The 51,987-nt window shown below is 40.2% G+C and overlaps 3 protein-coding genes across 4 annotated transcripts; 2 read left to right on the top strand and 1 right to left on the bottom strand.

The window, feature by feature from the left end:
• Nucleotides 1-27,377: 27,377 nt before the first annotated feature.
• On the top strand, nt 27,378-31,385 carry LOC104450834 (ethylene-responsive transcription factor ABR1). The gene is made up of 2 exons (XM_010065537.3): nt 27,378-28,134; nt 30,346-31,385. The coding sequence occupies exons 1-2, from the start codon at nt 27,792-27,794 to the stop codon at nt 31,164-31,166; spliced, it is 1,164 nt and encodes a 387-aa protein (XP_010063839.2). The 5' UTR covers nt 27,378-27,791; the 3' UTR covers nt 31,167-31,385.
• A 5,478-nt stretch (nt 31,386-36,863) lies between these two features.
• Nucleotides 36,864-44,295, bottom strand: LOC104450833 (protein S-acyltransferase 8). The gene is made up of 5 exons (XM_010065536.3): nt 43,925-44,295; nt 39,719-39,904; nt 38,911-39,216; nt 38,547-38,780; nt 36,864-37,721 (listed from the first exon to the last, which is right to left on the bottom strand). Exons 1-5 carry the CDS (start codon nt 43,961-43,963, stop codon nt 37,215-37,217), a joined length of 1,272 nt encoding a protein of 423 aa, XP_010063838.1. The 5' UTR covers nt 43,964-44,295; the 3' UTR covers nt 36,864-37,214.
• Nucleotides 44,296-48,616: 4,321 nt separating this feature from the next.
• On the top strand, nt 48,617-51,614 carry LOC104450832 (phytosulfokine receptor 2). Of its 2 annotated transcripts, none has more exons than XM_039314796.1 (2): nt 48,617-50,073; nt 51,410-51,614. In XM_039314796.1, the coding sequence occupies exon 1, from the start codon at nt 48,916-48,918 to the stop codon at nt 50,050-50,052; it is 1,137 nt and encodes a 378-aa protein (XP_039170730.1). In that variant the 5' UTR covers nt 48,617-48,915; the 3' UTR covers nt 50,053-50,073; nt 51,410-51,614. The 2 variants fall into 2 exon arrangements, with proteins under 2 accessions (XP_039170730.1, XP_039170729.1); XM_039314795.1 differs by lacking the exon at nt 51,410-51,614 and adding an exon at nt 50,320-50,631.
• The last annotated feature ends 373 nt before the right edge of the window (nt 51,615-51,987 follow it).

Here is a 51,987-nt window from a genome sequence, read left to right as displayed (position 1 = left end):
TATCGCATTTCACTAAGTGAATGATATTAACAATTTGATAAAGAAGTCACGTAACATCATAGCTCATGTATAACATAATAGTGATATATATAAACTAAATTTGTGCTAAATAAGATAACTTTCTAAGAATTGAACTAAGATGCTCGCTAAGAACGAACAATGTAGAAATATGTTTTATGGCATGTCTATATTTGACAAGTAAATGATATCAGAGGATTAAAGAAAAGTACCCGTCATCCTAAAAGAAATTATAATACAAGATTTATAAATAGAGAATATATTAGAAGATAAAAAATATCTAATGGTAAGTCAATAGAGAAAGAGTTGTCTTTTATTACACGATTGTGCATATATGATAATCAAATATGACTACGAGCAAAATCATTGATGAATCTTATGAGTAAAACCCTACTTATGGTAGAATTTCAATTGCTCTATAGTTTTTTTTTTTTTTTTTTGATCCAGGAAGCGTTACACTGGCGGTGACGGTGTAAAGCGGGACGACCTGCTAGGACCCATCTCTTACAAGCCGCAGGTAAGTTGCACAAATGACAAGGTGGGGAGTTGAACTCTAGCCTTGCGGGTGGCCAGCATGCAACTCCACCATCTTTGCCACCAACGGGGTAGGTTCAATTGCTCTATAGTTGATGAGAACAAACTCCAAAATTTGGTTGTATCACTTTACAATCGATAAGAACAAAGTAATTTGAATAGGGTGTCAAAACACATATAACAAATTATTTTGTCCGATTTTTACAAATGGATTATATTAAATTATTGAGAAAAATTACATGATATGATAACCCTCATTTAACAAACAAATGATGTAAACCTGATCTAAATCAAACTATGGCACATATTTTATTTACAATTTAACACATCGACAAACTAGTAAATGAATTAGCCATGAGCATGAATATTTTATTAAAGGAAAAACTACTTAAAAAGACTCCATGGCATAATAATGCATATTCCATAAATATATGACGTCGGAGGATCATTAGAAAAAAGTCATATGACAAACAGGGTACCCTTGATCTAATAAATTAATGACATTAGAGGATCAGTAAAATAACTGATCACTAAAGGATTATGGCTAATCTTTTGCAGATAAATGACTATTACAAAGTCAACAGAACAACTATTTGATAAATAAATAAAAAAAGACCCCAATCATCAAAAAATTATAATACATTTCTAAAGGGTGATCCTATATGTCAAATTCAGAAAATAACGACTCAGATAACTACCTCTCACCGCCACCAGATTTGGGCGCCAAAACAAGAACGCTCTCCAGCTTTATAAACCTCTGTTTCTCTGTCTCTGTCTCTGTCTCTCTCTCCCTGCCTTCCCAAATCCATCTCCATACTCAAGAAATCATACACAGAGAAAGAGAGAGAGAGAGTGAGAGAAGCGCATCAGTCTCTGCGACTGTGAACGACCATTTTCAAGATTCGTCCCGCCGCGAGAAAAACAGAGCAGCCGAAAAACGCAGGATGAGCTTTCTCGCTCATCAGGACCACCCTCAGGAACCGCCGGAAGGAGAGCATGCCCCGGTTCAAGAACGATCCCAACAAGAAGGAGAAGAAGAAGAGCGCAACGGGGCGTGCCCTGAGTCCCTGTTGCCCCAACCCTGTGTCCTCTGCTGCGGCGGCGGCGGCGGCGGCGGCTCCAACCCCTCGAAGCGGAGGAGACTCCCCTTCTCTTCTCCTGCGCCGCTGGCCTCGAACCTCAAGAAGAGGCCCTGCTGCTCCCTGCTTGAGCGGGAGGATATTGACTACACGCTCCGCGGCTTTAGCAACATCAACCTCTCCTCCTCGCTTCCCTCCAGTCTCCGGCGCACCAGCTCCGATCCAGTCCCGCTCGGCGCTCACAAGAGCGCGAATGGGATTCTTGCAGCTCCAAACAGTGGGGATCGTGAAGGTGTGGGGATCGACAGCGCGATCCCTTTGTCGCCACAGAAGCTTGTGTTTGGAGTCAATCCGGCAATGGCGACGATCCCTTTGCCCGGGAGGGCAAGCTCGTCGCCGTCCTCCCTCCCCCCGAGGCCTCCGCTACAGAGGACGGTGTCAGACCCAACGCCACACCAATTCCCAGGGACGATCACCTCTTTTTCCAGTGGCTCGAGCTCAAGTGGCGGCCATGGCAGCGTGGAGGATAGTCCTGATTCCAGGGTCGGTCTTTTCCAATCCTCTTGATGTTCTTTTTGGTGAAAAAAATCCTTAAAGTCGTTCTGTTATGATCATCTGAATGTCACAATTGTTGGCGACTCTGATCCATTATTTTCTGTTTCTGGAATGCCCACTCTGACCATTAAAATACATTTTTATTTATTTATTTATTGATATCTGTTGTAGGCATGTTGATTGTGAATCTCGCCTTTTTTTTTTTTTTTATCTTTTAAACAATCTCAAGTTACTGTCGTGGAGATTTGTTTTTTTAGTCTTCTGATGAATGATAGTTATTTTCTTCCCTCTCTTCTTTGTCAAATTTGGAACTTTTCTTGTGTTGTGCAACAGTAGGAACAGAGAGCATATTGTCCCAGTTTTGCTTTCCCGGGCCTTGACTCTTTAGGGAAACAGAATGAAATAAAGATCAAGCGAAAGAGCTATTGAAATTCGTTTGTTATCTCGCATGTTCTGATTTGTTGATTCGGAACTCGTCTTTCTTTAATGTGGGTTTCCTTTTTAAAATCAATGCAGAGACTGAAGAGGATGAAGCGTTGCCTGAATGAGATGGGCAAGTGGTGGAATCACGTGATGTGCGAAGCCGAAGAGGATGACCGGCCAGACGAACGAGACAACACCCGGAGCCTAGAGGTATGATATGATGTGCATAGAATTTACATTTGTACTGATGATCATGTAATGTCATGGAATTTGGAGAAAGATTTGTTACTCTGATGTTTTCATTGTTTCAACTTGCAGATTGCGCAGCAGGTTGAGCACAAAGGCGTGCAGGAGAATCAGGAAACTGTGAGTGTGGAGGTCATCGGTGATTGCTTGGGCATCAATCTCGCTTGCACCTGTGGAAAGGGCTTCCAGATTCTGCTCTCTGGAAACAAGTGCTACTACAAGCTTGTGTGAGACCCCAATTTTATTGGACTGGTCCCAAAAAAAGAAGGCTTTCTTCACCGAGTCCATGGATGCACATCTTACCTCAGAAGTAAAGTTCTTGTTCTCTGTTTTCTTCTTTTTTCTTCACTCAGTCTTGGTGTTCTTTGATCGCTCTGTCACTGTCAAGGATCAGAAACTGCAGTCCTTTGTCACTTCTGCACTCCTAGATGGGGATTGTCTTCCTCTGTTGCTGGTTTGAAAGTGAAACACAGACACTATTTGCATTCTTTAATGGTTTCCTGATGCGTACCTATTCGTTTGCCGCAATACCATCATCTAGTTTAACTTTATCGGCATTCGATTTTGGGGGGGTCGCCTTCAAAAAAACCTATGTCACCTTGATTTCCTTTTAAGATAAGAAATTACACTCTCTTCTGTTTTAAAGCTTTACAAGTTGCGGTCATATATTTTGATGTGAATACACGCTCATTTATAGTTTAGTCCCAGGAGTGTTCAGAGAGGCAGACGGCACTCACCAATTTTGTGCGCTGTATCTCAAATAATTAGACTAGAACTCGTGTATCTTTAAATGATTCTTTAGCATATTGAAGAGCAACAAAACAAGCCTCAAACATGCAAAATTTTATAAGGATTTACAAGAGAAGTAACGATAATTAAGAAAACCAAACACTGAAAAACCATGGAAAGTCTCTGTTAGTTCTTACAGGTTCAGCCCCATCCATCATATTTGAAATCAGCCTACTAATCATCCAAGATCAGCTTTTGACCGATTGAAGCACTGATTGTCGAGCCTAAATCATCAGATGAGTTATCAATGCACACACATTCGATTCACTTCATGGTCTTCTTATTTGGGCATGGGCTTTGGAAGTTACAACTCATGATTCCTCGTGATTCATGCGTAATGTAATTCTACAGATAGATCATGACCTGAAGTCAGACCAGTTCGCAGGCCAATTGTCAGAGTATGATTGAATCTGATAATCTATCAAAGTACACCTGCATCGGGATATTTTGGGCTGGAATTATGAATATGTTCTAAGGTTTCAAAGCCTTAAAGAATAGTGAAGGAAATGTGCAGGAATGAAATTCAATTCGAGGCATAGTATGCTTGGCGCTCAGTTTAGATTGGATCTGTCCAATCTTCAATCCTGTCACTTCAATCACCCGCATTTCTTTCTACATCCGATCTTTGATTACATTCATTCTTTGGCATCTCTAATCTTCTCCGTTCACCCCCTGTTACATTTTCCTACCTTTGTTTCCTCACCTTTACATTTCCCTTTCAGTGGATCTACCTCATTTGCGACATTTGATCTATAATTGGCATTTCCCCGTTTTCTCTTTTGCTCTCTTACTCTGTTCATCATCCTCACTTTGTTTCCCATCTTGATTTGCAGGGGTTTCGTCCCTACATCTAAGTCTTTCCAAGTAGAAGAGGTAGATGAGTCAGTTTTAAAGCATGAGAGGGTGAATCCGACGATCCCCGTTGGTTAGATGTTGAAGAGATAGTAGATCGTGTCTACTGGATAAAACAGCAGTGCACAATAGCATCATGAAGACTTGGCTTGGGCCGATATGGGTAATTTCTCCATTGCCAACGTTGGAGATGACGGATTCCTGCTTATTTTTGTGTCTCGTGAAGGTATGCAGACAAATTTTCTAACGTTAGTTCATGGTCTGTTATGGAATACTGCCTTGTGCTGAAGGTTTGGGATGAGAAGAGAAGATTGGAGGATCTATGTTTTAATTGAGTTGCATTCCGTATACAAATATATGGTTTAGCTCCAAATCATATGAAGTCAGGAAATGCTAGAAGAAATGGTTTTTTTGGTGAGAATTGCGGATGTTGATTTATGTGGAGGACTTGGGGATAGGAAGAGGTTTTTTGCGAATTAAGGTGGAGATTGGTGTTTGTTTTCCTCCGAACCTGGCTTGAGGATCATGTCTACTTGAAGGTGTTTAATATCGGATCAATTTAAATAGGAACTGAGTATCTGACTTTTGTTAGAAGTGTGGAACATTGGGGCATGCTTAGATTGCTAGTCAGCTGCTTGATGTCGGACAGCACCGCAGTCCTGGTTTGCGAGCTAATAGAGTTGGCAGATTGATAGCTAATTCCAAAAGGCGAAAGGAGATTCTAGGAACGGGAGGGGAAGATGCCAGTATTGCTGGAAGAGATGGAAGAAACACAGAGAGTCCTTCATACCCTAAGTCCAACCTGACTCACCCTCCAATCTTACAGTCCAGTATCCAAAAACGGTCCTTTTGCATGATACTTTCGACACATATCAGCCTGATACCAACCCTTCTCATCCTTCCATCTTACAAACCCCAAACAGCCCTGGATACAATAGACCACACACATCAATGCCCTGTTCAAACTCAGTTTAGGTCGTGCACATTTTAACGAAACCCATGCCAAAAATGCGGTCCCTGAACATTCAGTACACACAAAGCCTTACAACCAACCATACAATGCATTTCTTTACACATATTCCCAGTTCCTCTTTCTTTTCACGCACATTCTCACCCGACCCCAATGCCAGTGGTTCTTTCACTGAATCTCATGTTACTAATCACTTTGCCAATGACCCTTCATCTGACGTTTTCAAATCCATTCCATCCATTTGTGCCGATCCTAGTAAACCTGGGAGTCATAAGGAGGAGGAGGTCAGAGGAACTGGTATTAAATTGAGTTTCCTGGAGAGGAGGACCAGCTGGATGGAAAAAAAAAAGGGAGAGTGCCACTGTTTCTTTCCAAATTGAAGTGGCTTTGGAGAACGGGGAAGGGAGGTTAGAGGATCCCGGATCTATGGCAGCCCTGATTTCCATGAGAAGCAAAAGAAGAGGAGAGGCGATATGAAATCCGCCAGATGCATTGGCTGTTTTAATGCTTGGTTTTCGACACACTGCTGCTCAAGGCGGACCTGGTCGATAAGGGTTATAGATTCACCTGGTGTAACGATAGGGAGGATGGGATCATAAAGAAAAGGTTGGATAGAGAGGCCTAGCTAATATTTGCATGGAGAAATCTGTTTCCAAGAACTTGCAGGATGGTGACGCTCCAGAGGCTGACGTGCAGGAGGTTTATTTCCAAAGCTAAGATGAGTCGTGGTCACAAGAAGAGATGTACCAGCATCAACGAACTCGTGTCGATTAGATTAGCTATGGAGACCAAAACACCGTTTTCTTTCATTAAATTATTTCAAATGATAGTGTGATTATTTTTCTTCAAACCACTCATTTTATACAAAACAGACGGAGTCAAAAAAAATGTAATAGTTGCCATCTATTATGAAAAAAAATGGCGAGAATTGCAAGCTTTGCTTCAAATTTGAGGCAGGAGTCGTGCCCTCACCACGAAGCCCAGTGAGGGTTGCAACCCTCACTAGCATTCATAAGAACCGTGACCCTTGTCAATCTCCATTGAAAGGCAACAACCCTACCAAATCTCTCTCTATTCTTTAATTTCAACTTGGCTTAGTTCATCAAGCCAACCAGATCATGGGGACAGCCTTACCTATACTTCAAAGAAACGTATTAGCATAGATAACATAGGAACTAGATCTCTTTAACCCAAAAAAGTGTTCACGAAATCATCAAAATACATTCTCATTATTGTTTTACATGCTTTTTTTTTGGCCAGATTCCGACACGTGGTACGAGGATATCCTGCTGGCCATAGTATATTCTCCTTAGAGATGAGAATTGGAATTGGTCAGGCGAATTCGGCAACATAAAACTGGAGACCATGTGGAATCTTAGACCGAGACAAACGTCGCCGATCTGACCAAATCAACATCGTTTACGATCTTCATCGGAGTCTTGTGAGAATCAGAGACGCTTGATATGAACACGAAACGAGAAGCGGACTGATGGCGATCGCGGCCGCAATGGGACTTTTCGGAAATGATGACGACGTGTGCCAGGTCGTCGTTATCGTCTCCACAGAAGAAGGGACTGTAGCTGGAGAGATTGTTGACCCTGCGAATCTCACTGCACTGATGGCGATCGCAGCCGCAACTTACGTACTTCCGTTCTTTTTGGCGACTCCCTGAAAAAGTGGTCGTGACCGCCGTCATCTGAACAAGGAATCGTCAACCAAAAAGAGGAAGAACAATGATTGGTCTCAATGGCCTGATCTCCTCCTTAGGGTGCGTTTGGAAACTGCTTTGGAAAAGGCTTTGAGGGCTAAAGATCTTTAGACCAAAATAGGGGTGATTGGGAACTACTTTCGAAGGGGCTTATGGAGGAAGCTAGCATTTGCAAGGCTGAAAGCCCAAGGCAGGTCCTAGGCTGCCTTGGGCTTTAAGCATTCTTGGAATGCCCAAGGTACTGTTCATCGTCTTCCTTCTCCAACCACGCCGCTGATCAGAGACAAGCTCGAGAAGCCGGCGAGGTCACGGCTGAGGTCGGCGAGGTCGTGGCGACCATCACTAGCGAGTCGCGGCGACCGCCTGTGAGTCCCGGCGACAGCACGCAAATCGCGTCGCCGCGACCAGCTGCAGTTCGCTCTCTAGGTCGCGCGATCTCGAGGCACGACCCGGATCTAGGTCGCGCCGGTCGCCCGACCTCCGGCGGACCCAAATCGGGTCGGGCCACCGGGGGTCGCCTAGGGTCAGGCGACCCTCGCTGGAGGTCGCCCGACCCTGGGCGACCCTCATCGGTCCTCTTCGGGGGCTGCCTGAGGCCGCTAGCGGCCACCTTCCTCGCCGGCGACCACCTGCCTTACCGGTCAAATTTTTTTATTTTTCTTTTGATAATTTTTTTTTTATCACGAAGCCCTTTGCAAATATTAATTCCCCAAACACCATTTTGCTCAAAGATACTTCAAATGGGCTTTCAAAGTACAATTTACCAAACACACTTTGTATTTTGAAAAATATCTTTAACTCAAGAGTCTTTGCATTTTTCTAAAAACTTTCTCCAAAAGCCTTCCCAAACGCATCAGATAGAAAAACGCACCCTTCTCAACTTGCCAACTCTCTTCTCAAATTGTGCGCCATTGATATTTCAAGAACACAATAATTATTAGTTAATCAGTATGCTTACAAGCATTGGATCATATTCGTAAATGAGACCCTTATTTCTATGTTAGAGCTGGCTCTCGGTATTCAGTTTTGAGCTTCTCCCCCATTGCACTGCGGGAAGTTTCATTTGGGATCTCCTCCACAGTATTTACTAAATGCTAATGACACTTCAATGCAGGAAATGAAACTCTAGTTGCTACATTGCAATCTGTTCAGCTTTATATTTACTTGAAATTGATGCTACACTCGCTCTTTTGCAGTCAATTTTCCACTAGAAATCTAACGCGGACATTTGATGATCACATGGGGCGGAGCTTACGGTCACTAATTTGCATCATGCTGATCATGTAATGGGGAAAATGATCGAATCAGCAAAGATTTGAAGTAGATAAAAAGAAAGCAGCATGACCCAATACTTTCTTTAGTAGAGGGCGTGTTGCCTTCCACTTCTCACCTGGGAGGATTCCGTGTCAGAAGTAATCGTTGGATGGGCTCAAGGACGGATCCCACTCTAGATTCTACTTGTTGCCCAACCCACCTATCGATGGGTAATTCTTCAGGCCGATTGGGCTTTGAATTTGGGCGAATTGAGTTGGGCTGGGCTAGGCTTAAAGAACTTAAACAAGCCTACCCTCATGAATGAAAAAATATTTATTTTTTATAAATGTTTCGGTAAGGCTTAACGAGCCACAAGTCCGGTTCCAAAGAGGGAATTGATTTATTTTTGCCAAATTGTAAAAAATTAAATCGGCCGGGCCTAGCTCGGAGAGCTTGAACCTAATGTCCAAGTTCACCCATTTGACGAATGGCTATATTTGATTCATTCACTCACCGAGCTAATGATTAGATCTAAATCTAAAAATGGAGCCATTGGGTGATATAAATGTGTACTCACCATATATTTTTGCTCAAGTATAGCTAGAGTTGGACATTTCTCTATAATTGAAACTATGTTCAGTAGTGCCCTAGTAGTTGCATCATGAAATGAAAAAAAAAAAAAAAAAACCACTTTTCCAATCTAGATTCTTTGTATTTGGCATTGGCTTGACAAGTCAGATTCAAAAGAGACAAAGAGATAAGGAGAAATGTTGAGAAATAGTATAAAATTCGAATTAGAAAACTAGAGAAGGTAAGTCCAAATTTTGACCCAATGCTTGGAGTTCAACTTCTTATTCATATGTTACTCTTTTTTCCCTTGACTGGAAATAGATTGGATGAGAAACAAAAGAAGTCAATCCGATTAGAGGCACGCTCCCTTTTGGTCCCAAATTGCTTGTGAAGAGGAAGAAAGAATCTTCAAGACAATCTAAACTTCCTTTCGTTAAATCTTCTACCTGCTCCTCGTGATTATCCTAGGCTTTGATTTTTCAATATTTAATGGTCAATCAATCTAATCTCCAGAGGCCTTTGGTGTTGGCAAAAGGCCTCGTTCAGGCGAGGTTGGCCTTTGTTAGAGGCTAGTGAGGGCTTCCCGATGCTCACCGACGCTTGCCAAATTTGGCAAGGGGCAACCTTACCCAACCATCAACCCGGTCTTACCTGTTGTTGGTGAGGGCATCCTGACCCTTGCCCTCGCTGACAGCTAGCGAGAGGAAAATAGAAAAAAAAAATGAAAAGAAAGAAAATGAAAAATTAATAAAAAACTTTAAAAAATAATTAAATATTATATAAAATGCCAACATCAATGCTGGTTATGTTACATAAGATGATTGGTGTCTATTCAGTAATTTCCGACATAAATTAGCTAAATGGACTTAATTGGTACCAATGTAATTAAATTTATGACCAATACAATATGTTTAGAACTTTTTTGGTACTTTTCCTAAGTCGGTAAATAATTGCTTCTAGTGACCACAATTTACTACAATTCACTTATCACAACTCATATTTAGATACACGGAGACTATGAAATATTAATAAAGTAAAAGTCTCGGACTAGTGGTTTCCTATTATATACTCATCATTGAATGTCATGAAAAAACACGACGACTTATTTTAGGTTTCAAGTTTCAAGTTCTCGGTTCCACCTGGAATCTAGAACTTATCTGTCAGAATAATTTTTCCAGTTTTTAGAATTTGCCTAAAATTGGATCAAGACCAATTTCCATTGGTCCAATTTTCAAGTTCTTGATTCTATTATAAAATCATGCTCACCACTAATTTAAGCATGTCTATTTCGCTTAGTCTCATCTTGCCAAATCAAATTCCCACTAAATTCCAAATACCAACTTCCACCCCTCTCTTAGAAAATCCAACCTAAAAATTTAAATTAATAGATGAAAAGAGACCGCATGTATAAAAAATGTTAAAAAACCACACGGTAAGTGATATGAGATTATTTAATATTCTCTTTCGCATGTAAATCGGATTAGAAATGATACATGAAATTTGAGAAATAGGGTGGACGCTAGGGGTGAGCAACGGTTTAGGGTTGACCTGGACCGACTGGACCAACCCAACCTGCCGGTCTGGTCCGGTTCCCAAGGGGACCGGGTGGTCCTTGGTGCGAAATTCGGAACCAACCTTTGTGCGGGTTGGTCCTCGGTCACGAGTTTTGGGTCGGTCCAACTCTGGACCAACCCTATATATTATATTATATTATTTATAATTCTTTTATATATTCAAACCTAAGTAAAATTTATGTTATATTATATTTATATAATTCTTTTATATATTCAAACCTAAGTAAAATGATGTTAAAGTTGTTGACTCCTCATGCTCATGAGTCATGGACGAGACGGCATCCAATCCCAAAAGGCGTGAAGTTTACGCCGTAAAGGTCTTCACGGCCTCCTCCTCCTCGGTCTAGACTCCAGTACATTCTTCACCGTGAGGACCAAGGACTCCTCATAGTCATGGACTCGCGACGTCCAAATGGCGCGAAGTTTATGCCGTAAATCTCCTCACGGCTTTCTTCCCTAAAGTACGTTCTCTTCCATTTTGTCTTCTTTGTTCTTCAATTTGCCAAAATCAAAAGTAGCAACATCCCGCTCACCTCTAGTTGCCCGCACTGCTCACCTTTGACCGTGCGCGCTGCTCGCCACTCACCACTCGCCCTTTGCTGTCGTCGCTGGCCTCGCTAAATGCTCGCCACTCACCACTCGCCGCTAGTCTCGCTCAACGCTCGTCGCTTGCTGCTAGCCTCACTAAACGCTTGCCGCTTGCCAGTTGACGCTCACCTCACTCGACACTTGACGCTTGCGCTCGCCACTCGCGCCGGTCGCCTCACTTATCGCTGAGTAAATCAAAAGGAAAAAAGAAGAAGCGCTAATTAGAAACCCTAATGCTCAGCTTGCCCTTGCTTTCCAAACACAACTTGACTAGTGATATCTACTTTGTGCTTCATTTGAGATCTTGTATTGGTATTTATAGTTTAGTTGCACAATGCCGCATTGTCGATAGATGTGTAATTTGAATTTGTAGGTTTACTTTTTTTAGGGAGTATAAAAAACAAGACGAAATAAATTATCGATCGGTCCCGGGTTGACCCTGGAACCGAACCAAACCCATTGGGTCGGTCCGATCCTTGGTCCCAGACTCAGTAGGGTCGGTCCTCGGTCCTAAAAATTGAGGACCGACTACGGGTTGGTCCTAGGGTTAGGGGGAGGCCCGGACCAACCCGGACCATGCTCACCCCTAGTGGACGCACACAAGAAATAAATTAGTAAACACCGTGACTCTAATACCAGTGCAAACTCGATTTAGCCCGTGCTGGTGATAGTATATACTCCTTAGAAATGAGAATAGAAATTGGTCAGGTGAATTCGGCAGACATAAAACTAAAGACCATGTGAGAACTGGATCCGAGACAAACGTCGCCGATCTGACCAAATCAAAATCATTTCCAATCTTCGCTGGAGTCCTCCGACGACTAGAGATGCGCCGCTATGAACACGAGATGAAGCCGACGCGCGAATTCCACCTCGCCGTCCTGGAGATGGATCCATCAGAAAGTCTAAGATGGCTTCATCAGTTCAGACCTCCCCAGCCGACGCCATCTCAGTCCCGTTGACACGACACGATATGGGTTTTGCAATGGGACTTTCGACTTTCGAGAATGATAATCGCATGTCCCAGGCCGCCGCCGTCGTCTCCACAGAGGGGACTGTAGCTGGAGAGATTGTTGAGCCTGCGACTCTTTCTGATGGCGATGGCAGCCGCAATTTGCATGCTTTGGTTCTTTTTGGCGAGTCCGTGAAAGAGTGGCCTTGCCCGCCGTCATCTGAAAACAAAATCATCTCCCAAAAAGAGCAAGGCCAATGATTGGCGCCCTATTTCCTTATAAAGTAAGGTTAAAATAACTATTAAAAAAGAATGTACCCTTCTTGATGTGCCTACACCCTTCTCGAATCATGCACGATTGGTGTTTGGAGAATACAATAATCATAAGTTGATCAGTATGTGTACAAGCGCTTTAACAAAGCCCTTATTTCTATTTTAGAGACGATTTTCGGTTCTTAATTTCGAGTTTCTCCCCATTCCACTGTGGAGAGTTTTATTTACGATCTCCTTTATAGTATTACTGATTGCTAATGACACTTTAATGTAGGAAACGGAACTGCAGTTGCAACCTTGCAATCTATTCAACTTTATATCTACTTGGAATTGATGCTACACCCTCTCTTTTGTGGTCAATTTTCCACTAGAAATCTACCGTGGACACTTGATGATCACATGGCGTGGAGCTTACGGTCACTAATTTGCATCATGCTAGTCATGTTATAGGAAAAATGATCGAATCAGCAAGGATTTGAAGTATATAAAAAGAGAACAGCATGATCCTCTACTTTCTTCAGTAGAGGGCATGCTGCCTTTCACTTCTCACCTGAGAGTATTCGACTGTGAGTTAGAAATGATCATTGGGTGGGCTCAGGGATGGATCCCACTCTACATTCGAGTCTACTTGTTGCCTGAGCCCACCTATCAATTTGCAATTCTTCAAGCCAATCGGGCTTAACTTGGGGCCAACCAGGCTGGGCTAGGTTTAAAACACTTAAACAAGGTTACTCATGAATGAAAAATCATTTATTTCCTATAAACATTTTCATAGGTTTTTATGAGCCAAGAGTCTGGTTTCAAAGAGGGTGTTGATTTACAGTCGCGCAATTGAAAAAGATTAAATCGGTTGGGCCTCACTTGGAGGGCCTAAACTTATTGTCCAAGTTCACCCATTTGATGAATGGCCATGTCTAATTCATTTATTTATCGAGCTGATGATTGGATCTAAATCTAATTATGGAGTCATTGGACAATATAAATGTTTACTCATCATATATTTCTGCTTGAATATAGTTAGCGTTGGAAATTTCCCGGTAGAAACTATGTTCGGTAGTGCCCTCCTAGTTGTTTCATGAAAAAAAAAAAAAAAAAAAAAGAGAGTGAAAAAAAGACACTTCGCCAGTCAGATTCTTTGTATCTGGCATAGGTTGGCCAGTCATATTCAAAAGAGACAAAGAGATGAGAAGGAATATCAAGAAATATAAAATTCCAAGTGGAGAACTAGAGAAGGCAATTCCAAATTCTGACCCAATGCTTGGAGTTCAACTTCTTTTTCATATCCTACTTTTTTTCCCTTGACCGAAAATAGATTTGATGAGAAACAAAAGAAGCCAATCTGATCAGAAACACGCTCCCTTTTTGTCCCAAATTACTTGTGAAGAGGAAGATAGAATCTTCACGACAGAAAGTCAAAAAATAAGAAAAGAGAGAAATTACAACAAATTCCACATTGTGGAAAACGAGTCTCTACCTTTTCTTTTCTTTTCTATGTTTTTTTTTTAAATTTCCTTTTGTTAAATCTTCTATATGTTCCTCGTGATTATCCTAAGCTTCGATTTTCCAATATTTAATGGTCTATCAATCTAATCTAACGTGCATCTGGCATTGCTTTCGAGAATTATAGGTAAAGAATGACAGTTATGCTACGAATGGTCATTGTTTATGCTAATTCAAACGCTTAAGAGATCAAACCGACGTCTTTCCTTCCTTTTGCCCGCGGACTTTACTTGACCTACCCTTTGTTTGTCGTGGTGAAGTCATCATCACATCATTGTAATCCAAATTCTTCTTACTTCACATGGGTAGGTCACCGTCATTGAATATTACGGTTCTCTAAACGTGTCATCAACACTTTTGATTTGGCTTTCAATGGATCACATCAATAGAACATGCCACCATATTCACGTCCCAATCAACAGTGTCATGTAGTCTTGTTGATAAGCTTTATTTTCGATTTATTCAAATGATTTAAAGATCATCCTGTGAGGATAATTGTCTAAACAGTCGATTTTGCTAATTTAATCTTAAACATTTTTTTATGGCGGCCAATTTAGTCCTAAATCTTTTGACGATCTTCCAATGTAGGATTTCCCTTAAATTTTGATCGAATACTACTAACATGATGGTCTAATCAACATCGGCCAATTTTTTAAATTTTCTTTTTTTTTCCTTTTTTTTTTTCCTCTTGGCCTGTGGTCAATAACAATGGCTAATGACTAGCCACAAGCTAGGTGGGTGAGGGCTGTGATACCTAGCTAGCCATCGCTTGTGGCTAGCAAGGCCTCACCGGGCTTGTTTGTGGAAAATGAAAAGGGATGAAAAAATAAATTGAAAAAAAGTAAAAATTTAGAAAAATTATAAAAATTATCTACGTCAGTGCTGATCATGCCATGTAAGATAACCGGCGGCCATATCAATGATTTTTTGCCTAAACTAGCTGGAATGACTAAATTAGCCTTGGTAGAAAGGGTTTTGAATTAAATTGGCAATGTTAAAAGATTTAATATTAAATTGGTCATCATATAATAGATGTAGATTTTTTGGATAATTTTCTTCATAGGATTCTTTTCGGTTATACATGTCATTTATCAAAATATAAAGGGTGTGAACTTATTCAAGGTGAGGTTAATAGTCCTTACTTCAGCTCGAAAGCAAAAAGCTAGAACGTGCACATGGCATTGATGGAAAATTCAAATGACTGCAGAGATGACCTTATCCAGAAAATTTCAGACAAAGTGGGCCAAACCATGAATATCCATATCTTTCTGCATCACGTTTTCGACTTTTATATTTCCAATAATCAAACCCGAAGACCAGGTCGAATCTGCATCACGTCAACCGATGTGCTCCGCATGGTGCAAAAATGATGAGATGAGAACTTGAAGATGAGAAGGTCCAAGACTCCGAGCAGAAAATCGTCTAACCAAGCAGAGTCTAATTGTGTAGGATAATCCAAGGAATTAATCAACGTATAATACGAATGTTAGACCATAAAGATGTCGTTTTCGGATCTAGTGAATCGTACGATCGTTGAACGGAATCGTGGCACTTACGTGATTAACGGTCAAATTTCATCAAACCATAGTAGACTGGATTTAGGCAAGATATTGCCTCGAATAAGAGAACTCATGCTCTAAATTATTCCCTAGATTTTCTACTCGTGTGCTAGCTCGTGATTTGTATTTTTTGTACACGAATGATTTGGAGGGTCAAGCTATGGATGAGGATGTGTACTGTCATGCTCTATCTCATGTCCCATTCATTAGATTATAATTAGGGGTGAATAGTTCCAGATTTTATTTAGATTCCACCTAAACCTTGGAATCTACCCATTAGAACAATTTCTTTAATTTTTGGAATCTAGAACCACCATATATATTCGGGAACTTGAAACCTATTATGTTGCAAATTTCAGGGTCGGTTTAAGGGTTTATTCAGGTTCAATCTATACTCTTATGACCCCAATTTGCCACAATCCAGTTGTTACAACTCATATTTGGATACACAAAAATTATAAAATATTAACAAAGTTAAAGTCTCAATCATGAATATTGCCGGAAATGAATATGCAAACTAGTGGTTAAAGATTATACACTTGTCATTGAATGCCATAAAATATTGCTGGATCACATAAAGATATAAAACAAGAAAAATACGAAAACTTATTCTAGGTTCCAAGTTTTAGATTCTCAATTCCATTTGGAATCTAAAACCCATCTATTGAAACATGTTTCCCAATTTTTAGAACTTGAAATCTATCTTGTATATTCTAAAATTTGGACTAGAGCAATTTCCATTGGTCTAGTTCTTAGGTTCCCAATTCTATCCTGGAACTATGCCCATTATGCCCATCCCTAATTTATACATGTCTATTTCACTTAGTCTCAACTAGCCAAATCAAATTCCCACTAAATTCTAAATAACAACTTCCACCCCCCTCCCCTGGGTCTCTCTCTCACTTAGAAAATCCAACCTAAAAATTAAAATTGAAAGGTGAAGAAAGATCTCATATATATATATAAATCACACAAGTAAGTGATATGAGAATATTTAACATTCCTTTTCATGTGTAAACTGAATTAAGAATGATACGTGAAATGTGAGGAACAGAGTAGACGCACATGCACACGCGAAATAAATTAGTGAAGAACCTCATTCTAATACCCGTGCAAACTCGGTTCAGCCCGGGCACATTCTAACGAAACCTATGCCAAAAACGGGGTCCCTACACAATAGAATGCACAGAAAGCCGTAAAACTGACCATACAGCGCATTTCTTTGCACATATTCCGAGTTCCTCTTTCTTTTCACGCGCATTCTCTCTTGATCCCAATGCTAGTGGTTCTTTCACTGAATCTCATGTTACTGATCACTGTGCTGATGACCCTTCACCGGATGTGTTTGAATCCATTCCATCCATTCGTACCGATCCTGGTAAACATGGGAGTCGTAAGGAGGAGGAGGGCAGAGGAACTGGCATTTAATTGAGTTTCCTGGAGAGGAGGACCAGCTGGATGAAAGAAAAAGAAGAGTGCCATTGTTTCTTTTCAAATTGATATGGCTTCAGAGAATGGGGAAGGGATTAAGAGTATCCTGGATCCATGGCAACCCTGATTTCCAAGAGAACCAAAAGAATTGGCAAGCTTTAAAGGAAATAGCAGCTTCCATCATTTGTCCTTGGCTCTGTGTGGGAGATTTTAATGAAATAAAGTAGCACCATAGAGAAGAGGAGAGGCGATATGAAATCGGCCAGATGCATCGACAGTCTTAATGCTGTGATTTTGGACACACTGCTAAGGACGGACCTGGTCGATAAGGGTAAAAGATTTACCTGGTGTAACGATAGGGAGGATGGGATCTTAAAGGAAAGGTTGGATAGAGAGGCCTAGCTAATGTTTGCATGGAGAAGTCTTTAATCAACAACTTGCAGGATGGTGATGCTCCAGAGGCTGATCTGCAGGAGGTTATTTCCAAAGTTAGACGAGTCCTTGTTACAACAAGAGATGTACTGGCATCAACGAGCTCATGTCAATAGGGTTGACCATGGAGATAAAAACATTGCTTTCTTCCGTCGAGTAATTATTTCAAACAATATAAGTGATTATTTTTTTTCCAAACCACTCATTTTGTACGAAACAAATAAAATCCAAGAGAGAAATAAGAGTTCCCACCTTTCATGGAAAAAGAAGGCAGAGAATTGCAAGCCTCGTGTAAAATTTGAGGCAGGGGTCATGCCCTCACCATGAAGCCCAAGCGATGGTTGCAAACCTCAATGGCATTAGTAAGGGTCACAACCCTTGTTGATCTCCTTTGAGGGGCGACAACCCTCCCCAAATGTATCTCTCTCTTCAATTCTTTAATTTCAATTTAGGCCAGTTTGTCAAGCCAAACCGATCATGTCGGTAGTCTTATCTATACTTTGAAGAAAAAGATGAGCATAAATAACATAGGAACTAAATCTCTTTTAACCCAACAAGTGTTCACAAATGACATCGAAGTACATTCTCTTTATTCATTTTACATGTGTTTTCTTCGCCCACATTCCATGTATGACTCACGTTGCGAGCATATGGTATCAAGCATATGGTGCTGGTGATAGTGTATACTCCTTAGAGATGAGAATGGGAATTTGTTACGTGAATTCGGCAACATAAAACTGAAGGCCATATGAGAACAGGATCCGAGACAAACGTCGCCAATCTGACCAAATCAACATCGTTTCCAATCTTCATTGGAGTGCTCCGACCACTAGAGACGCACCACTATGAACACGAGGTGAAGCCGACGCACGAATCCCACCTCGCCGGCCCGGAGATTGATCTATCAGAAAGTCTAAGATGGCTTCATCAGTTCAGACCTCACCAGCCCACGCCATCTCAGTCCCGTTGACATGACACGATCTGGGTTCTTCAACGGGAATTTTCGAGAATGATAATCGCAAGTCCCAGGCGGCCGCCGTTGTCTCCACAGAGGGGACTGTAGCTGGAGGGATTGTTGAGCCTGCGAATCTTCCTGATGGCGATGGCAGCCGCAATCTGCATGCTTTGGTTCTTTCTGGCGGGAACGTGAAAAAGTGGTCCCGCGCGCCGTCATCCGAAACGAAATCATCTTCCAAAAAAAGAGCAAGGCTAATGATTGGTCATAATCGCCTGATCTTCTTCTAACGTAAGGTTCAAATAACTATTCAAGAACAATGGACCCTTCCCGATGTGCCTACTGCCTACTCTCTTCTCGTATTATGCACAATTGATGTTTCGAGAATATGATAATTATAAATTGATCAGTATGCGTGCAAGTGCTTGGACTATATTTGTAAACAAGAATCTTATTTCTATTTTAGAGCCAGTTTTCGATACTCAGTTTCGTGCACGTGCTTGACTCGGGGCCAATCGGGCTGCGCTAGGCTTTAAAAGACTTAAACAAGCCCACGCTCATGAATGAAATATAATTTTATTTCTATAAACATTTTCATAGGGCTTAATGAGCCACACTTCCGGGTTCAAAGAGGGAATTGATCTACGTTTGCCTAATTGAAAAGGATTAAATCCATTGGGCCCTGCTTGGAGGGCCTAAATTTATTGTCTAAGTTCATCCATTTGATGAACCGCCATGTTTGAGCTGATAGTCATATCTAACTCTAATTATGAAGTCATTGAGCAATATAAATGTATACTCACCATATATTTCTGCTTGAATATAGCTAGCGTTGGAAATTGCCCTGTAATTGAAACTATGTTCAGTAGTGCCCTCCTAGTTATTTTATGAAAAAAAAAAAAAAAGTTACTTTGCGCCCCTAGATTCCTTTTTATCTGGCATTAGCTTGACCAGTCAAATTCCAATTAGAAAACTAGAGAAGGTAATTTCAAATTCTGACCCAATGCTTGGAGTTCAACTTCTTTTTCATATATTACTCTTTTTTCCCTTGACCGAAAATAGATTGGATGAGAAACAAAAGAAGCCAATCCGATAAGAAGCACGCTCCCTTTTAATCCGAAATTACTTGTGAAGAGGAAGATAGAATCTCCACGACAGAAAGTCAAAACATAAGAAAAATAAATAAATAAAAATAAATTCCACATTGTTGAAAACGTGTCTCTACCTTTTCTTTTCTTTTCTATGTTTTTTAAATTTCCTTTTGTTAAATCTTCTACCTGTTCCTCGCGATTATCCTAAGCTTTGATTTTCCAATATTCAATGTCCAATCAATCTAATCTTCTGTGCATCCAGCATTGCTGTCGAGAATTATAACTAAAGAATGAAACTTATGCTAAGAATGGTCATTCTTTATGCTAATTTAAATGCTTAAGAGATCAAACCTAGTTCTTTCCTTCTTTTCGCCAGCCACCTTTACTTGACCTATCATGCCCTTTGTCCCTCGTGGTGAAGTCACATGTATTATAATCCAAATTTTCCTTACTCACATGGGTAGGTCATCGCCCTTTAATTATTAGGATTCTCTAAACGTGTCACCAACACTTTTGACTTTACTATGGGTCACATCACCAGGGCACGCCACCATATTCACATTCCAACGAACCTAGTCATATAGTCATGTCAATAAGCTCTATTTTCAATTTATTCGTATGTTTTAGAGATAATCCAATGGAGATAAATACCCAAAAAATCCTCAAACGATGGCTAATTCAGTTTTAAACCTTTTTTACAACGGTCAACTTAGTCCTATTTTTTTTTTTTTTTTTTGCAATGGCAAACATCTGTGACTAGCAAGGCCTTGCTCGCCCTTACCCGTCAAAAAAGACAAAAGAAGAACAAAATGAAATTTTTTTTTTTTATAAAATGTAAATATTGCTCACATTTGTATTGACTATGACGGCCGTGCCATGTATGATGGTCGGCGGCTGCATTGACGATTTCAGACTTAAATTGGCCAAAGGGCTAAATTAGCCGTCTAGAAAATGTTTCGAATTAAATTTATAAAATTAAAATATTTAAAATTGAATTTGCTACTATGGACAAATAATCTTCCTTCCTCATATGGTTTTTCGGTTTTCCGTGTTGTTTATGGAAGTATGAAGAGCGTGTTGTTTATGGTGAGGTCAAAAGTCATTACTCCAACTTGAAAAGAAAAAGCTGGAACATGCACCTGGCATTGATTAAATATTCAAATGACTACAGAGATGACCTCATCCAAAAAAATTCAGATAAAGCGAGCCAAACCCTGAATATCAATTACTTTCTGCGTCCCGTTCTCGACTTTTATTTTTCCAATAATCAAACCCGAAGACCGAGTCGAATCTCTTTAGGGGGGAGAATCAAGTCAATCAATGTGTTCCGCATGATGCAAAAATGATGAGATGAGAACTTGAAGGGGAGAAGGTCCAAGTCTCCGAGCAGAAAATTGTCTAGCCAAGCAGAATTTAATTTCGTATAACGTTGATAATCCAAGGAATTAATCAATGTATAATACGCATGTTAGACCATAAAGATGGCGGTTTAGGATCTAGGGAATCATACGATCATTGAATGGAGTTGTGGCACTTGCATGATCAACGGTCAAACCATAGTAGTCTGGAATTAGGCAAGAAATTGCCTCGAATAAGAGAACTTGTGTTCTAAGTTATTCGCTAGATTTTCTACTTGTATGTTAGGTCGCGATTTGTATTTTTTGTACACGAATGATTTGAAGGGTAAACTATGGATGAGGATGTCTACTACCATGCTCCATCTCATGTCCCATTCGCTAGATTTAAACATGTCCATTTCGCTTGGTCTCAATTTGCAAAATCAAATTCCTACAAATTCGAAATAGCAACTTCTATCCCCCTCTCTTGCTCTCTCTCTTAGAAAATTCAGCCTAAAAATTTAAACTGATAGATGGAGAGAGATTACATAAATATAAAAATCATAAAAACGCCAAGGTTAATACGAGAGTTTAACATGTCCTCTTACGTGTAACCTGGATGAGGAATGATGCGTGAATTTGAGGAATGGAGTGGATGCACACACGAAATAAACTGAGGAAGAATATGACTTTAATACCATGTTAACATATTTAATCTAAATGAAAAATTACAAAAAAAGTCATAAATTCATTTTTGTCCAAAACTTTTTTTTTTTTTTTGTCAATTGAGTTATAAACCTTTTCTAATTGTGTTAGTTTGGTCCATTCGACCAAAATTGGCCAGTCGGTGCTAGCGACAATTTTTTAATAATACTTTATTTTTTTGAATTATTTTATCTTTTTTCCCTCTCTCCCTCTCCCTCTCTTTTTGTCAATTGAGTCATAAACATTTTCTAATTGTGTTAGTTTAGTCCATTCGACCAAAATTGGCCAGTCGGTGCCAACGACAATTTTTTAATAATACTTTATTTTTTGAATTATTCTCTCTCTCTCTATCTCTCTATCTCTCTCTCTCTCTCTCTCTCTCTCTCTCTCTCTCTCTCTCTCTCTCTCTCTCTCTCTCTCTCTCTCTCTCTCTCTCTCTCTCTCTCTAGTTGGTCGCTGAATTATTGTCGATGTTGGCCGATGGTCACATTAGCACTGCCTTGCCAATTTTAATTGGATGGATTGAACTAACACAATTGTAAAATGTTTAAAATTTAATTGGCCAAAAAGATAAATTTATGACTAAATTGACAAATTCCAGTAAGTTTATAAATTTTTGGGTAATTTTTTTTGGGGGAGGGGTTTAGGGTAGGGATGGTGTGGGTTGATTACACTAGTTTGGAGCAACGAAGCTTGGGACAATGGTGATAGAGACGATGTTGAGACTCTCTCTCATAGGTTGAGCTTTCACAATGAATTATGTTCATTTGTTCTTTTTTTTTGTCAAAGAGCACGTTCTGTTTCTAATCACATTTTAATTTAATTCATTTGTTCTTCTCTTTTTTTTTGTCAAAGAGCACGTTCTGTTTCTACTCACATATTAATTTGCATCATTAATTAGTTAAATTTATAGTTAGAATCTCACACTCACAACCGGGCCTCTCATATTTGCATACTTAATGAAATAGTCATATTTCTGACCCAAAAAAAAAAAAAAAAAGGCACCAAAATAATTTAGTTTGAATTGTGCACCAAATCATGAACTTCATATGCAATCAATCGTCGCAGCCCATAACTGCTGTCGCTATTGATGCACGACCTCAATCTTGCCTCTCCCCACCCCGACTTTTCAAAACCATCCACCGGTCTGCCACCGCATTTACCTCAAGCCACCGTCCACATCGCTATCCACCTTGTGACACGTGCTCACACCACACTGATGTCATAAAACAACTTCTAATCGCCATGGGCTTGTTTATGCGGAGCCCAAAGAGCTCTGTGGCGAAGCTTACTGTGGCCATGGTTCTAGATTGGCTCGTCTGGCCTCGATTTGGACCACATTCGAGGTGGAGAGTGGCGGACCCCTAATATGAAGTCGGTGACCATTGCCATGGCAAATTGGCTTTGCACCGGTAACTGGCGAGTAGGAGAGAGGAGGCCAAGTAAAGGATGGTTCAAAACCATCCACCGGTAAAATTGGCTTTGTACTTTCGGGCCAAGGATAATTTGGGTAGAAAAATAGCAAGTTGGAAGACAAGTGAGCATCGAGCAGAGCATGATGCTACTTCAAATAAAGCAACGAAACTCAAGGTGTAAATTGCAGAATTTTAAAACGTGTAGGGTTATTTGATATGACGGCAAAACACAAGATGCTCTGCAATTTCCCTTATCTTCCTGATATGATATGGCCACGCAAGCTGAAGAAGGGAATAATAAAATAAAGGAAAAGAACCAGAAAAAGGGAGTAGGTAGACGTGCGCGTGTGTCGTCGTCAACCTAGATCTTGCGAGAAAAAGGATGAGCTTTTTTCTAGAAGATGTAGCTAGAAGGGCCCCCTTCAAAAGCAAAAGACGCAAGATAGAGAATACCTCCTCCCCAAGCAATCTCGTGTAGGGTAGACATGACTCGACGTGGAGTCCTAGCCTTCGTAGGTCGTGCCCTAATAATATTAATATCAACATCTAACCCCCACCCCCCCCACCTTAATATAAAGATACCCAAATCTCCACGTGTGGTTCTCAGATTTTCGTTGACCAACTTGGCCCACAGACTCCTCCTCATCTAAATCTCTCGTACGACACCATCTTACGTTTTAATAGGACACGAGTACACCCACCTTGATAACTACTAGGTTGCATGGAACAGGGTAAGTTTGGCCAGTTCCGGTCCATTTCACGCTTGTCTGATTAGTGTTATGATGCATCTGTTTTACAAAAAAAAAAAAAAAAATTAAAAAATATATATATATTTTTTTATAAAATAATCACTTGAATCACTCATAAATAAAGTCCAAACTGATACATTGATAACAAATCTAACTTTTGTTAGTTTTCGTTAAACTTTACCATTGAATTGTTGAATTTGATGACATTGGATAATTAATGAATATACCAATTTGAAGTTAGTTTGCAATTATTGTGGCATAAATTTGATTTGACGGAATTTAATTGAGAGTAAATTTGTCACAATTTTATCAATCTGAGGTTTTTATAATAAAAAATTAATTTGAGATAAATTTGTCATTGATATTCCAGTTTTAGATTTTTAGTAATAAAAAAATTAGTTTGTGATAAATTTGTCATACATGAAACCGATTTAGGATTTTTCGTGGTATTAATCATAAAATAAATGAATGAAAAATTATTTTTTCATTTACGAAAACATATTATCAATATGAAAATATTTATTATCGACTAATTATTTTAAGAGATATAAAGAATAGTTTCTAGGAAAATGTTGTACAAAAAATTAATCTTTCGAAAAATAAATGAAGCCTTGGGGCGTTCTTTCTTCTTTCGTCTTCACGGATTTCACATGGAGGCATATAACTTCCGAAAATCCTAAAATTACAAGAACATCTTGATCTCAATGTCAACAATCTTATCTTTGATGGTGCTTGAAACATGGGATTGACGAGGTGAGCGGCATTTAGGTGCAACGGAGAAGAGATAGAGGACTAGAGCATGTGATCGATCAATCGATCGAACAGCGCCTGTTAATCTTGGATTTAAGATATGTTCGAGATTAGATTCACGGCACAATTGGGGGAGAACGTTTAAATGAGATGCATGTGGATCCGATGACTTTAGACCCGAAATAAACGAGCGGATACGATCTCGTCAATTACCATGATTAATCTTCGAAATAGACAAGCCCTGACATGACACGCCGGCTAAGAATTTCATTCGTTTTGGAGGAGATAATGACGGGCGTCGCGACTTGCGATTTAAAGCTGCTCGAATTTTCCAAGGAGGAAAGATGCTCGCACTGAAACACATTCATTTGTCCTATTCGTGCGTTTACTAATATCTGCAAATCCATGCCAATCAGAGAGCGATTGCAGTGACTTTTATTTATACGTATTTGAAAATGTGTATGCTTGTCGAACTTGGGATTTTGACTTGGGGTCAATATGGAAAAATTTCGATTCTTCGAAACGTTGCAAAGGATATCAAAGGCATCCAAAGTTTTCCTTATAATTTTCGGAAAACTTCAAATACGTAATATTCCGTATGGGCAGAAAAAAGGTAACCGTCGAGGAAAAGAAAATGATATATTGAGTTGAATTGTATGAATTTTCACTGCAATCTATGGCTATTATTCGTTTTCCTAGCAGATCGATGATAAAGTCTATTGATAAGACCTCAACTAAATTTTCCCCAAATAGAGTATTTTTCTACAATGTACGCATTCCTCCATGATATGTACATGCCATATTGGCCAAATCTGTCAAAATGAGTTATAGACCTATTTTTTACTCATATTTGATGGACAGAGTTATTATATGAGTTAGTTATATTTAATAAATAGATATGAGCATTGTATGAATGTTAAATGGATCATAAATTAGTTTACAACTTAATTATACCAAAATCATCTTTATCACTCTCTCTTTGCTTTCTTTTGTCCTCGCTTGATTTTGTAGTTACTCATTTCGAATTCTCACCTTAGTTTGAGTATAAATTTTCCTAGATTAGGTTAAATATGGAAGTGTTTTAGTAATATGAGACGAGTTAATTTATGGCTCACTAAATCTACATTATATGAAAATAAGTGAAGACAAGTTAAATGGGTCTATTTGGATCAAATTATTTTCCATCCGACCCTACCCATCCAATTGACGGTTTTACCACATCAAATAAGGCTACGTTTAGTCATCCAGATTTCTAATTGGGATAGAATTATATAAGATAGGATATGAAATCTAGGGATTTTTTATATCCCGTTCATTGTTTGGTGAATCGCAGTATTAAAGTCAGATATATTCACATCATATCATGTACATTTTTTTTTTATATAAACGGCATATCATTATAAATGAACCTAAATGTTCATAAATGAAGATGGTGAAAATATCTCATAAAATTATTCCTTAATTTTTTTTATTTTTTTTTTTTTATATTATTTTCATTATTATTTCTTTTTTCCTCTTTCATCATTCTTTAATAAATTTTTATCAAATAGTAAAATGTACTAATATACCTAAAATACAAAAGTACTTGAAATATATAACAAATATAAATATTTAATTTATAGATTGAATGTTTATGATAAGATAGAATTAAAATTGAATATATAATTAAATAAGATTAATTAAAAATAAATTTTTAATTTCTTAAATTATATTTCAAATATTATTATATTGAAATATAATTTCAACTTTTTAATTTAATAATTTTTTATTTAAGAAAAATAACTTTCCTATTATGGATTTAGAAATCATATCCACATTTATCCCACCTCCCCATGGAATAATTTTATCATGTTTATATCCTCCTTATATCCGACTTTATCTTGTTTTGAACGAGCACCAAACGTAGAATATGATAAATCATATCATATCCCAAATTTTATCCCGACTACCAAACACAGCCTAAGTACTTGGAGGAGTCCGTATTCAAGCACGTGATGAGGCTACACTTCTTTGATTTACTTATAATGTATTTAATTCTTCTATTTTGGGTTGACTAGCGCGCTTACAACATTCAATTTGTTCAGACAGAAAATTCTGCCCCAAAAAGAGAAAAACAAAAGAAATATATATCAAAACATTCTGATGTTGCCTCAGATTAGGAAGATCAAATTATTCTTGTGCACAAAAGGGATTGGATTCAACTAACTCAAAAGTGGTCTTTATCAAGTAGCATTGCTTAGGTAAGTCGACAAACGTCAACTTAAGAAAACAAAGAATAGGGAGACAATGGAATATGATAAACTATGGTCAAACATACAATCCATTCAGTCTCATTCTATAACCACCATTATTTTTTCTTTTTCATTTTACCGGATCAAAACCCAATAATGTACTTAGCTCCAATGTGAAATGCAAATAAAAGTATACCCTAACTTTTTTTTTTACGTAACCTTTTCGAATTTGGTAAAAAATATATAATTTAAACAGAGCCCAAGTCGTACTTTAACTTTCTTCGCAGGCCCATTTTTCCAATCGGGTGGACTCCTCCCCAATCATATTCACACCCGCAAGCACCGACGGTGAGCCACGTGTGCATCCGTCCAACTCATTCCCATACGTTAAAGAAAAAGAGGTCAATTTGAACACAAATTCCTCCATTGCTAACCATTACACAAGGATTCCTAGTGTCATTAATTTAATATAGATGTAATTAAATATGACTGTCTAATCAAATAGATAACTTTTTAAAAGACTCTAGTCATTTCAAAAAATAAGTAAGAATTCAAGTCGATCACCTTTTAAAGGGTCTCGTTATTTCAAAAGAAAAATAAGAAAATTCATAACACACGGACATGTCCTAAATGATGTGTATTGGACCGAGCAGCAAATCACTTAAAAAGGAGAGAGAAAAATTCAACCGCAAGCAAGTTCCCTTCCCTCGATTAGCCCTGGCGACTACTCGGTCAAACCGGTGTGAACACGCATAAGGCGGCATCTTCTTATTCTGATCTTTTCCACTTTTGTCCTGCTCCCCTTTGCACAGAGAAAGAGAGAGAGAAAGGGGCACGCATGCATGAATCTTTATAAATTCAATTGAAAGGGAGGAGCCTCTCGACTAATCCTGTAGCAATGGCGGCTGAATGAAGCCGACAACAGTCCCCTTCATATAAAGAAAAATACATTCGCCGGAAACCCAAGAAGGAAAGGGGGTCTTCTCTCTTCGCTCTGTAGCGACAAAGAGGAGTATCTCTGTAAATCAAGCAAGCCCTCTCTTTTTCCTCTTCATAATTGAATCCTTTTTGGCGGAAAGCGTCGCATGTTCATGCGCGCTCATTATAAAAGTGGCGCACCGTCGGAGCAGAGGCGAGTACGTGGCCCATCCGCCCGCCGCAGAGGCCGCGGGTGATGAGGAGGAGGAGGAGGAGGAGACGCAACCACCGCCGGTGCAGCACCGACTTCTGAACCAGCAGCAAACGCAGCTGATGGAAGAGGCGGTCATGCCGATGTACTCGCCATACTGTCCCCCCGGAGAGACGTCGGCGATAGTGTCGGCTCTAACGCACGTTGTCACGGGGACCAGAGGCGGTCAGCATGGAGGAACTTACCAATCGACATTGGCTCCTTCATTGGCTTACGATTCGGCGTCGGCCGGCAGCTCATCACAGCTTCCATGGACTTATATTGGGCAAAAGAGAGAGCGTGACGAAGCAGGGAGTTCATCACAATTTTTGGCCGAGCCTCCTTTAAGTCAGAGGGATTACTATGGGATCTATGGTGGCAGTGTTACATTAAGAGAAACCTCTGCTATTTCCGCTTCCTTACCTGGTTCGTCCCTCATTCTATCTTTCCTCCTCCTCCATCTAATCCTCTATTTTCTTAATAATTACTAAAGAAATGATTAGCATCAAGCGTTTCAACAGAGAGAAAAGACAGAGACGAAAGTCATTATTTATATACCCACCGTTAATGGAGAAAGCTATTTGCCCATGCAGTTTTAAGATTTAGATCTTGATAACATGAGTAAAATCTCATTTATACATATACGTAGGCAATGATTTCTCCACTGACTATTTCATAAATAGAACAAATAATTTCTTTTTTTCTATCTGTTAAATACTCTATTATTATCCACAAACAAAAAAACTTCTTATTTTGATTCTCAGAGTAGTGGAATGGCTAAAGGTTTACCCCTAAAATCCAAGGGACTTATCATTAGATCTTTGTATAATACTTCCTTGGATGGATCTAGCGATCCTGTTCACTAATTATTCTTCTTTTCTTTTTCTTTCTTTTTTTTTTCTTTTTTTTTTTGTGTTCATCTTTCATCTTTGAGCGTTAGGGTTTGCTTGGATCTCAAGATTTACCCTAAAAGCTAAGCAACTTATCATAAGATCAATGATGTTCGTGTAAATTTTTCCTTAGATGGATCTAGCAATCTTCATCGCTAATTCTTATTTTTTCTTTCTTTCATTCCATTTGTGTTCATCTTTCATCTTTCATCTTTGAGAGCTAGGGTTTGCTTGGATCTCAGAGGTTTACCCCTAAAATCTAAGCAACTTATCATAAGATCAATGATGTTCGTATAAATACTTCCTTAGATGGATCTAGCAATCCTCATCACTAATTCTTTTCTTTCCATTGCTTTTGTTTTTAAGAACTAGGGTTTGTTTTCTTGAGGTTTCCATTGCAAGATTTTGTGTTCATCTTTCATCATCTCTCATCGCTTTTGTGTTCAGTCTTTGCTAGGGTTTGTTTGGATCTTGAGGTTTACCCCTAAAATCTAAGCAACTTATCATAAGATCAACGATGTTCGTATAGATACTTCCTTAGATGGATCTAGCAATCCTCATCACTAATTCTTCTTCTTTTTTCTTTATTTCTTTCCATTGCTTTTGTGTTCATCTTTCGTCTTTGAGAACTAGGGTTTGCTTGGATTTTGAGGTTTACCCTAAAATCTAAGCAACTTATCATAAGATCAATGATGCTTGTATAGATACTTCTTAGATGGATCTAGCAGTTCTCATCACTAATTCTTCTTCTTCTTTTTTCTTTCTTTCCTTTGTTTTTGTGTTCATCCTTCATCTTTGAGGGCTAGGGTTTGCTTGGACCTGGGTTTTCGCCATTTTCTAAACCCTAAACGCTAAGTTTCAGTATATGCTACAGGGCTCATTTACTTCCCCTGCTTTCATATCATACTTATATGAACCTATATATTGTATTTAGTATGGCATGAAGCGATTACTTTGTTTTATCCAACCACTTTTCTAGCGATGAGCTAAGAAGGCCATCTCTAGGTTTTCTAACTTTGCATGCGTTGGCTAGTCATGATCATCTTCTTTTGTAGCCATTCTTTTATTTCGATGGAAGAAAATAAAAGATTTAGACATGACATCTATACAACGGTATTAAATTATATTCCCTATCGATTAATGAGATGATACACCGATCTTAAAATTGAAACACTATAATATCTTCAAGGGTGCAATACATTTGAAGACTTCTAGGTAGGATAATGCTATCACGATGTAATTAGATAGCTTTTTTTTATCTTTATTCATTTATAGATTCTAACGGAACATTGGTGCATTTCAAGAACTGGTCTTTTTCAGGATGATAAACAAGAATTAAATTGAGCCGAGTGCTCATCTTTGCTTTGAAAGTGGAATTGAGTTATGGGATAATTAATATTGTGATTAACAAAAATGTCAATATGCCATAATTAGAGGTGTCATCTACTTGATTCGGTTTGATTTTTCAAGAAATATAAACCATTAAGGTGTGTATATGATAAGATAACAAAATAGTTGTAGTTCATTATACTAAATACGACGATACTAACCATTATTCCGACATAGATGATATTAAAAATAATGTAATGACGAGTGTATATCTTTATTATTTTAATTTTTTTTTAACTATTAGATTAATATTCCCACGTTTCTTTTTTAAAATTAAAAAAGTGCCTCTGCCTCACGTAGAACGTGAGCTTCCGAGAATTGCCGGTGACGAAAACGCGTATGTCCTTTCTCTATACAGGACTCCAGGCAAGGACTGTCGCCGCCACCTCCAACGTCCCGCCGCCACCTTCTGGAGCGGGCCCGCCGCCCTATGAGGGCGGAGAGAGGAGGAGGAGATACAGGGGAGTGAGGCAGAGGCCGTGGGGGAAATGGGCGGCGGAGATCCGCGACCCCCAAAAAGCCGCAAGGGTCTGGCTAGGAACCTTCGACACGGCGGAGGCCGCCGCCCGGGCGTACGACGAGGCCGCCCTCCGGTTCCGTGGCAACCGTGCCAAGCTCAACTTCCCTGAAAACGTCAGAGTCATCCCGCCCAACGTCCCGACTTACGGTTCCCCTGCCGCCGCCGCCGCGACCCTCGCCGCCGGCTCCGCTCCTCCGGCGATAGCGGCGGGTCAGCTAGCTCCTCCGTATGCGGGGGCGGTCCCGCTATATCCTAGAGGATCTGAAGGCTTCAATTTGGGGGACTACTGGGAGTACTCTCAGCTTCTTCAAGGGCATAATCATCATCAACCGGCGAGCTTGATGGAGCAAATGATGTATTCTTCGCAGATGGCTTCTTCACACTCGTCGTTATCATTGCCTTCTTCATCTCCGCCGCAGCCGCCGCCGCCGCCTCCTTCTTTTCCTTCATCAGATTTATACGGGTCTTCGTCATCATCTGGTTTTGGCGGCGCTTCTTCGTTTTCTTCTTCAGTTCCTCTGTTTTTCCCTCAGCAGCCCCCGTTAGGATACTTCCGGCCTCCGCCGCCGCGGCCCCCGCACGACCAGGGAAGCGGCGGGGAAGACTCTGAGCCGCCGCCGTCATCGGATTCAAGTCATTACCATTCATCAACCAGTTGAAATTCGGGTTTTTTATTTTTAATTTCTATTTAGAATCATTCTTTTGGAGGGGGGCTGACGGTTTTCAGAGCATTGTTTAGTACTCTTTCGGGATGAGGATGATGTTTTTTTCCCGTGGACACTACTTTTACACGCAAAGACTTTTTTTAGTCATCGGGATTTGTTTCAGCTAGTGTCCTATTTTCTTATTCTTTATAATATATTGCACTTTTTAGGTCTTGCTCAACCTAATTATATGGATAACAACACAAATGATCCCAGAATTATAACCAAAGATCCAATCGAAACCCTGAATTCTTAATTCATTCAATGTGATCTTTAAATTTTTGGTATACATTCAATGTAGTCCATGAAATTTATGAAAATATTCAATGTTATTTTCATTAATTTAAGATTATGGATAACATTGAACATTTTAGAGATTAAATAAAACATATACTAAAAGTCTAATAATTATATTGTACATTAAATTGAAATTAAGAGATTATGTTGAATAAATTAAAAGTTGAGAAATTATATTGTACATTGAATCAAAATTGAAGAATCATTTATGTTAATTTCCCGTCTAAATGATTTTAGTGTACTTTGTCTGTGACTGTGCACATAAATTTAACCATTTGCTCTTCTTTCCACTCGATAAGTCGTGCTCGCGCAGCACATAAATTTAACCATTTGCTCTTCTTTCCGCTCGACAAGAGCTCCTTAGAATCAGAATGAGGCACATACAATGGATAGCTTGACCCACAAGAGCCGCTAGATTTGACGGGTCCCATGATTCGCTTTTTCGACGGCGACCCGTTCGTCGGTGTGTACCCAGCACATTAAAAGGGCCTTCGTAGGTCCAAAGTAGTGGACGAGGAGAATGAGATACGTGCTGACGAAATGGACTCAACGATGTAACGTGTGGGTCCATCTTAGACAAAAATCACGAGTCGAATTCTCTCCCTTGGGAAGATGGGAACTTTTGGACCACAACCGATTTTTTAGAATTGAACATCGCCCTTTTAACGATCATGTCGGTCTTAAAGTATTTAAAAAAGAAAAAGGGAAAAAAGAGGGGGATCGAGTGCCTTGGCAAATTAGCAAAATGGGAAACGTGTGGCGACATGCTAGCTTTTTTAAAGGAGAAGCTTTGGTCAGCAACTCACACGATGCATGTCCTGTTCACACCACGAGTCTCCAGTTGAAGACGCCCCTTTAATAAGATACAAGCTCCTTTTGGGGGGGTCATTGCTCAAGTGAAGAACGCACTCGTCCACCTCAATCGACACGTAAATTCGAATCGCACCAACCTCAGCGCAATTTCTTGGGGCCACTTTCAAGAACATGGATCATATGCCTCCAGTAATTCTCCAATTTGCGTGAGATGAGCAAGACTACCAAATTTAAATGGAGATTGGTCGGATACCAACACGTGCCTATTAAAAGAAGATTACTTTTGTTGGAATATTTGAATATTAAATCATCATGTAATCCAATAGTTTAAGTTTTGAAACGGTTGACAGTGATTTATAAATTTTTACACCTTTATGTTAACGATCAACCAACTGATTAATGGCTTTGAAAGATTTTTTGACTGTGCCCAAATTAGAAAAAGAAAAAAACTTAAAAATTTGTAGTGATGATTATATTTTAATCTATATAATGAGGTATGTGTAAGGAAGTGGAGAAGTCGGAGGCATTCATGGCTGTTGGTTTGGCAATTCGAGTCGTGTCATGTTAATGGTACTGTCAAAAGAAGGGCATATTAGGTTAGCTAATTCGAACACAACAATGTTAAATTAAAGTGTCGATCTCCCTCACATAAATATGACGCATCTAATTAAGCATTTCACATGAGATGATATGAATAGTACCATTATGGAATGCATCACGGAGACGAACACCACATGATACACACATTTAACAATTATGTCCACACAACACATTGACCCGCATTCGCGTGCTTCACAATAGAATGAAGACATAAGATCACTTCCACATCAAAACTTAAAACAAAAGTTCAAAGCTTTCTTGATTATGATGTTCTAAACGTTTGCATCCTCAAATATGTTTCAATTTTCTCTTATTTTCTTAGTATGTGTGCTATTTTATATAATTCTTTTGGGTAAAAAAGTCATATGATGCCAATATTAAGGATGTTAAAACATGTTTAATAGCACAGTACTTAAAAATGACATGCTAACAACTTAATCAAAGTCAATTTGTATCTCAACAAGATCAAGCGAGTCAATCTGCATAAGACCAATCCTTGTCGTGTGATAAACGAGTCAGCCCCCTTTCACGAAAATAACCCTTTAACTATGCCAGATTGGCATTTTGTTTAAGTAAGTGAATTCCCGAAATGCTAATACTAATCTCATGAAACAACCCTATTCTCATGCATTTTGCATGTCAAAATGCTTCCTATACTGACTATCGATATCCCCCACGAGTGCCACCACACACCTTTTTTTCCGGATTGATTAAACTAATGATGCTATTTATCCCAACTGTAGATGAATAACGTGTCTCCATTCAATTTTTTTATTATCTCTAAACTCGAAACGATTTGGAGTGTGAATAGATAGGTAAGCACAGCTACCCCAATTTTTCTTGTCCACTTCCTGTCCCGAAATGCACGGCCATTCTGTCGCCGAAATCATGATGCCACACGGCTGCTGAAGTAAAGCTTACGTTAGCCTTGGGGACCAGGTCAGATGCCCGAGGTCGATCCAAACCGACCCATATCACCACGTGTTGTGCTAATAATAATCCTCAGATGGACGACAGACGACATTGCTAATGGACTCGTCAGAATCTAGGGGTCGGGCCGAGAAACATCTAAGAAAGTTAGGCAAACTCCCATGGGATCGCGCCAAAAAAAGGCATCGACGTGTCGAGTCGTCGTTGGCCAAGAGCCATCGGAACACGTGCTTAAAACTGTGCGCCTTGCGACTTCGAAAGGGTGGAATTTCGAATTTGCCGGTGAGGCTCGATGGAGGGTCGTGGTGGGTCAATTGGTGGTTTACCTACCTTTTCTGCTAAGGTGGATCCTCCTTGTCTTTGGACGTGGTCTTTGCTCAGTGGTGTGCGCGGGAATCGATGACGGAGTTCGTGTTCAGATAGCATGCTCGTAGTTTCGAATTTTCAGGAGTACTTTGATTATGCTGTAGACATGGATGATGCGGCTCAAGTTTTGGAATGGATATATGTTGGGCGGAGGAAACGCGTTATGATGATGATGACGCCTAGGTGGATGCAAAGTGCCTCATTCGCTTAGAGGGTTGTCATTAAAATATGAAAAAGGGTGCACGCTAACAGATAAATAATTGACTTATTTGTAATGATTCTCTATATATGGACAGATAAAAAGGATGTGCTTAGTGCTAGTTCACAGTCGTATGAAAAGAATTTACCCTTTGAGAAGTCTAAAACGGGACGAACAACGAAAGATGCTCTACAGATTAAATCTTGAATAAACAATTGGCATAACTCAAAGCTGTTGCTTCACCGACAAGGAAGTGAGTTAGTTCATACTGTCGGAAAGCCCGGAAAGCCCACGTTCCCATGGTTACTTGATTGACGTGATCAAATGGTATCTTTATGTTTTTTTTAATCTATGGAATTTGTCTCTCATGATCTTGTTCGTCATTGAAGGCTGCATCTGACATTTGGACGATGAATTATTTCACCAAGGGGAGTCTCTAATCGTGGCCTAGGAAAGCGCCAAATGATGTCTAGTGGTTAGGAGTTAGGTCAAGGATAGAGGTTTGGTCAGGTCGCGGGATGCTACGTTTCGGGAAACCAAAGATGACAGGTTCCAAGATTTGAGAAAAAGTAGGCAGAATCTGAGGAGGGCCTTTGCCTCGGTTAGATGATTGAGAAATGACCACGACCTAACTCCAGCACAGAAAGATTGTTACTTTATGGATTAATATTGGGTCTTCAGCTTCTAGCACTAGGTGTTCAATAATGTTTAATTGTCCCTATTTTAACTCAGCTTAAGTGGAAGGCAAAGAAGGCCTCCTTCTAGGGGGGCCCGAGCCATCAATGAGATACCAGTCTAGAAGAGTTAGAATTCTAACCTTGTGTCAGGACTTACGGGCCAAGGGACAGTTGGGTAGACAATTTCTATGGGGCATAGGCCTCCCAAAAGGTAACGGAGGCATGCAAAGGTTTCCTCGGGCCGGATATGCATAATGATACCATCAGCGCTTTAGGGCGACCCTAAGATATGTTTTCTGATACCGCTATACAATTACAATCCGCCTTTGCTCAATGGATACAAAACACCCATGCTTTGGCGCCTGCTGCAACAGCCCCTGGTGCAACAGCAAGCAAATCTGTTACCATTATAACAAGCCAGTCATGTTTTAGTGTTTGGCACTTAAGTTGAACTTGGTAGCCAAAACAAAACCGAATACTAGATTGGGTAACAAGTTTTTCAAATTATTCATATCCTCTCGAAGATACTGGATAACTATATGACCACAACCTAACAACAGCAAAGAAAGATTTGTCTATTTGTGGATGATAATTGGGTCTTAAGCATCTAGAACTAGGTGTTAAATTATGTTTGATGGTACCTATTTTAACTTAAACTGTGACCAATACAACAAGCCTGTCATGTTTCAGCATCCGGCACTCCCGTTGGACTCGGTAGCTAAAACAAAGCTGAACACGATAAGATTGGATTGGTTAAGAAATTCCTCAGATTATTCACATCCGTTCAAAGATACCAGATACAAGGGTGATGTTTCATTTCCGTGTATCCTTTTAGAGAGGTGCAAGGTACCTGAAAACCGAGAATGAGATCCAAGAAAGCTCACACTTTTTCCATTTTTAGGCTAAATTAATGCACAAACTAGGCCCAAACCGAACGAGCCAGAGTCTTCATCATCTCTAGTTACAGACTGTCTTTTCCGCTCAATCAAAGGTGTAATATCAACGCATCCTGTTGATCCATCTTTGAGTTGATTCATTGAAAAAGCGACAGCCGATCGATATTACGCATGCCATGAATCAGATTTCAGATGTACTTTAAAGATAGCGCCTCTACATTTTCCTGGGTTAGTGTATAGGAGAAACAATTTCATTATAACACTTGCGTATGTAACTTCATTAATGTACGATATGTGAAGGAGCGAAAATCTTCAATGGTGTAGTACCAAATCCTCAAATCTATAAGCTTGTATAGCTCCAACGTTAATGGGAAGGGAGCAAATGATCAAGGGATGAACCCGAAGCTATGAACCGCTTATACACTAAAGAAACATATAAAATCTGTAAGCCTCATGGAACGAATAAGCTTTCTCGGAATTGCCCCAACAATTCCAGGTTTTTGCTATAACGCCTGGCCACGTTCAACATGTTATCGCACTATTGCCGAATATCAAAGCAAGACCTAAAAGTGAACATGGTGATACCAATTCTTCGAGGAATTCCAACCAAAGCTGCAATCACCGACTAAAGAGATCAAGAAGCAACATTCAGTGTATGAAGCGATTTGCTTCTGCAACCTTTCCATCATATGATCGCGAGTGTGGATCGGGAAAATACTCATTTGAGGTCGTGCAAAGACAAATTTGAACATTCCAAAGTTGATCCCTGCTAATAAGCAATGCAAGTCAAAAGATGGCCTTTGAGTTCTAACATTTACCAAAACCATTGCCCAGCTTTTTATCTTCAACCAAGAGCGAGAGAGTGCAAGTCTAGTTTGGCATCGGACAAAAATGGAGAATGCAACTGAGCAGTCTGGACAGATAGAAAGCACAGATTTCAAGTGCCTAGAACACTGGTTATATACAGAAGCAATATAGCCAGCAATACAAATTTAATCTGCGGGGGCAGACAAATGTGCCAGGAGAAAGCAACAAATCGAGAAGACACTATTCAAACATTCCTATTGAACTGCTCAGAGGAAGATATATAGCACACAAAAAGAACTGAAACAAAAGGGAGCTAAATATCAGAATTCAGACCTGAAATGACTGCTCCAGAAAGATGCCAAATTTCAACTTGAGGTCAGAGTTTCATTTTGGTTTCAATCCAATCCTAGACACCCAATTACAAGCGTGTTTCGCTTGAGGGAGTGTAGCTTCTCTCCGCGAATGTGGAATTCACAAGGACATCAGGTGCAATTTCCCAACTCCCACTTCTCACATAACTTGAGTGCCGATTTTCAGATTTAATGGTTGGAGCTCGATGACCTGAAGCCATAGGGGAGTCCACCATCATACTATTTTCTGGAGTTCCATTGCTTCCTCTACTTTGAACATCTTGATCGAGTTCGATATTGCGACGCTGGGAGATTTTGAGAAGATCTTCACCAATGTCCAAATCATCATCCTCCACCTTTGGGCGTGGATTTGCGCCTAAATCTTCCATCTCTGATTCTGCTCCTCGTTCACTGGGTAAAACAGGTCTGTGCACCTCTTCTTGGACAAAAGCTCGGAAATTGTTCCTTGACGGCTTTACCTCCGTGCAGAAGACTTCAAGAAAATTACTGACGCACCCTCGATCATAGGCATTTAACCTGTTTTCTGATCTGTACCGGAAATTCTCATATGTTGTCTGGAAAATCAAGTGTTTTTTGATTAATCAGAAGAAAGCACTATTTAGAAGCTGAAATCATGTTCGCACGGGTATGAAGTTAGACATCTTAATTTACAAGCAAATGGCCAATAAATCCTTTTCAGAAACAGAGAAAGGCAGCCTTAAAGAGTTGCAACGAAAGATCAAAGGATGCATGGAAGTGCTCGTAAGAAAAGATTTGTCAGGGCCTTAATCGCAATGGAAAATATGCACCAAAGTCTCGTTCAGGCTAAAGATATTTAATACATCACATCAGCAAAAATATCGAATCCTTCCTAATATCGCGAATGATGGACTGCAGAAAACTTAGTTTTCTACACAGAAATTCACCATAAAACAAATCATAAAGGACACCCTAATTCTTCATTGAACCTTCAGACTTTCAAATTCCATAGCAGATAAACTATCCAATACTTCAAAAAGGAATGACTACTCAGCCCCTCTATGATTAAAAAATATGACAATACTAGAAGTTCTTTTCACGCTTCACTGATTTGCTAGTCTATTATAGTCACATTCAAACAAAAGACATTACTTCAGGGTATTTTTTGGTATAACAAAACCAAGAAAGTATACTATCCCAGCTATAGTGCTGGAAACCGAACAGCTTGTAACCAGAAATAAGACATAAGATGAGAGCAAACATAAGGAATAATGGTGAATGAAGAAATATTTAAAGAAAAATTTAACAGCACCAATTCAATCCAAGAGATGGAACTAAAGGAGCTAAGAAATAATGTGCAGAGAGAGCCAATTAAATGACATGATCCCTCTCAGATTGTATAAAAGGTGCATGGGACTTACTTGATTTGTCCCTATAAGATACAAATGGAAGCCCGTGAGTCCACCGACAAACCATAGAGAAATAAAACAGTAAGCCATAAGTATGACAGAGGCAGGTGACTCCTTCATTGCCTTCCAAACTGTACCGTGATGTTTATCCATCAGAACCTTAATGTAGAAAGCCGACATCGCAAAAACATAGATACACAGAAGAGTTGCTGAAGATACAAACATGAAGAAGAAACGGTAGTTGCGCTGCAGCAGTAAAAAGGCAACAATCAGTTAGGCAAGCATAATTTTAAAAAGTGTGACTGATTATCAGCATTAACCACAACCAAGAGGCATATGAAGAACATACAAAAGCCCCAAGTTCACAATAGCATACCAATCCAATGCATTGGCCCACCCAAGGGCAATGATGATCGAAACGCTCAACGCAGTTGTCACAGATAGAGCAATGAGAACAACGAGTAGGTCGATACAGCATGCACGTATCACAGTACTTCACTCTCACACTAACACCATTGACCTCAACATCTTTCGTGCGAGGAAACTGAAGGCTAGGCGTTTGTCTTCCCCCAATTTGAACCGATGCTGAGTGGTCAAAGTGAAATACTTCTTCCGGTGGATGTGCATTCCGGGGGACTATACCAGGATCCCGGGCTGAGGTAAGAAAAAGAAGCAGCAACACCTATCAAAATCAACTTTGCAATTACAATAAGAAATGTCTCAACTAACCATAATAGGCATAACAAAAATTTATGTAAAAAAAAATCTTAAGTACCAAGAAGAATTGAGAGACATAAAAGGATACAGAGGTGAACACACATTTTTTTTTTTTTGGTTGGATAATAGAGCCCATTCAGAGGGCCATTTTTCAATAGATGATGGAAACAAGAGGAAGGATGTCGTCATATTTTCTCCTTCCATAGCTATATAATCTACTCACAAACTGAACTACAGACATATAATTCATGATAAAAGAGAATCAAACGTCCAAGTATAATGATGGCCATCAACACTGCGTTTAAAGAAAGTAAAGTAGCCTCCCGACCCAGTAATTGGGCAGGAAACATCTTCAGAGTAATCTCGTTCTACACTCATGGTCTACATGGAACTATTGAAACAGTACAAAGCAATCAGATGGAATGGTTCTGTAATCTTAAGTGCCAGGTTCAGGCAGAGAGACTCACGTAGATTGTGAAGACAATTGCTACCACCAGCACTGCATATCCAGCATTGTGTGGAGAAAATTCATGGCGAAGATGCCTCGCAACAAATATGCAAAAGATGACTATTGGAGCTATAATAAGTGCTAATGTCACAAGTAATGACCTCGCATCTGGTCCAAATATCAACCTCCCACCAAGAATGAACCTCTGCATAACCCAGAAGAGAGGAAAACAGAAAAACACTAAATATCAATAGAAAAATTTTCCAAAGCAATAAAATAGCATGTTGCACGAGTACTATAAAGTCCAGCAACATCACAACTTAGCTCAAGAATGAAAGCTCGCACCTCAATCTAAAAACCTGGCTAGAGATAATTTAAAATATATATATATTCGCACAAGGAGGAAATGAATAACAAGGAGAAATATTTTAGTTGTAAAACTACATAAACCTGACATGCTGGTGCCAACTTTTAGGGAATAACAGGGGCATATGCCTGTGCCCACATGGGCAAAACTACTCCTTTTTTATCTTTCTTTTTTCTTTTTTCTTTTCCCTTTTGCAGACAGGAGACATGGCAGCTAAAAAACCTAAACATCGATTCTGTCCAAGTACCAGTGTAGAGATGCCTCCTCTAATTAGGAATCCTGCCCAAGATTTCATGCTTAACAGTCACCGCCAATGCACTCAATAAAATTTCTGCTGACTAATAACAGCTTGCATAATCGAACAATAACATGCACCTGATGATTAAAGCAGAAAGAATCATGGCCTTGGTGCCAATCAGCTACTTAGAGGGCTGAGACAACACTTACAACTACGAAGGCTAGTCAATGTCAATAAGTTGGTCCGATTCATAGGTGCTAAAGCAAATTACCAATGAACACAATTGAAACATCCCAAACATAAACTACATCTAAATATGTCAATATAAATCTTTCAATAGTCCCTCCCCCCTTTAGATCCACAAAGTTCCCATATTTTCGCCACTCAAACAGCAGCTCTAATAAAATAAGTTGCCAACATAGGGATAGTGAGTGCTGCTAAGCTTTTAGTCTGTTTAGTAATTGTAGTTGCTGCTTGCTGAGAAGGTGTTGCAACACTCCTATCAACTTAAATTCTTTATTGCTACATACATCGTGCCCCTTTTAACTAGCATCAGACTTCTGTCAAGGGGCTCTAAGAGAGTTTCTGTTCATAAGATTCTATGCACAAAAGCCCTTCTGCTTTAAGTTGCAAGAACAAACCAAGACAACCCAGGATTTGCCAGCAGATGCCATGTCTACTTCTCCAGTGAAAATCTGGATATTTTTGAGATAACATGGGTACTTCCTCAATATTTTGCAATTCTCACAGCCTACCCCCACCCCCATACACAAGGCAGGTGACTGCAAGCCCAGTAGTTTTATGAAAGATATGCACATGTCTTCTCCAAAAAGAGTCAAGAAAGAGAGAAGTACATATGCATGTGTGTACATAATTACTTGCCTTCTTTTTTCATCTTAGTTATAACATCTGTGGTCTTGATAAAATGCTAGGATTAGTCAGCCTCTCCACATAATCACAAGTCCCAAGTTCCACAAAACTCCATTCTAAGCAACAATTAGAGACAAAGGCGGCCTCACTAGGTGGTAGCTATATATAGACCTATCAAACCAGTGAGTCTGGTCTGGTTTGGGTCAAAATGCTTCAACCTAAACTAACCCATTTAACTTATTTTGACATATTTTCATGCAATACAAATCTAATGACTCATACCCACCCCGATCCATATTACTAAAACACTTCTAGGAAAATTCACACCCAAACTAAGGTGAAAGTACTTACCCAAAAAAAAAAAAAAAAAACTAAGGTGAAAGTACAAAGTAAGCGAGCGCGAGATCGAGGGAGATTCATAAAGATGGGTTGAGTCTTAATAAATTGTGAACCCATTTAACACCTATATTAAACCCATTTATGACCCTTAGAGTTGAGCCTAAACCCATTTATAACTCATTTACTAAGCATAACTAACCCATGTAACAATCTAGCCCATCAAATATGGGTTAAGAAATGCGTCTATAATCCATTTTGACAAGTTTAGTTATATGACTGTCAACAATGATGACCCACCAATTTTTGCACCAGAATAAAGTCCATAGCTGATCACAACTTCCTGTTGGCAATTGGTCAGACTTCATAGCAGTAACACTAGACATGGTTTTCCAGTCAAAAGTGTACCGATGTCCAGCATGGATGACTGGGGAAGGAGAAAAAAGACAAGCAAACCCTAGGAATTGCACAATAATTTTGAGAACTGCGTGAAGCTCACAAAGAGCTAGATTAATGCATATGCATGCCCCCCAAATATTTTCCGCTTATGTTATTTCTTTCCGGCATCAATGCAAATATCCATTGCTTATTATCAATTTGTAAAAGCACGTTTACTAGTTTGCACCCATAACCTCATCTTCCCATAATCTAAAGTCTAGAGGAAAAAGAAAACGCTGTTAAGTTTACAGAATACTTCATGACTTCACTAATTCTTTCTAGAAGACCCCCTTCAGAATCATGAAAAAGGTAACTCAGAATTTTTGGCTTTAGGCCAACTTTTAGTTCTTACCAATTACTCTCCCTCCTAAATTTTGAAAACGGGGAAAAAAAAAAAAGATTGTTAAATTTTGGATGATGATGCCTGTCTTAATGTAATTATAATTTTGAAAGGATTTTTGGAAGAGCAAACAATTTCCGAAGCTAAAGAAGCTTTGTTGATCGTAATGGCAAGGTCAGTCTGAATCGTTCCTTTTGTCCTTGTCCAATTTTTAACAGATAATTGAAAAACCACGCTTGTGTCAAGTGGCTTCAGAATCCCAAGTACTGCAAAATTACAGCTGACCACTTCCTCTATATCACATAGATTACAGACCACCAACAGCAAACCACCTGAGAACTCTCTAGACCTTGCCAATACACCTGTTATGCAGGAGCTTTTTTCATATTAATAGTTTGCTACTGGCACAAAGTAACTGCAGAACACTGATTAAAGGTCCCTGACAAACAAAAAGTGTTTGGTTCTGGTAAAATGGGCACACCTTCTCTAAGATCCGAGCAACTGGCATCCAACCATGTCTAGACTAAGGCTCCTAATCTAGAGTAGCTTAAGAAGAAAGGTCCAGAAATGCAGCTTTATTTAAGTTACCTGGGGCATTAGAAGAGGAGAAAGGAGTGGAAAAACACAGCGAGATAATAAAACAGATGTACACAGGAAATTGTTTCTGGGAAACCAGAAAGAAGCATTACAAATGCTTGAATCGAGTGCCAATCACCTTTTTCATTCTAAAACATGGTCCCAGCCTAGCTACACAAGAAATATTTGCAAGCTGTAATGTGCTGCTAAGAGACGATTCCTGAACCGTCAGCTTCAATATAACCAAAGACATTTGGGCAACTTATCCAAATACAAGTAAAATTTTAACAGCTATAGCAACAAAAGGTAACCTTTCCTAGCGCAATTCTACAAAACAGTCTGAGTGACTGGCTAGACCCAACATTGTCCATTATTAAGAGTAGGATTATGCTGTAATCCTGCCTCCTTCCTATGTAGGGTGACTGTAATAAATGTCAAGGAACATCCAGAGGCTAACTTAAAAAATGAAAGAAAAGGAATTTTACAATTACGGTGAATGATCCACAACCTCTCCACCATTTTCCGGTTACTCTCTTCATCCTCTCCATCCAGCAAAACCGTATCGGCACTACACCGGCATCGTCTCAATACCAATTCATCTACCGTAACAAGACACAGCCAGAAGCCAGAAGGGAACGAAGAACCAGGAATATCCGTCTCTTCCCCTTTCCTCCAATTCTCAGCTAAAACAGAACCCATCCCACTATCACTAAGACAAGTCACATCAGCACCTAGAGCTCCCCCACTGTTTCTCGGAGCAGCATCATCATCTCGAAAGCATTCAGCCACCCACAAAGCCAAAATCAAACACCACCCACCCCCCCGCCATTTCCCTCAAATACAAAAGAAAAGCAACATCAAGGACGCGAGCGCTCCCGCAACGAGCGGACTCGAAACGGCACGCGAAGACCTAATCCCTCCCCACCCAAAAAAAAAAGAAAAAATCCGCACGCGCCCAGAAAGGAAAGAGAACTCGCGCATCTCGACCTAATTGCGAGCACGGGGACAAGAACCCAAGAAGAAGCGAGCGAGGAGAGTCGGGAGAGCGCAGAGCACTCACGTTTTTAGCCTTCCAGGCTTCGTACACGCGCTTGGCCATGGAGGGGAAGAAAGGGATCACCGGCTCCGTCCAGGCACGACGCCTCCTCTAGGCCGGCGAGGGAGCGCAGATTCGGCGCCCGCCAGCGCTCATCCTCCGATTCCCAATTCGAATTCCAACGCCCCAATCCAAAGCGCCCCACTCCACACTGAAGCAGCCACACAGAGAAAAGAGAGAGAGAGAGAGGGAGGAGGTGATTCTTGGTTTTTCGGTGCGTGAGCTGGTGAGAGAGTTCTGGGATTTTGAAAAAGGGAAGGAGAGAGAAAGTGAAGGTGGTGCTCTGGAAATGGCAACAGACTGTGCTTCCCGAAATTTTCAAACGACATAAAAGGAGGAAATTAAAGTAAAATCCCTCCAGCTTATTACCACCTTTTTCATTTTCCCTGTGCCCCTGTGCCCCCCGCGCCCCCTAATTTATGATCACCTTTAACCGGGACGTGTCGAGGATCTTAGATAATCGGTTAAGATTACACCTCACCAAAATCCAGGAGTCTAAAAGCTCCGATGAGGATCACCCCCCTCCCCGCCTGTCAAGCAATTTTAGTTGATTGACATGATTGCGGGATTCCCTATTTTTATATGTCGCATCTCAATTATCTCAAATTTATACCATAGAATTTAGATGTGGCAATTTAAGGACGTACTAACATCTAGATAATAATTTTATTTTTGTCTTTTCCCCTTTTTAATATATGGTAATCCTCCCTCTCTTTATTAAAAAATGCCCATGAGGAATATTGGAGGGCATTGATTCAACCACTGAAATTAATTAAAAAGGATTGTACAAAATTCATCACATTATTTTAGTGGTCACCATAAAAAAAATGAAATGTTTCTCATTAAAAGAAAATGCATTCCTCTTCGTACGGCCCCTTGCGAATCATCCACCATAACAAATAATAAAATACGTTTAACTAACCAAGGTTTAATTTTGACCACGCCTTGATAAAAATAACATAAATGCCTTGATAATAGAAGTTTCTTTATTCGATTGGAATAATTATTCGTAATATTGATAGCGATAGCTTCTGCAAACTTTGGATGTTGCGATGTTCCAAGCATGCCACAAGTACGTAATCCCTTTACTTGTGGTTCAAGTTATGTTTATACGGGAAAAATACTGTTCCAAATGTAAATACGCTGCTCCACTCTAAATTTAGCAATAACTTCTCCAAATTTATGATTAACCTTTGTTGGGTATTCAATAAATGCTGGAAGCATTCTTCGAGGTTAAAAAAGAAAATAAAAAATCAAACTCAAACCCCATGAGCCGGCATCTAAAAAACTAGGAATCCAAGGACAGTTTGGAGGATATTCCATATTAGTCATCTAATTTATGTCGACTGTGCAATCAAATCCCTCGTCATTGCAATTTGCATGACGGAGTACCTCATCGTCCGTGATGCATAATTACATCCATCATCAACACGCTCGACCACGTTGATGTGAAAGGATGATGCTATAAGTGTTGCACAGATAGAAGATAAACAACATAAAGTTTCACAAAAGCAGAAAAAAGACCAAAGCAAGAATTTCAGATTACAATTGCACGTCTTTTTTAACTTCGAACCAGTTTGATTTCCGACCGACGTGGAATTTTGCGGCCAAGTCCTGTGCAATTTCCCAACATAATTTTTCTTTTTGGGGGTCCAAGAAACTTTACTCGATACCGAGGATAATTAGACATAAGATCCCATAAACTGCCATTAAAATCAAGCAAATTCAAAAGAGCTTTTGCGCTACCAATTCGGTGGAAGATTGTTTTCTTTACGGGCCTTAGCTAGCTACTCAAGCTTATACTCGATTCGCCTCTCTTTTCCGATGGGCTAGCGAAACTTTCGAGAGCTTGCCCTACAGCCCACGGGCCTCCACGACATGATATTGAGTGTTGGACTTGTGGATCAAGTTTTTTTGGGCTCGACTACTCCATGGGAGCTCCATTGCTTCCTCGACCTTGGGACATCTCGTGTTGCCCGATGGGCTTTGCGGCCCTTTTGGGAGTTTTGTTTACCGACTCTTGTTTGGGCCCAAAGTGACCTTTGAGCCCATACGCGGTAGCTAGTGGGCTACTGTTGCTTCGACTACTTTAGAAGTGACGACTCCTAATGCGACATGCTAACATAACTCGTAGGTCATGAGAAGTTTCGGTCGATTCAGATCGACGCTAACTGTGCTCGGGTCAGTTTCGTGCCGACCGGTGACCTGTGAGGCGTGATTAATGATCACGTCGTGTTCCGTTGGACTAACCAAACATGCAATCGATTCATACGACCCATTCAAACTAAAAAATTAGTGTGAACGTGATTGTTATGTAACCTGTTTATATATTATTATTTAAATACTTCTTTGTTCCATGTCATTTGTTTCTAAGATTTTAAATCGATGGTATTATATTGACCATGGATATTTTTCTTTTTCTTTTTTAAAGAAAAATTGATTTGATGATGCGGTGACAGTTATTACAATTTGTAAATAAATTTTACAACACATTGAGTTTGTTTTTTTGTCAAGCTCGTGTCGGTAGATGGTCATGCAACCATGTTAGACTTGTTAATATGTTGTTTGATCATATTATGTGGATCGCGCCATGTTAACACTCTTATCATTTCTCAAATCGTAGTCACATCAAATGAATTGATACAATTAAATAATTATATCACATTAAAATTGACTTATTCTATGGTATATCTTAATGGGAAAATGACACGACAATTCATGAATTTTGCCTCAATGTGTAATGTTCCCATGAACTTATAATTTATTCAATATGGTTCTCGAACTGCTAGTAAGTTTTTGAACTAGTCCATAGATTATCCGAAAATGTTTAATGTCGCTCTTTTGTTAATTCCAATTAATGAAATTTGCTCATGTGGCTTATAAAAAGTTACACAAGGATAATCCAAGTGAGAAATTCTTTTTAAAATCTAGTATAATAATTCGCACCATCAAATAATATCTAGTTTGTCATTGGAGCAAAATAAAGGATTACATTGAATATTTATCAATTATTAAGAGATTGCATCAAATAAATTAAAAAATCGGTAAATGTCATGAAAAATTTCAAAACCGATATACTTGTAACAATTTTACTTCAAATTATTTTTTTGACTACTAAAGGTGCACATGATAATAATTCTATTTTTCTTTGTTTTTCTATTTTTAGTTATTGAGAATATGTTTGAAATAAAAATCTGTTTGATAAAGCGCAATTTCATTTTTCTATTTCGAAACAAATATTTACTCAATAAATATATCTAGAATAGAAATGAAAAGTAAAATTATTCTAATTTTTTTATTTCTAGAACAAAAGTGAAAAATAAAGACTCTTTTCATTACTCTTTCTCACGGCTACCTGATTGCCCACTTGCCCCAACTTGCCCCAACTTGCTCCCCAACAAATCACTCGTTATCGGCCATTAGTAGCTTGACGTAGGCCGCCCGTTGTTGGTTGCCTATCATTCGTCCGCAAACCGCCTCCCATGGGCGGTCGCTAAACACTGGATGTGCACACGCGGGACGCCCACTACTAGACAACGAACATCTTACAACGGCCAGCCGCTGCCAAACGCCAATTGTTGGACATAGGTCGTTGGACATAGGTCGTTGGACGCCTATTACCGAACGTCGGCAACCTGCCTCTGATCGCCTGCAATCGCCTCCCACCATGGAGAGAGAAATTTCATAATTATCAAACAAATTTCTATTTCGAGAATATAAATTTTATATGATCATCAAGCGCTTATTTTTGCTCTGAAACTCATCTGGGGAATATTTATTTATAGATATAAATTGATTTTTAGAATAAAATTGTTATTATTCACGTCCTAAAAAACTTCAAACATTAATGACTATTTTACTCTCTATTACTTTCATTAAATTAGATTAATACAACAAAAAAAACTATCAATTGGGTAAAATCTTAAATCGATATACTCATTAACCGTTATTTAACTCAATAATAATGAAGGATAAATTTGTTATAGGTGTATCGATTTAAGATTTTGTTTAAGCTAAAATTATCACAAATGTACTTGTTTAGAGTTTTTCATGATATTAACTCTTAAAAAGTTTGGAAACAATTTTGCACACATCGACTCTCCACGATAAGAGCTTGGTCGACATTAACACTTACCCTGTCTCTTGGATGCTATATGGAAAAATGAGAAATTTTGCCATCGTTAGCCAAGGGTCAAATGTGTATAATCGCATTAAACATTTATCAATAGTTCATTAATCTCATTAAATAAAATTAAAAAGTTCAAAGATCCCGTAACGTGGTCAAATATTAACATCAACCCCGCAACGTGGTCAAATACTAACATCAACCCCATTTTACGGATGTCGTTTGAAAAACAAGAAACAAGAAATCCTGCTGGTGACTAGCAAAAGACGAACACTTTTTCAAAGGTAAACAGGTATGAACGTGTCGAACATTTATCAATAATCCACGGATGTTATAGAATAAATGAGAAAGTTCAGATACGAAGTAGCACGGTAAGACCCCGCAGCGCGGTCGAACGCTAACGTTGACCCTGCTTCCAGGATGCTGCCTGGAAAGCCGAAAGATCCTGCGGTCGCTAGCGAAGGACCAGCACTTTTTCAAAGGGCCAACACGCATTGCTGATGGAAACGAAATTGAGAAAAGGGAAAACAAAAGAAAAAAAAGACTGGGGAAGTTGCATTAGAGTCAACAATCAATCAAACGTACAGTACAAGTAGAGATGACCGTTGACTAGTTCATCCCAGTCCGACTGGAATGACTCATCTTCCATGAAGCAGCAGCAACCCCCGTTCACGGCGGCTCTCCTCCCTCTTCCTCTTCTTCTTCTTCCTCCTCCTCCTCCCCACCCCCACTCTCTCTCTCTATACTCAGTCCACTTCTCTCTCCTCCTCCTCCTCCTCAAACCCATTTCCGTAATCTAGCCATAGCTCCCGAATCCTCTCTCACTGTCATGAACGGTAACCTCCAGGCAGTCGTCGCCGCGGCCGCGAGCTTCGTCGGCGTCTCCCTCTTCTTCGTCCTCCTCGCCTACGCCTGCAGCCGCCGCCGCCGCAGGCTGGACCGCGCCCGCGAGGCCCGCAACCGGACCCGCTCGATCTCCAACCCGGATGAGGAGCTCGCCGCCACCGCCGTCGAGCAGAACGCCTCCTTCGACTCCAAGATCAAGATCACCATGGATGAGCTCCGCAAGGCCACCAAGAACTTCCACCCCAAGAAGATCATCGGCGACGGCGGCTTCGGCCTCGTCTACAAGGCCATCCTCGCCGACGGCGGCGGCGGCCGCACCGTCGCCATCAAGAAGCTCGAGCCCGACGCCTTCCAGGGGTTCCGCGAGTTCCAGGCCGAGATGGAGACCTTGGGTAAGCTTCAGCACCCCAACATCGTCAAGATTCTTGGCTACTGTATGTTGAATTCGGATAGGGTTTTGGTCTACGAGTTCATTGAGAAGGGGAGCCTCGACCAGTGGCTGTACGACACCATGTCGGAGAACAGCGAGCTTTCGTGGTCGAGGAACTCGGGCGAGAGGCTGCCCCTGCCCTGGGACACTAGGATGAAGATAATCAAGGGCGTGGCCAGTGGATTGGCGTATATGCACGGATTGCCGACGCCCATCATTCACAGAGACATCAAGGCGAGCAATGTGCTATTGGACGCGGATTTCGAGGCGCACATCGCGGATTTCGGGCTGGCGAGGACCATCGAGGCCTCGCAGTCCCACGTGTCCACGCAATTCGCCGGGACCATGGGGTATATGCCGCCGGAGTATAAGGAAGGGTTCACGGCGGCCACTGTGAAGGCCGATGTGTATAGCTTTGGTATTCTGATGCTGGAGATTGCGACCGGTCGGAGGCCCAATTTACCAGTGGTGGATAGGGGAAAGGAGGTCGGGCTGACCGTGTGGGCTCGGCACATGGTGGCTGAGAACCGGCAGATGGAGATGATCGATGCGGCCGTTTCCAGGGATAGCCTGGTGAAAGCTACGGTGGAGGAGTGCTTCAACATTGCGTGTGTGTGCACTAGCGAGCATTCGAGGGAGAGGCCAGTTATGAGCCAAGTTCTCGAGTTGTTGAAGTCTGCTTTTGGATAAAAACGGTGGAATTCGTCAAAGGTATGGTTTCTGCGCCAAAGCTGAATTACCCAGAAAGAGAAGGGAATCAAGGTTTAAGCTTGTTAGCCAGTAGTCTAGTTCTGAAGGCAATTAGAGGGTACTCTTGTTTGTTGCTTCCGATGAGAAAATGTGAATAGCTTTATTGAGTTGACTGAGGTCTGAAGCAGGAAATGACCTGCTGATGCACCTTCTTTAATTGTTAATAGATGTGACATTGACGATATGAAGTTATATCTATCTATATAGATTTCGTGGCTACTGCAAGACTCTGTCGATTGCACTGGATGCTGTTGTGAATCCGGATTTTTGCTGGAATGAAGGTCTCCTAATCGAGATTGATTGAAACAGAGAGAGTCTAGTTTCTTTGCTATTTTCACATTTTGATGCAAAGGATCATCTGGTTCTTATACATCGTGTGGATCTCATCTCCAATATGCGTCCCCCGAAACCTCCTCATTGAATCTTTTTTTGGAAACTAGAGACAGTCGATGCTGAACCAACTTTGTTGGTCCATCTATGATTCTGAAGCGAAAGACTGATTGAGTTTCGATTAGAGAATTTCGCTCTTCTGACTTTATAATACTAATTGTGAGGTCGTTGCATATATGTCCCTATCGATCCCATAAAGATGTGTGGTCACTCCATGTCGACAAGGTGCTTTGAATATAGAACAGCGACCCATCTCTTTGAAATCATGTGAAATGAATTCGAGTGACGGCGAAAATTGAAGCGTGCCTTTGTATGAATGATCCGATATAAGTGATGACAGTTCGATGGGGTTATGATATCTCGTGTAATTGCAAAACCCATGAACTTTTGTGTGAATATGATGCTGTTTGGTTTCTGTAAAACCTGCATTTTCCAGGAAACAGTCCTTGTTCATCGCTGCTAATCGCCGGCAGAGAAGTGTCAGAGGACCTGGTCATAGCATTAGAATTTAGATCTTCTGTGGAGACGCTTCTCCAGGTCGTACCAAGCAATGTAGACGCTTTTCAGTCTTGCCAGTCTTGCCGTCCCGGCAAATGGGTTTGAGACCTTCTTAAAGGATGGATGATGCCATCCAATCTTTGCTTGCTCCGAAAGCATGCGACCCAGATTTTACGTGCACCTACCTCATTTAAGAGTGCGCGTGACACCAAAACATGCATGTAGATCGATGTCCACCCTTTTGTCCATTTGAGTAAGGGTGAATGATTTCAAGTTTCAGATTCAAATTCCGTACAGATTTTATATGATATCTAGAATTTTCCTATTGGAAAAAAAAATCCTTACTTTTTTTTTTTTAACTTAGAATCTTTCGTGCATACTCTGAAACTTGAAATCTATTTTGTTGCAGGTTTCACGACGGTTCTAGATTCTACCTAGGTTCAACTTGTATTATTAATTGAACATTGCAGTGAATCGTTACTTTTAATTGACACCACTTGCTATTATAATCCACTTACCACAACTTATGGCCCGATTGATTCAACTTTGGGAGAAATGGCAAATGGCTTTGAGTGAATGGGCATTTTGTGAAGGCAAGTATGTTTGGAAACTCATCTTTTGTGTATATTTTGCAAAGCAACTTTAAGTGAAAAGAAAAAGGAAAAGAAGAAAAGAAAAGAAAAGGGAGGAGGAGATGCAGCTACATGAAGAGGGGAAAATCGTGGGGGAGCGGTTGGTGGCGGTGACGCTGGTGGTGGTGGTGGGAGGCAAGGCGGTGGTGGTGGTGGTGGCGGCGGTGGCGGTGGTGGGGGAGGTGGCTCGCCCTGAGGTCACCAACCTCGGGGCGACGCCGTGAGTCACATGACCTTAGGTGAGGCTTCCAATGGCTAGATTTGGCCCCTCGGCGGCTAGATCTAGCCGCCTGTGGTTGAGCATCGCCCACCGCAAAGCTTGGCCGAGCGCCACCCGGTGGTCATCGGGGCGGCG

This window comes from Eucalyptus grandis, chromosome 6, assembly GCF_016545825.1.
Source record: "Eucalyptus grandis isolate ANBG69807.140 chromosome 6, ASM1654582v1, whole genome shotgun sequence".
Taxonomy (NCBI): Eukaryota; Viridiplantae; Streptophyta; class Magnoliopsida; order Myrtales; family Myrtaceae; genus Eucalyptus; species Eucalyptus grandis.
The sequence above is the reverse complement of the archived record's forward strand: the minus strand, read 5'-3'. Positions and strand labels throughout refer to the sequence as shown.

What these genes read in the sequence shown, in the direction of transcription:
- LOC104450834 (XM_010065537.3), top strand. Translation starts at nt 27,792, where the DNA reads ATGGAAGAGGCGGTCATGCCGATGTACTCGCCATACTGTCCCCCCGGA. An exon ending in TATTTCCGCTTCCTTACCTG is followed by an intron (nt 28,135 to 30,345) that starts GTTCGTCCCTCA and finishes TTCTCTATACAG; the next exon opens with GACTCCAGGCAAGGACTGTC.
- LOC104450833 (XM_010065536.3), bottom strand. Translation starts at nt 43,963, where the DNA reads ATGGCCAAGCGCGTGTACGAAGCCTGGAAGGCTAAAAAC. An exon ending in TGGGCCAATGCATTGGATTG is followed by an intron (nt 38,781 to 38,910) that starts GTATGCTATTGT and finishes TTACTGCTGCAG; the next exon opens with CGCAACTACCGTTTCTTCTT. An exon ending in ATCTTATAGGGACAAATCAA is followed by an intron (nt 37,722 to 38,546) that starts GTAAGTCCCATG and finishes TTGATTTTCCAG; the next exon opens with ACAACATATGAGAATTTCCG.
- LOC104450832 (XM_039314796.1), top strand. Translation starts at nt 48,916, where the DNA reads ATGAACGGTAACCTCCAGGCAGTCGTCGCCGCGGCCGCGAGCTTCGTC.